General features: G+C 38.4%; 1 protein-coding gene across 1 annotated transcript; it reads right to left on the bottom strand.

The window, feature by feature from the left end:
• Nucleotides 1-27,764: 27,764 nt before the first annotated feature.
• LOC145122747 (vacuolar protein sorting-associated protein 24 homolog 1-like) lies at nt 27,765-29,405 on the bottom strand. The gene is made up of 6 exons (XM_079058317.1): nt 29,134-29,405; nt 28,933-29,009; nt 28,590-28,692; nt 28,318-28,439; nt 28,046-28,237; nt 27,765-27,948 (listed from the first exon to the last, which is right to left on the bottom strand). Exons 1-6 carry the CDS (start codon nt 29,243-29,245, stop codon nt 27,880-27,882), a joined length of 675 nt encoding a protein of 224 aa, XP_078914443.1. The 5' UTR covers nt 29,246-29,405; the 3' UTR covers nt 27,765-27,879.
• Between the last annotated feature and the right edge of the window lie 42,684 nt (nt 29,406-72,089).

Below are 72,089 nucleotides of genomic sequence, written 5' to 3'. Positions count from 1 at the left end.
ATAGATCACAAGGATGATGGCCTTAAAACTCAAGAATTCAAGGTCGTCACATAAATACATGTTGTTATGTTAAAACTATTTGATTCTTGTTTGATTTGTATGAACTTTTCAAGGCTTAATTCAACATGAATTTCCAAGTGTATATTATCTTTAATCATACAAATGGTGCCCTCTTGGCTTTCAAATAACATTATTGCAATAAGGTTACATGGTGATTTCGTTTGCACGGGGTTACGATCTAGAACTTGCTTGATCCAAATCTTTCAGGTTGTCACATCATCCTCCCGTTAGAGGGAATTTCGTCCTGAAATTAGCATCTTGCACGGCTCTTGCGACTAGGAGAAAAGTTGCGGGTATCTCTGCTTCATCTGGTCTCTCCGTTCCTAGGTGAATTCAGGTCCTTGCTTGGCGTTCCAGCAGACCTTCGCTATTGGTATTTGACTTTGTTCTTTTGATTTCCTTGTCCAAAATCCCCACATGTTCCTCTTTGGGGTGTAGGCTCTCGTTTACCTCGATTCCGTCGAGTGGGACTACAAGAGTTTTGGCGGTCTAACATTTCTTAAGGTTGGACACGTGGAATGTGGGATGTATGACGCTGAGTCCTTGTGGAAACCGAAGTCTATTGGCTACTGGACCTATCCTGGCGAGGAACTTGAGTGGTCTAATGAAGATCGCGTACTTGACGCCTTAGAGGTAATGTCTCTAGACCTTAAGGATAGCACTATTTTCACCAAGGTTAAGGTTGTGTGTGGTGCAGTTGGCCTTATAACCTTAGATTTGTCTCGGGAATTCCTTCCTACGAAATTCTAAGCTACTGGTATGTCGACCTTTGCTCGTTCCTTGAAGTTGGTTGGATAGGTCGTTGATTCGGAATGGGGGATATTGGACCTTGATGGCGGGTTGGTTTGGCTCTTGGTAGTTCATGGCCATATGGACAATCTGCCCTCCTTCATCGCGAGCCATATTGGCGTTCTCCGAGGTGAGAGGCTCGGTCTGATAATTTTCTTACCTGTTAGGTTGTTCCATCGATCGACCAATTTTTGTATTTATGTTGGTGCTAGGTGGTATTGGGGGGTTGGCTACGGGAACGGCTCCAAGAGTCGAGTCGATTCCGAACTCAACTTGGCACATGGGTGGTATTTCCAAAAGGACTTCTAGGAACACCCCGGGAAGGTTATAAACCTCTAGGATACCCTTTATGTCCATTGATTCTTGTTTCCTGTTTCCATTGCGGCTAGGAAAGAGCGTTGTACCCCTTTCATAGATACTCCTGAGTCCGGATATATGGGACGATTCGGGGGTTTGTGTCGGGTTTGTCGTTTATAGATTAAATGGGTTTCATTAGTCGGTCGATTAAGGCGAAGGGTCTTTTCGTAGCACATGAAATTGGTATGGTGAGGACCAAGCCAATCCATGTCAAATGACGACGTTGGAACTTCTTATTGTAACAGGCGATAAGTCGATTTGGAAGGGGGTGATTGTTTAGAACGATAGTGTATTCTATGTATATGTCTTTAATCCTTCTAGTTTTATCCTTGTTATTACTACTGCAAATATTTTGTACCGTAATTAGTGAGTACTAGAAGTACGAGTGCTTTAATAAATAATGATGAAATTTCGTAGTATGGTCCCTACTGGGTTCCTCTATAATCGTTTGGTGTAACCAGTCGTATATAATTAAGATTGAAAACACAGTCGAATGAGTGACTCTGCCCTAAGCCCACAACCAAACAAGGAACAGGAAATAAGGCGGAATCACACATTCTAAGTCTGTAGAATCTTAATCATATATTACCCTAATGTTTACACCAGCGACCATAGATCAACTGTAAGAATCCTTAGTTTTTATATGAATAATGTGATTTATTCGGTTGAGGGGGGCAATTTATGACTATGATTTGTCGCGTTTCGGGATCTATGGTTGATGAACTTTAATTGGTACTAGTTTTAGTGGAAAATTCGAGGCTTAAATATTGTTGTTTGGAAACATACCGATAACCACTGGTGGTTCCGGGAGAGTCTCTCCTGCAGTGATCATAAGTACCCTTCCATTACTATCAGCATTCGTGTCCCTGACTCTTGGGCACTCCCTTTTGAAATGCCTAGTCTCGCCCCAACCGTAGCAGGTTTGGCTCGCTCTTGCATTGGCGGCTTGGGCGGCCTGTCGGTTTGGCACTCTGCAAAAGCGAGTGGTATGCCCTTTTCTGTTGTAATTCTTGCAATGTAGCTCCCGACAGGATCCTTTGTGATGGAAGTTACACTTGTGGCATTCAGGTAGGTTCCCAGCATATGACCTCGTCGGCACTGAGGCAGTCGGGGTAGTGGCGGCATGAGTTGCCACAATTTGTTGTCTTTTGGCAGGTACCTGAGTCAAACGACTCCCTTTTCTTGTTCCAAAACTTTCGTTTCTTGGGTAGTGCCCTTCATTTGTCGCTGTAGTCCTTAGGTTTGTGATTTGAGGTATCCTTGCAGGAACACACTTGTCGGTGTCCTTGGTTGTCATTAGGTTTGGTACCACTGGCACCACTTCCGTTTCCGTTTGCGTTGTTAGCGCTAAGTTGTGCCATGACGGCTGTCACAGCGGTTGTTATGGTGGCTTGAAATGTTGTGAGGTCTATTTGTAGAACTGGTGTTTCGTCGGTGGGTTGGTTACTTCCTTGTTGCGGTATGATTCTGTTGTATGGCACGAATTAAATGTTGGATATAGTGTCTAAGTCCATAACTATATTTGGTATGTACTTGACCCGACCCGGCATGGTCCATTTGGGTTGCACTTCACCCGAACAATTTATGGATAATCTTTTGAGAATAGTATAAGTTATGATTTGTTAATATATTATAAGTTCTAATATATTAATATAAAATCATATTATTTAATTAGTGTTGATCTATAATTAATTTAGAATTAATTTAGAGATCAAAAGTATGACTAATTAAATATGGGCTCTTGTATTTATATAGTGTGGGCTAATGCTTATTTGGAATGGGCTAGGCTTGCATGGAAAGTCCATGGATACTCCATAGAGCTTTAACCCATGGATCTCATGGAAATGAAAAGACATGGGTATTAGGGTTTACATGGATGTAACCCTAATCCACCACACTATATAAAGGAGGCTTTGGTTCTTGAAATTGCACTAGTTGATGTGTGTAAACTAAGAGGGTCGATTTCAAGAAGTTTGTGACTATTCTCCAAAGTTTCCAAGTTTGTGGTGATTTGTGACTCCCATTTGAGGCATCCACATTATTGGTGCTAGGCTCTCAAACTCCAAGCAATCAACTACTACTACAAGGTAAGTAATTCTACTAGTTTTATTTGACTCAAGTACCCCATGTCATGCTAGTTAGGATAAGAACCTTGGAAAAATAATTATTTGCATGTATCTTAGTCAAACATAGATCCAAGGTTTCTAGGGTTGCATGTACACCATAGGAGTGTTAGAATGCTGAAAACCCATCAGTGGTATCAGAGCCTGGTTTGTTTATTTGATACTTGATGCAAAAAAAAAAAAAAAAAAAAAAAAAAAAAAACTTGAAAATCGAAGTTTTGTTCAAAAGCTCGTATCAAAATTTCAAGTTTTGTATATGTACTTACGATTCTTGAAATTTTTGATATGAACATTCATAAACATATGAGTTTAGAAGATCATAGAAATTATGTGCTAATAATTGATTAGATTAATTCTTGATCTTTATGTGTTTTAATGGAGTCCATAACTAGTTCTTAAGTTATGGATAACCAAAAGTCACATTTATAAATAACCATTAAAAGAACACATAGGTTACAAAAAAATGAAGAGTCTTCATTTTTAATAACCATTAACTCATAAGTTATGAGAAATGAAAAGTTTTGAAAGTTTACAAAACTTGCCCTCAAGTTTTGGAACATGTAAAGTCATATTAAAAACTTTAGTTCCAACCCCTAGAATTTTAAAAGTTAAAATTCAACCCTTATACTTTATAATATTATAAGTTTAATAATATTTATATATGTATAAGATCGAGTCGTCTTACCGCTAGTACGCCTCATTCACGAAGCCGGTCTATAAGGGGGGTATAAGGTTGTTGCCTATAAAATGGCAACTTAATGGGTGTCCACTCTCACCCACCGCTTCCTTGATCGGTGGAGGGTCGTTAGCCGAACGGATAGGACAAGGACTTATAAATTCTCATTAAAAGTATAATGATAATACTAAAGTAACTAAACTTTATTGAATTCCCAATCTTAGTTATTTTAGGAAAATGTGAATAAGGTGCTAATCCATGAAATTACACTTTACACTTTGTTTAAGTCGTTAGTGGAGCGTGTGTGGTTAACCGACACACTAACTTGAACTTAACAAGGTAGGTAAAGGGTGACTTAATGTTTATCATAGTATCGATGGAGCGTGTGTGGTTAACCGGCACATCGATTGAGGGGTAATACATTAAGGGTACCAAATAATTTGCATGGTTACTTCACACCTTGTTTTGTGATCCTCGGCATCCCAGTCACAAAACTTGAAGGGCACACTCGAGATTGAAACATGCCATTGAAGAAAGTTCAATGAATCTCAAAGAATCTAGGAGTTTCTAAACCAATTAAAACCTAATTAAATATTTCGTCTTTCATGGTAGAAATTGGTGAATCGTCATTCACCTACCTTCAAATATCTTATAGCTTAGATTACGGCATCCCTCTTCTAAGTTATAAAATATTGTGTTGGGTCCTAGCCTTAATATTACATTTGGGTGTTTTGTTAAGGACTATCTCTATATCTAATCTAATATATTCCCTCTTCTTTTCAGATGTCTTCCAATAACAATGCTTCTGGCTCAAACCCTACTAACTCCTTCTCTCTCATGAATCTTTGTGGGAGAGTCATCTTTGATGGGTCCAACTTTACAGATTAGATCAGAAACATCAGGATGGTCACTCGGTATGAGAACAAAGAATATGTTCTCGACAAGGAGCTGAAGGTACCCGAGCCTACTGCTACTCCTGAAGAGCTTGTTGAATATGAGGTACATGAAAGAGATGCTACAAAAGTGGCATGCATCATGATGGCCACCATGACAGCCGAGCTCCAAAAGTCCTATGAGGACTATTATCCTTTTGAGATGCACCAGGACTTGATGGACCGCTACCATCAAAGTGCTCGTCAAGAGCGATATGAAATAATCTTCTCCATGATAACAACCCGAATGAAGGATGGTGAACCCATCACGGGCCACATGCAGAAAATGCAAAGGTATGTGGACCGTTTACTGAAGCTGAATGTGAACTTCCCTGAGGAGTTAGCAATAGACATCATTTTGAACTCCTTGCCATCGTGTTATGATCAATTCTGCATGACATATCACATAAACAAGGAAGAAGTCACCCTCAGCAAACTTCAAGGACTTTTGAAGACCGCCGAAAGTGATCTAAAGGGTAAGTCGGTTGTTACTACTCCTACTCCTACTCCAACTACGGCCAATGTCTTGGCAATCGGGCATGGCAAAGGGAAGAAGAGAAAGAACCCTTCTAAGGGTACCAAGGGTAAGACCCTTGAAGGCTCCTCTTCAAGCAAAACCAAGAAAGGTTTTGTCACTCCTTCTGCTAACCCTAATGAGGCTGAATGCTTCTATTGCCATGAAAAGTCGCACTGGAAGCGAAACTACCCAAAGTACCAGCAAGATTTGAAGGATGGGAAAGTAAAACCCAACCATGCAGGTATATACACTATATTGTCTAATAGCTCACCTCATTCTAAGTCTTGGGTCCTTGATACAGGTTGTGGTATTCACATATGTTGTGATTTGCAGGGACTAAAAAGAAGTGAGAATGTGGAGCAGGGAAAGATAAACTTGATCATGGGAAACCGGAAAGCTTCACCTGTCACCAAGATAGGAGTTTATTCCTTAGTGCTAAATAGTGGGTTTACATTAGATTTGAATAAATGTTATTATTCGCCAGAAATGGCAAGAAATGTTATTTCCTTTCATGCATTGTATAAAAAAGGTTTTACCTTTTATTTTGATAATAATAATGGTAGTATTGATGCTTTCTTTAATAATGTTCTTTATTTTAAAGCATTACCTTGTGATGGCGTGTATGAAACTGTATCTGTTGTAGATAATCTAGGAAATAATGTATTGTGTATTAACTCTTCCACTAGCTTAGATAAAGCATCCTTATGGCATTGTCGTCTTGGACATGTAAGCAAGAAACGCATAGGCCAACTCCAAAAGGATGGAGTCTTGGAGTCATTTGACCTAAAGTCAGATGATAGTTGTGAATCTTGTTTGCTTGGTAAAATGACAAAGTCACCTTTTACTGGCACTTGTGCTAGGGGTGAAGGTTTGTTGGACCTCATACACACGGATGTGTGTGGACCCTTCAGAACCGCCACAAGAGATGCTAATCGGTTCTATGTGACTTTTACTGATGATTTTAGTAGATATGGATATGTCTACCTAATCAAGCATAAGTCAGAAACCTTTGAGAAATTCAAAGAGTTTAAGCAAGAAGTGGAGAATCAGTTGGGCAGGAACATTAAGATGCTTCGATCCGATCGTGGTGGTGAGTATCTTAGTATTGAGTTCCTTGACTATCTTAAGGAATGTGGGATTGTCTCACAATTGACACCTCCTAGGACACCACAGTTGGATGGTGTAGCTGAGAGGCGCAATCGGACCTTGTTAGACATGGTTCGTTCCATGATGAGTCGAGCTTCGCTACCAATCTCATTTTGGGGGTATGCCTTAGAGACTGTCGCCCATATCCTTAATCTAGTCCCTACAAAGAAGGTTGCCAAAACACCTCACAAGGTGTGGACTGGAAAAGTTCCCAATCTAGACCACATCAAGATTTGGGGTTGCGAGGCTTTCGTGAGACGCGAGACTCACGATAAGCTCGAACCCTGAAGCGAAAGGTGTATTTTCATCGGCTACCCACAGAAATCCTTTGGTTACATCTTCTACAGACCCAGTGATAATGTGGTCTTTGTAGCAAGAAGAGGATTCTTTCGAGAGAGAGAATTCATGAGCCAAGGAGACAGTGGGAGGCAAATTGACCTTGAGGAAATTCAAGAGTCAAGTGGTGAAGGAACCTCAAACCCTAGCCCTCAACCTGAGGAGGAAACTCCTGTTGAGCCGACTGAAGAATCTATACCTCTGAGGCGTTCCACCAGAGTTAGGAATGCACCTGAGCATTATTATGGTTTTCATATTACTGCAGAAGGTGAGACACTAATCAGTGATAACATACTGGTAAATCTGGATGAGCCTAACAGCTACACGGAAGCCATGGCAGGCCCTGAGGCTGCTTAATGGAAAGAGGCTATGGATAGCGAGATACAGTCCATGTATGACAATCAAGTTTGGAACTTGGTTGACAATGTACCTGATCGTAAGATAGTTGGGTGCAAATGGATCTTCAAGAAGAAGACCGACATGGATGGTAATGTACACACTTATAAGGCACGACTGGTTGCAAAGGGTTATTCTCAAACTCCGGGAGTTGATTATGATGAGACCTTTTCACCAGTGGCCAAGATTAAGTCTATTAGGGTTCTGTTAGCCATTGCTGCATTTCATGATTATGAAATATGGCAAATGGATGTCAAAACCGCTTTCCTTAATGGAAAGTTGGCTGAAGATGTTTACATGGTTCAGCCAGAGGGTTTTGTCAGTACAGAGTACCCCAGTAGAGTGTGTAAGCTCGAGAAATCTATTTATGGATTAAAACAGGCACCTCGCAGATGGAATCTTTGCTTTGATGAGAAAGTCAAAGAATTTGGCTTTTCAAGGAGTGAAGATGAATCTTGTGTCTATATCAAGGCTAGTGGGAGTATAATCATCCTTTTGGTACTGTATGTGGATGACATACTACTCATAGGAAATGACATCCCAACCCTGCAGGAAGTAAAGTCCTGGCTTGGGAAGTGTTTCGCTATGAAGGACCTTGGAGAAGCTGCCTATATCCTAGGGATAAGGATTTTGAGAAACAGGAGTAAAAGACTAATTGGACTTAGTCAAAGCACCTATGTGGACAAAGTGTTGAAAAGGTTCAACATGCATAACTCCAAGAAAGGAGAGTTACCCATCCAGAGTAACGCCAGATTGAGTAAGACACAAAGCCCTAGTACTGAGGCTGAGATAGCAGAAATAAGTCGAATACCTTATGCTTCAGCTGTAGGATCGATCATGTATGCTATGACATGTACTCGACCTGATGTAGCCTTTGCTTTGAGCATGGTTAGCAGGTATCAGGGGAACCCTGACAAGGCACACTGGACTGCGGTAAAGAATATCCTCAAGTACCTACGGAGGACTAAGGACTGGGTCCTTACCCTCGGTGGCAGTGAGGACTTGAGAGTTGTAGGGTACAGTGATGCTAGCTTTCAGACAGACAGGGATAATTTCCGCTCTCAGTCGGGCTGGGTTTTTACTCTAAACGGAGGGGCAATTACTTGGAAAAGTTCCAAGCAGGAGACAGTGGCTGATTCCACTTCTGAATCAGAGTATATAGCAGCAAGCGAGGCAACAAAGGAGGATATATGGCTAAAGAACTTCATCAGAGACCTTGGAGTTGTACCAGCTATAAAGGAGCCAATGGAGATTTTCTGTGACAGCAATAGTGCGGTTTCCTTAGCCAAGGAACCAAGAGATCATGGGAGATCCAGACACATTGACAGAAAATATCACTTCATCAGACATCGAATAGAAGAAGGAATCCTCGTGGCAAAGAGGGTATCATCGGATGAGAACCCAGCAGATCCCCTCACGAAGGGACTGACTCGGGCTAAGCATTTCCAGCATGCTCGGAGCATAGGGCTGAAGGATGATATTAGTTTTAGTAGTTAGATAATCTTGAAATTTGTAAAATGTAATTGACATTTGATGATAAATAAAAGCTGTTATTTATGAGTAAAGTGTTGCTATCTCTTGTCAATCGTTTACTATTATTTCTTTTTGCATGTTTTGACTTCCAGAATAATTATGTTATGGTTTATATCATATTATTCAAACTCTCCACAGTCGGTCATATGTTGGAAGTAGATATGAATCAAGACTGTCATGGGTTGGCTTGTAGAGGTCTAAGATGTTAGACAAAGCGGGGCTACAACACTCATGAGTGCTCATAAGTTCTGAGTATTGGATTCAACCCACGCTCACTTGTATCACTTCATGGAATTTATCTCGAGTGATCGTGAGACGGTAATATCATATAAGTCTTCAAACATAGAGATATGATTTGTTGCCTATGAGTTGGTTATGCATTGATTGCACGAAAACGCATTGGTAACTCGATGTTATAAACCGTGCCTTTGTGTGTAGTTCAACAAGTAGTAGAGCAAACATATGAGTCGAAGTTTATCTGTTCCTTCTAGGATTAGAAGCGATATCTGGGCCCCTCGATGATTTTGTTTTGACCTATGTACCGGGCCCGGTCAGAACTAAATTGATGTGTTCAGTTAAGTTCTATGTCAAACAAATCAGAAATCGGGAAACAAATGCTGGACAATAAGCAAGACCATGTTCCATGTATTTGTCCGGCTGATATCTAGAATAGAGGATTATATGATCACTTATCTAAAATGGCGCTTCATAGTTCAACAGAGTTTAAAGAGCTACGATTGCTGATCGGTTCCTGAAGTCATACTTGCAACTATAGTTATTAGACTTATCCAAGTAGGAGACTGTTGGATATAGGGTCTAAGTCCATAACTATATTTGGTATGTACTTGACCCGACCCGGCATGGTCCATTTGGGTTGCACTTCACCCGAACAATTTACGGATAATCTTTTGATAATAGTATAAGTTATGATTTATTAATATATTATAAGTTCTAATATATTAATATAAAATCATATTATTTAATTAGTGTTGATCTATAATTAATTTAGAATTAATTTAGAGATCAAAAGTATGACTAATTAAATATGGGCTCTTGTATTTATATAGTGTGGGCTAATGCTTATTTGGAATGGGCTAGGCTTGCATGGAAAGTCCATGGATACTCCATGGAGCTTTAACCCATGGATCTCATGGAAATGAAAAGACATGGGTATTAGGGTTTACATGGATGTAACCCTAATCCACCACACTATATAAAGGAGGCTTTGGTTCTTGAAATTGCACTAGTTGATGTGTGTAAACTAAGAGGGCCGATTTCAAGAAGTTTGTGACTATTCTCTCAAGTTTCCAAGTTTGTGGTGATTTGTGACTTCCATTTGAGGCATCCACATTATTGGTGCTAGGCTCTCAAACTCCAAGCAATCAACTACTACTACAAGGTAAGTAATTCTACTAGTTTTATTTGATTCAAGTACCCCATGTCATGCTAGTTAGGATAAGAACCTTGGAAAAATAATTATTTGCATGTATATTAGTCAAACATAGATCCAAGGTTTCTAGGGTTGCATGTACACCATAAGAGTGTTAGAATGCTGAAAACCCATCATTAAACAGGTTCGTAAGTAATTATGGTCATTGCTAGTTGTATCTCATCTATATTTATATATCTACATTTATGTATATACATATATAGATCACAAGTTTTGTTGTATGATTCCCAGAGGTTTCGACCACATCATCAAAATGTACTTATGGTAATAGGTAATAGGTATTGTGCGAACGAAGTTTATCAAAATAAAACATAACTGTCAATACATTTAGTTGCCTCTGGTTACATTGGTCTTGGAGGACGTACCTCTCTTGATTTACTACAACTAGTTGCGATGAAAGATGTAATAAACCTAAGACATAGTGCGAGTAGTGTAGTCACTAACTCACTTGGCTATACTAGCCTATTATATGCCAAAATGGCGCACAAGGTGCCTAGCCATTTCACTCATTTCACGAGTGCCCTCCTACGCTCTCTGCTCTGCGAAGGCTGCCCTAGCCTCAGCTGCAAGGATATGTTGCCTCATGGTGGCCACTTCCTCCTCTAAGGAGTGTAGACGGTTCGTAATATCCTCCTCATCTGCTTGTTGATTAAGTATCACTCCTGAATGGTGTTCTTGTTCTTCGCGGAGGCGTCGAATTCGCATTGTTGCATTCTGGGATTCGCCTCCAATCTCCATTACCTCATGATGGAGAGCCTGAACCCGAGTGTCTAGACGGGCCACTTGTGGTGCAATTAGGGGTAGTGATTGATTTGTGAGGGTGCTGGGGCCCGAAGTATGGTGTAGTGGGTGCATGCCTAATGCGGATCGTCGGCCGTCTCCTCTAGCCCAGGCATGTAGTTGGGTTGCCCCTTGTGGGGGTGCATCCTGGACAAAGGTGGATGTCAGCAATGAAGCTTGCCCTTGTATGGGCGATAATTTCTTACTAGAAATGTTCATCCAAAGAGGACCTCTATTGGGTGTCTACATACCTGGAAGGAAGGAAGTGAGAGGGTCTCTTCAGCGCCTTTATCCTCGTTTGACTCTTCATTACAATCCTCCCCCTCGTAATCCACCTCTTGGTATTCCTCGGGACCTACCTCTGGGTTCTCCTCATGAATCTCTTCTGGCTCCTCCTCGATCCATCTGTTGGCCACCATGGCAGGGTAGTGGGGGTCTTCGTGGTGAAATTCAGCCATGTTGTCTGTGCGAGAACAGAGGTATGATAAATACGTAGAGGGTTTAGCTGTATGGTTCTTATGGTATCCAAAAATACTCTTATAGTATTTTAAATGTTGCGTTTAATTCTTGATATCTTAGTGTTGGTAAGTGTTAAGACTCGTCATTCTCTACGACTATTTCCCAGCGTATGCTATTTACTCTTCAGATAAATATAGTTGATCAGGCTATATCTATTCAAGGTCTAATTACATATCCCAAGGCATACCCGTAGTTTTCGACTCATCATACTACATTTATTATCCTCTCGTTATGACACTGCCCTAACTTGTATGTACTTATACTTTACTTAAAATATTTTGATATTTTTAAAAGTATACTTGTAGTCAGAGTGTTTTAGCCCCATCGTATTTATAGTTGTATATCTTGTATGGTTTGATATACTAGTTCACTATAAACAATGCTCTGATACCAATCTATCACACCCCCAAACCAGAACGGCGGAAACGTCTAGGGGCGGATGAAGTAACTTCATGTATAGTATCATAACAATTGAATATAAATGAAGCATAGCAACACAAACATTCATACATTGAGATTACAAGTATTACATCGTTTACAAATCTCTATTTGTTCAAAAGTTGAATACAAATAACTGAAAAGTAGAAAACACGAAGCGACGACGCCCACCCTCAAGAAGGGTTGAATACCTGTCTGCTGGTTTCCTGAGAATACAAGTGATTTTGAAAAGTATCAACAATTAAGTTGGTGAGTTCATAAGTATTTGTGTGAGAAGGATTTGTAACGTTTTCGAGAAAATGATTTTTACATACTTCAAAAAAAGTCCGATATTTTCTTTAATATGAAATATAAATGTATGAATTTCCTTTGTATCTTTTCCTTGTAAAATAATAACGTATGTTTCCAGAAAATCCAATATTTTCTTAAATGAGCTGTAGATGTATGTATTTTCTTTTGTATCTTTCCTTGTAAAATGATAATGAATGTTTCCAGAAAATCCAATATTTTCTTAAATGTGAACTGTAGTGTTAAACCCTAAGACTAAAAATGTATGAGTATTGTTGTACTGAACAATAGTATGTAGTTATATCTTATTATAAAACTAATGAAGTGTAAGTTACTCCGTAAACCAGATCGTTTTGTCAATCCCTATGTGAGTTATTATAACCATGCTTAATATGACTGATATGCATGAACGACGTTCTTCAGACGTCAGAATTGGTAGACTTTTGTCACCCTAGACTTGCCGGTCTAACTGTAGCAAACAACTGAGGTGTGGGGTTGTCAATCCCATATAGATCTATACACAACGGTCTCGCTCTCCCTCAAGGAGACTCTGGTTAAAATGCAGGACTTAAGTTGTACACTAGGTAGGTATGGTGAAGAGAATGTCTCACAAGAGCATCAACAGATTCACGAGAACTATGGCTCCTTTTTTTCTTGTAAAATGAAATAATTATACATTTGAATAATTATATGGTTCTTTTGAAATGAAAATGTGGTTTGTGACATCCAAACTATACCAATTATAGTTTACCTTATGTGTTTGTTGAGACTATTTATATACTTTGTTATATAAATATGAAGTTGTTATCTTGTCTAGTGTCAAAATATGAGATCAAAACATAAGATTTTTAGGTTGTAACCCATCAAATTAGTAAATGACTATAATGTAACCATTTTTGCTAGAAAAGCTATCTTTTAGTAAAAGTTTCCAAAAACCATGTAGTTAAATCATAAGTTTTATTATGATTTTATAACATAGATTATGTTTGTTTCATTAGTTTTGCTATTCAAACATATATATCACAAACAATTATACCAAAAACTAGTTTTAACCATGCCTTATGCATATGATATTTTATCTTTAACATGAAGATGAAAACATGTAAAAAGTGTGATAAACAAAGTTTTACTTGTATTCCCCCCCCCCCCTAAAACATGAAAAAGATTGAAAATGTGGGGGTATGAACTCACCTTGAGTGGATTTTGTGGGTTGATTGAGAAGATGGTGTGAAGATTCCAAGCCTACAGACTTAAATGGAGTTGATGAACTTCTTGGTGTTGTTGGTATCCTAAGGTTTTAACACATAATAATATGTGTGTAAATCTAATGAAATTAACATAAAAGTGTGTAAATACTTTAGATTTGAAGGAATACTTACAAAAATCTAAGAATACACTTGAAGATTTAAACCCCTTTGAAGCTTGGAAATTTATTTCTTGATAGGAAAAGAAGTTGATAGAAGGCAGAATGGAAAAATGGTGATAAATAGGAAGTAGAAATGAAAGTTGTGGAAGGATTTATGGTGAAATCGTCCTTAAGATATTACCTTGAGGTGATGTTTACTTGGTTAACTGGTGGATAAATGTGTGGAGGTTTGTTGGGTAATATATTGCATGGGGAAATAGGAAAAGCATCTAAGTCACAAAGTCAAAACCCCTTATCTACTCCTCTAAACCGGATTCACCTTGTTTCTCCATGTGATTTTGGTCCTAAACTCCCCCCCAGAATTGTTATTTTCGGCCTTAGTGGGCTTGCACTTGGACTTTTCGGTTTTGGTGTATCCTAGGTTGTGATTTCGGTCTTAAAGTGTTCTAGGAATGTGATTTAGGCCTTAAAGTGTTCTAGGAATGTGATTTCAGCCTAAGTGCTTTGGGTTTATGTTGATTTTGGTTCTAATGTTTCCTTGGCAATGTGATTTCGGTTTTGAGTAATATAGATCACAAGGATGATGGCCTTAAAACTCAAGAATTCAAGGTCCTCACATAAATACATGCGAACTTTTCAAGGATTAATTCAACATGAATTTCCAAGTGTATATTATCTTCAATCATACAAATGGTGCCCTCTTGGCTTTCAAATAACATTATTGCAACAAGGTTGCATGGTGATTTCGTTTGCACAGGGTTACGATCTAGACCTTGCTTGATCCAAATCTTTCGGGTTGTCACAACATGTAACTCTCACCAACCTTGTTTGACCCTCAAAATTACATGTATTCTCGAGAAATCACTAAACAAACATTCAGGACGGATTGGATTACAGATGACCTAGTTTACTTGTTGTTGTATTATATGCCTATCTGTTAAGGCAATTCATGTACTATTATTATCTGTAAAAAACCATGTATTCAAATATCAAGATGGAACACAAATTCTATTTTGTTTATTGTTGTACTAGTGTTATATATTTAATTTACCAGTGATCCATGAACTTAGTCGCATAACCCGATATATTCCGGCGCCTCGGTCGGGGGTGTGACAGTTGAGGACTTCGTGGAAAAAGTCTGATTCAAGTGGGGGAGAATTGTAACACGCGTTTTAGGTACTAACTTAATTTTCAAATGGCAATGTTGTTTTGTGTGGCCATGGCATGGTGGAGCCTCACCATAGCGTGACATTATCTTTTAGGTGACGGGTTTTCATGGACCACCACGACGTGGTCATGAGGTGCCACGACGTGGCAACCATTTTTGGTGAAACCCTAATCCTTTGGGATTTTAAGCCCTATTTAATGACATTATGGCTAGGGTTTCAAGGTCATTCAACCTCCATCACCCTCTCAAGCACTAAAACCCTAACCCTACCCTTCATCACTCTTGAAAGTTCATTCCTCATACTTTGTTGGCATCTTTGAAGGAGAAGGTAGCCCTTGGTGAGGATTATCATCTTGTAAGCAACATATTCATCTTCTAGCTTCTCTTATGGACTTAGGTGAGTGTTCAAGACTCAATCTTTTCTTTGCTAGGTTGTTAGATCGTGGATTTGGCCCCTTTTCTTCATGTTTGGTGGGTTTTGGAAGAGGATATCTCATAAAGCTTGCAACTTTATGAATCTCTAGGCCATTTGGAGCTTTTAATTCTTTCGATCTGAAGTAGACTTGAGTTTTGAGGCCATGCATGGAACCTTGGCCCTTTTGCCCTTGTTTTTCCCTAAAAATGGAAAGGACTTGCATTGGAAATGCATGTCCCTAAAGCTATGATTTCTATGGTCCAGAAGGTGTTGGAAACCCTTCTAGAAACTTTGGAGAAGTAACTCTAAGGATTAAGTGCTTAATGAGTGGAATGTGCTTTATGCTTCCATTAAGAACTTAGGGCTTTAGATCTTGACTTATTGGCAAGGTTTAAAGGATAAAGTTGGAAACTTTATCCATCTAGGTTATGGTTTGGACCTAGTTGGAGCTTGCGAACTCCTGGATTAGGATGGAAAATTAGCATAAGGAATTAAGTCTTGCTGACTGATCACCACGGCTTGGTAGAGCCTCACCACGACGTGGCGGTTGGGCTAAGCATGCTTGTTTTGTCGTATTGCGATCACGACGTGGCGGTCAGCTAAATGTTGACTTTGACTATTAACTTTGACCCAAGTTTTACTTAGGGGCGTTTTGGGTATTTTAATTAGTAGTTGAGCTTAAGTGATTGTGATTGTATAGGTGGCTGGTAGAGTTAACATTTGGAGCAGTGATCTGTGTAGCTATTTCTTCAGACTGAGAGGTGGGCTTTCCTCACTGTACTCGTGGGTCGAAGGCACCAATATCGGCCCACTAGGTTACGTATCCTAGTTATAGTATGATGTTATGCTAGTATATGACTGATTAGTAGATTTATATGATTATCTATAATTGTTGTGTGACATCCCCATTTTCACGGCCAGAAAAGACCGATTTTTGTTTATGCTTTATAAAAATCAGAGTACTTCTTTTAATAAAAATGTTGCGGAATTTGTTCCCAGAAAAACATGATAAATACGTTATCAAAGCATTTCCGAAGAAATGTATTTTTATTCATTTAAAACATTTGGGATGTCATCGTCAATACAGAAACATAAGCATAAACAGAACTTACATTCATTTACACTAGTGATCTACATCTCTTTTAAATCTCTCAGTGCAAAGTAGCTTCGTATCGACACCTGTGATACAAATAAGTTGGAGTGGGTCAGGTTGGGAAACCTGGTGAGTACATAGGGTTTTCAACCCACAATAATATAATTATTATATTTAAACATCAAACAATCAACCCGATTACCCATCCCCGTTATCTTCTTTAATATTCCTTAAAGAATTATCTTAAGGGTCATCTCCTATATCATATTTACCACTCATCTTTCTACCTCACATTTCCTTATATGCTCGTTCCTAAGGCATGAATACGTAGTTACAACGTCGCCTGAACTCGTAATTCATAGTAAGGGTTAGAGTATCATCGCATGAATATACAGTCACCACATCACCTGGACTCGTAATTCATCACCTACAGGTTATAAGTCTGCTGGTGTTTCCACGGGTTGTCTAGAATATTCCGTGGTCGCCATCTATACTCTAGTAGATGACTACATCTCCAAATTGTCGGACAAGGTTATAATATCTTTCATCCTACATCACCGATTCATCATCACCTATCCATCACCTAATTATCATCACCTTCCTATCATCACCTATCTCTCATCATTTTATTTCATCACACACCAACTATTTCGTCTACCCATGTTTTATCCCAACGTATTTGTAGATATAAAATAAATATATATTTAAATCATTTAAAACATGTATAAAATCATTCATCCATCATAGACAGCAAGTATTCAGATAATATGCACACATAGCACGTAATTTATATAAAATACTTCATATCTATGTGTAAGATGAAAGAGACCATATGCACTCACCTGTTAAAGTGATGATTCCAAACTCAGACAGCGCTTCGTTACTCTTAAAACAATTTCCTTCGACAAAACCTAGTATCAATACCACTAGGGTTTAGTCTAACGTTAACCGCAACTAATTAATAGTCTAGCTATTATTATTATTATTATTATTATTATTATTATTATTATTATTATATAAGCGTTAAACAACACTCTTATATAACTCATAATAATATCCCAAATAATTGTTTTAAGGTCCTAATAATGTTACTATAATTAATTAGAAGTTATATTAAAAATAGCGTAGGCGTAGCTCACTTACAGCGACTTTTTATTAAAAACCGGGCTTCGCTGGAGCAGCGTTTCCGAGCCGAAAGCGTTTCTTCTCGGAGCCGTCGGGCGCTCCGGGGCTTTCTTCTCGTGCTAGGGAGGTTCCCTAGACTTGGGAGTGGTTTAGGGAGGTTAGAGAGAAGTTAGAGAGAGAAAGAAAGGTTTGAAGGTGTGAGGAAATTATGAAGAGTTCATCTCTTATTTATAGGAATTGTATAGTAAAGTAGTCTCCAAGCTTCGTCCGTAACTTTCGCATACGAGCTCCGTTTTTGTCTGTCTTTTTACCGTTGAGTTCCTATTAATGAGATCTTCAACTCTCATTTAGACCTCGTTGGCTAATTCTCATTCTATCTCGGATTTACAAAACTGTATCGAATTCGCCGCGCTTGAAAAGTAGAGACTAAGCTTCGTCCATAACTTTCGCATACGAGCTCCATTTTTGTCTGTCTTTTTACCGTTGAGTTCCTATTAATGAGATCTTCAACTCTCATTTAGACCTCGTTGGCTAATTCTCATTCTATCTCGGATTTACAAAACTGTATCGAATTCGTCGCGCTTGAAAAGTAGAGACTAAGCTTCGTCCATAACTTTCGCATACGAGCTCCGTTTTTGTCTGTCTTTTTACCGTTGAGTTCCTATTAATGAGATCTTCAACTCTCATTTAGACCTCGTAAGCCAAAAACCGCTTGAACTAAAATTCGAGTTTCGGGCTGTACACTGCTAAGCCGAAACTTCGAAAAATCATACTTCCTCATACGAAGTCAGATTTGGGCGTTCTTTTTATGGACGCTCTCGGTTTAATGTTTTCTACGACTTTTGTTTAGATCACTAAGGCTAAAAGTCGTTCCATCGTAAATTCACTATTTACGCTTCCCGGTGCCGTGCCGGTTTTGCCGTAAAACTTCGATGGGCCATAACTTCTTCGTTATAACTCGGATTTCGGAGTTCTTTATATGTACGGAAACCTTGAGAAATATTCTACAACTTGGTTAAGATTATTTATTATAAATAATCTTTTGCCGAAAATTCGTTTTCGACACTTATTGCCTCTAAATTGACTAGCCCGGATCTACGGGCGTTACATGTTGGTCTGTGTTTATGTTATCTGTTACATATGTCGACATATTGTGGTTGGGTTAAGGCGGTCCTGCTTTGTGCTGAAGGCCAAGACACTCGAGGCGGTCCGGATAGGCTGTAGGCCTCGTGAGGCTATCCAGTCATGCTGAAGGCCCATAGAGAGGTACAGATAGGTTGTAGGCCCCGCGAGGCGATCCAATCAGGCTGAAGGCTCATATTTGCATGTTTTTGTTTGTTATGTTGTGTGATGGTACTTTGGGGGAACTCACTAAGGTTTGACTTACATTTTCAGTTTATTGTTTTAGGTACTTCACAGGATCATGCGAAAACGAATGCTTAATCATGTACATCTTCTTATTTTCATGATATTGGATTTTGGGACACTCTGATAATGAATTTGCTTTTGAAACAATGGTTTTCTTGTAAACAATTATAGATAATGGGTTGTTTTTGAAAAAAATAAAATTTTCATGATTTTGGAGTGTTACAAATGCATCATATTTGATTTATCCCTCGGTCTCTCAACGAAGAACATTCATCAACGACAAGGATGACCAACTAGACAACCCTTGTATTGCGACCGGGACCAAGTTCTATTTTTTCGTATTAGTTTTGATTTATGAACGATTTTGTATTTGTTTGAAAAATTGTAATTAGTTTATGATTATTAATAGTTTGACACTTATTTTGTTATAAGATTATATTAAATTAGTTGTTTTCTAAGTATAAGTAGACTTTATTGCAATCTTCCCCGTCATCCCAAATAAAACATCTACAAAGAGAATCGAACTTGGGCAGTTTGATATGTATGTGGGAACACCATTCAACCAGCTGGATTACATGAATTGTATACTGAAAATCGAATAAACCTATATTTATATTAAGATTAAATATAATATAGCTAAAACTCAAGCCCTATTTTTTGGTCCCTATGTGGTCGCATACCCTACACTCTTCGGGGGCGTCCATATGCAAATATGTACTAGAGGATACAAATATATTGGCATAGGTTAAATATCAATATACATGGAAATCCCAAATCGGAAAAACAATGGGCGGAGAAACCGTCGAGAGATCCAGTAGTCACAATAATGTTTATAATGCAAAGAATATAGGATAAATACAAGTATTTGGGATAAATATGGATTAAGTTTGAAATAGAAAAGAAAGGGGGTCGAATTATGGTTTAGAACTAAAGCTCACTCTCTTTCTCTCTCTCTCTCTCACACTCTTTAAAAAAAAACAACATGGAGCTGTGTTTACTTATTCTGGAACTCATGGATTATGTGCTGCTTTAGCTAAAGCTTGTGAGTTAACAACAAAGTGGCGCAAACCATCAAGTTTAAAGTTTTACTATTGAGGCTACATAACGTAGACCATCATCATGTTTGAAATTTTGAGTTCAAACAAAAGGTGAGTTCTTGAAGGCATCCTTTCATAGCATAAAACACATTTTGGTCCCAATGTAAAAGGATGCTTATTTTACTTCATCTAAAGTCTATTAATTTCTATGTCGCTAATTGTCGAAGGTCTTATTTGGATACAACTAGGGATGTCAGTCACTACCTCCTCTTTACCTTATGGAACTTGAGATTTTGTTGTCATTGTTTATCGTTAGTCTAACATCTGGAATATACAAAATTATCATTCGAATATATATATATATATATATATATATATATATATATATATATATATATATATATATATATATATATATATATATATATAGACTTAGGTTATTCTATTCAAACTAAGTATTGTATGAATGTATGAATCATTGTGGACCAATTATTTTACTTATTTTTGGAAAGTGAATAATACATATTATTAAATTAAAGATAATTAAAAAATATCATCTAATTTCATTCTAAGGGTATTTTAGTCAATTAACATAAATTTAAAAAATGAAAATTGCATATTTTAAGGGAAAATAGATTCTATTAATTTTAAAAATTTGATTGTATGGATGATAATTCTCCTAATTCGGAAATTCTGACGGAATATGTTTATCAATATATTGAAAAATAACAAATATGATTGAACCATACAAGAATACACATTCTGATATAATATATATTTTGATTTAATGAACTTCTTGAAGAATAACAAAATTTTGGATAAAAGTTAAAAAAAATTTCATTACATTCTTAGAAAAGAAAAAAAATTATATACTATTCTATGAGAATGTTACACTTATTAATAACAAAAATACACAATATATAAATCATTCTACCAGAATATACTATTACATATATTTTTTTCATTACATTGTATATTATTATGGTAGAATAATCCTTTCTTTTTGGAAGATTGGTGATCATTGTTCATCTTCATTCCATACAATGTTCATCTTCAAGATTCTATTATGACAGAATCAGAATTCAAGATTCCATTCCAATAGAATTGGAATTCGTGATTTTATCCCGATAGAACTGCAATTGTAGAAAATACATAAATCACAAAGGAAATATCGAGATTTAATTCCCACAGAATCGGAATTCGCCACCATCCGTAGCAGTGCAAATATGATTAAGTTCTTCCAACTTGCTATTACTAATGAAATATTTGAGCAAGCATATGTCAATCAGAAGAAATGAATAAGTATGAAACAGAAGATAAAAGATATTAAGCAAACATATCCTGTATGTATGTATGTATAAGTCAGGACTGTTCAAAAATTGAATTGCATGTGGAGACATATAACAAAGCATGCAAGTTTCAGTATGTAGAAAAGGTTACACAAATCTAGTCTCTAATATAAAACATTTCTTTGGTTAAAATTATAAAAACAACTTTCCGTGAGGAACAAAAAGCTTAACTCAAAAAAGGAAAAAACCAACCAATATGAAAAGAAAGCAATCACAGGTGTGTTCCGTGGTCAAACACCCTTCTCCAAAAATAAAAAAACCAACCGATAGTTTCACCAATACATAAAGAAGGGGAGTTTGAAGATGGGAAAGTGTTTTATTAACACTCTTTACTCGATTCCTCTGAAATTAAACAGCACACACAATTTGATTCACATCAAAAATGAAAAAGAGAGTTAAAATATGAGAAGGCATTTTGTCGAACAGCTTGTGGGGTTCTTTGAATATAGTTGCAAATGAAAAGATTTTGCCAAGTGGTTTTCCAAAAACAACCTAATATCAGCGAACTTTGACTCAAGGTTGATTGTTAAAATTATAAATTTCTACAAAGTCTTAAAATACTAACAAAAGAAACATGTAACGAAAAAAATTATATATAGAAAATGAACGATTAAAAGCACAGGTTTGAAGTTAGTGGCAAAAATTCAGGGGAAGGGATGTCCATTACCAGGCTACTTAGCATGTCCACTGCAAGGTTCCGTCGCCGATTGGGACGAATTCGGTGAATCAAACGCCGATTGAGAGTGGAGATGTTTTACCGACAACCATAACAACGAATGGCGGGTGGAGATCGGCGGCAACAAGAAACGATGGTGGTGGCGATCTTCTGTGGGTGTTAGTCGATGGAACTCTCTGTCTGTAATACCTCTCCCTCCGCCATTGAGTGACTTCTAGGTTTTGTGTTGCTGGATGACGGGGATGAAGAGGTGAAGGGGAAGATATCGGCAACAAAAGCAGCTCCGGCTAAGAGGGAGATGGATTTAACCTGGTGATTTTGGGGAGACGTATATTTTATCTGTTTTGGAGCTAGGGTTAGGGAGGATCGAATGGGATAGAATACAGTGATTGTTGATTGTTTTAAAAAGGGATAAAGGTAGGTCAAAGTAATTACCATAATTATAGGAGTGCATTTGTAGAAATTATTTATCAAATTACTAAATTACCCTTATTTATTTGTTTGATTATTTATTTATTTTTTAAATTTTGATTGGTCCACAATCAACCATACATTCACACAATAATTAGTTAGAAAACCTGAACCTATATATATATATATATATATATATATATATATATATATATATATATATATATATAGAGAGAGAGAGAGAGAGAGAGAGAGAGAGAGAACTAGGTTCAGGTGTTTAAACTAATTATTGTGTTATTGTATGCATGAATATGGGCCAATCAAAATTTAAAATAAAAAAATAAATAAGTAAATAAATAAATAAGGGTAAATAGGTAATTTGATAATTAGTTTCCACAAATAATCTCCTATAATTATGGTAACCATTAACTTTAGCTACTAGGCTTTTTAAAACCACCGTAACCCTAATCAAACCATCTCCAGCCGTCACCTCCATCCTTATGCCTCCCACCACCGGCCGCCACCCTACCCTTCTTTCCCTAATTAATCAGACAAACGCAAACGGCAATTACCAATCGTTAAACATAACATGAACCCCGAATCCAAATAACAAAACAACTCCGATCAAACCTTCTTTCCGAGCACAGGTTTGATTTTTAATGTTCGTGGAAGTTACGAATCCGAGACCTATCACATTTCAACTGTGAGCCTGTTCCTTTTGAATCGATCAATTCACAGTGCCGATTCCGAGCCGTTCGTTCCGAATCAACCATCAACAAACGTTCGCAGGAAGACGTTCTCAGTTGTTCACCCAGATTAATTTTCTATTCAGATTTTATTTGATCGCATTACACATCCAAAAGCGAGCGTTCGCAGGTGAGATCGTTCATACCATGAGATACACAATTTTGACTTTTCTGTTGACCACCAAGAACGTCCTTAAATCAATCAGGTTTCATTCGTTCGCAGGTAACTCATCATTCTTTCCATTTTGACAGTCTTCGTTTTTCATCACAATCCTTCTCGTTCCGATTGTAATCACGATTTTGATTCCAAGGAAGAAATTGAAAGATTTTTTTTCTGGTATTGCTCCAATTATATGTTCCATATATCCATTGTGAACACTACTAATCACTTCATCGACCATCTCCATATTCTTTATTCAAATTAGGGTTCTTGATTTCAGTTTTTCATTTGTTGTTTTTTTGTTTAGTTTCTGATTCTTTTGATAGGAAATGATTAATCTGCTTTTCATTCGAATTTTTTTTCCTGATTTAACACTTCATTTATGTGGACAGTGCAGGATCTTGACAAGGTTGAATTCTGAAAAGGTATCAAGTATGTTTATGTAGATGATTCGATGGATGATATTGGTAAGATTCCAATTCTATTGGAATGGAATTACGAATTCCAATTCTGTTGGAATGGAAAAACGAATTCCAATTCTGTTGGAATCACAGAAGTTGATGCTTGAAGAACAGACCACAAAATTGAAACGTACCACATTATTCTTTTAGAATGTATTACTCGTTGTTAGATTTTGATGTTTTCTTTGCCGTTTTGATTGTTTTTTAGTTTTATTCTTTAACAACAAATGTAATTCTTAACAATTGTTACCCGTATTCTATAAGAAATAATGTATTTTTTTTATTCTTCAATTGATTGTTCAAGAATTTGTTATTCTACAAGAAGTTTTTAAATTCATTATCAAGAAATAGGTTCAAGAATATTTTTATTATTTATGGTTCAAGAATATTTTTATTTTTGAATATACTCATAAACATATTCTGTTAGAATGTCCGAATTAAAAGAATTATAATTCTTAAAATCGGATTTTTAAAATTAATAGAATCTATGATCCCTAAAAAAATGCAATTTTCCTTTATTAAATCTATATTAATTGACTAAATTACCCTTGTAATTAATTAAGATGATATTTTCAATTATATTTAATTCAATAATATATATTAATCACTTTCTTAAAATAAGTAAATTTGATTGACCCACATTTATGCATACAATAACACAATAATTACTTTTAATAGAATAACCTAAGCCTATATATATATATATATATATATATATATATATATATATATATATATATATATATATATATATATATATATATATATAAGAACATTATTATGTGTATCTTCTTAATATATCATAGCATTACATAAGATTGTTTTATCTTAGAAATCAAAGATGTTTTAAAATCTATTGTAGAAAATTGGTTATTTATAGAAAATAAACATCAAATTAATTATATTTAAATTTGTAGATTAGGTGCTTGTTGAAAACGTTAGAATAAATGAAAATTATTCTACTAGTAACTTTTTGAAGGTGTAAAGTGTAAACTCAAATTATTTGTTGGGCTCTTAGGTTGAAAGGAGTAGTCCATGACAAGCCACATCAATTTTTTAGCAGCCACCTCACTGCCATATCACTTTTGTCACAAGAAATACATGACATGTTAGTTTGAGGGGTGGATCAACTTGGTAAAAAAAGAAAAAACTCTCTCTCTCTCTCTCTCTCTCTCTCTCTCTCTCTCTCTCTCTCTCCATACAAACATGCCGTTTGTGCATGGCCTCCTCGACATGCCAACCTCTAGGGGCGGTGTATACCACCGATACCAAGCAACTGTTGAACCAAAATTTCAGCCACTCCCCTAGCCTTATCAACATGACATATCTTAATTTTATAGACCTTCCATATGAACATATGTATGTCACATCACTCACGTCACCTTTTCATTCATTCCTCGAGAGAAATACGAACTTTAGAAAAAGTTATAACGTGACCATTCATGTATTAATATTTAGTAATTTAACCACTTAACCATAAAACATCATAAGATATATTTAGTAAGACCAAATTTATAGAGAACTAGAATGAAAACCGAACTCTTATTAGATCACAATGGCAAAATTGAAAAGAACTGATTTTGAAAGCGATAGATAAATAATGTTTGTAATCATCATAAAAAACCAACCCTTCCATTGTTATAAACCTAATTGTGGTCTACACGTTATATCATCGGTCCACCACTATCGTGAGCGACCCGATTACATCTTTTTGTCTGATCATGTGTGCTAGGTTGTTGTAGTATCTTTCCTAATAACTGGAGTAACATCTCGAAAATTAAATATAAAATGGGCCAAGATGAAGTAAGTAATAATTTAAAGACGGATAATGTATAACTTCTGAAAGTGTGGAAGTTTTGGGTAAGTTATTTGTAACTTTGAGGGCCAAAGATATATTTGTTGGAAGCACTAGGGCTTAGTTCCCATGCGGTTCTCCATCAATGTATTCTCTCTCTTCTTCTTTTTTTCAGTTTATATAATATATAATTAAATTATATATACTAAAAATTTATAAAAGTGTATTAAAATTATCTATAAAAAAAGTATAATATTTGTATAAAATATATTTTTTAAAGAAAATAAAAAATAAAGGAAAATGAATGTGACTATTTCGTGAGTTTTGAAGAATGATGGAAAATGAAGCAGCGATGATATGGAAGAGAAAAAATGAAAGGTGAAAGGGGAATGTACCCTCCAGCCTAAGATATTACCGGTCTACTGCTAATAGAGCAACCAGATCCTAAAACTACCAGATAAACATGGACAATAAGTAAATCATGGATCATTAGCCAGTATCAAATTTATGGTTTCTTTTTTGTTCATGAAGACAAAATTATGGATCATTACCCTCGTACTATTATATCACAAAAGACATGACCTAAAACATTAGTTCAAAGATAATTTCTTAACCCGCTATTAGAGTTGCTAAATGTATCATCATTATTATTAACACCCTCATAAGGCCATGATATTGTAAGGCTCGGTTAGGCGCTTGTGAAATGTTTTTAGAGTGTTTTTTTGTCGCAGCGCATATTCAAATAGGTGAGGTGTTGAATTCCGCCAAGTAGGTGGTAAATAGACATAAAGATTAGATCCAACATCCTTATAAACTTTATGTATTTATTTCAAATATTGTTATAAGAAAACATCAACCTTAACATATCTCTATATTTTGTTTTGGTATGTTCAATAAATCCGAGTTCATCTTACTCGAGTAAAACTACCAGATAAACATGGACAATAAGTAAATGTTGCATGTTAGTTAAAGATTCCAATAGCGGCGGTATTATCAGACGTATAATTAAAAAAAAATTTAAAAACTTTATTTGTAATTTAAAATTGTAATTATATAAGATAAATTTTTATATGAATTGTTATCGGTGTGCTTATAATTAAATAATTCAAACACAAAGTGTATGTTTTATTATTAGGCACAGATTTAGCTATTGAAACGTAACAAAAGATACATATTTGGTGAATTATGTGAGGAAAACATCACATGCTAATTTTAGTCCATATTCTAATTTTGAAAAACCTAAAACATGAAAATGACTTATAGCGGTGGGAAACCGCTAATAAGTTATTTTTTCATAAATTACATCACACTAACTTAGGGAAATTGTCAGAAAAGTCCTAATATTTTCAGGAAAGTTACACATTAGTCCCAAGATTTTTTTTTTGAACAAAAAAGTCTCGATTATTTCATTTTGGCTCAAGTTTACAAAAAAGTCTTTTTTTTTTCTTTTAACGGGAAATGACATATTATCGTGTTTTTAAAAATAATCGGGACTTTAATGTTCAAAAAAGAAAATCTTGAGACTAAAGTGTAACTTTCCTGAAAATATTGAGATTTTTCTGACAATTTCCCCGCTAACTTATTAGCTTATAAGCTAATAAACAATAAGTTTTTTTTGTCTAGATGCCCCAATATTGGATGCAATATTGGATGCCATATTTTGAAATACGAAAAGAAAAAATAAAAATTGATAATAAGTTGATATTATGGAATATGAATATTACAAGAATATCGGACAAATGAATACAATTAAATATCGTTTTAGGAGGCATGGTGAAAGCAACGTAACAAACACCTATTATATCAAGCCTAGAGGGGCAACAATGCCATTTTAGGCAAATATAAAAGAATACACAATTAGTTTGAATTCTAAATTAGATAACTGATTTTCAAACCCATTGTTTCGCACAATTAATTTGAGTTATAAGTTGGATAACGGATTTTCATGCCCACCTTTAGGCTTTGTCGTCTTTGCTCAAATTATATACCATTAAAGTTAACGGATTAAGGTGCTACATTAGTACTTAATGGATTTTATGGTGACATGGCATGCTCTAGTGACCTATATACGATGTTTTATTTTGACTATGTTTACTATAAATTGCCTTTAATTCTTTTTTTCTTCCATTTTACAAGTGTATCTATAGATTTTCACTATGTTTACTATAAATTGCCTTCATCTTATCACTATGCAATATCTTCACAAAGGGTTTGTGATATAACTATATCCTTACTATTTTGTTCAAACAACAAATAACAAAAAATTACAAAGCTTCATAAATAACAAGGTATGAACATAATAATATATTTTCCATATGATTGCAATCATTTCAAATATAATACAAACCAACTCACAAATTAATACCCAATCATGATCTTACTTTAGCAAGACGCGCCCTAATTTCTTCCATCTCTTCCTCATCATCAACACCCTCATCCTACAAAACTCAAATCAAATGTTTATTATTATTCATAACAACAATATCATAAGTTCATAAACAAAAGAAAAAAGAAAAATGTAGCAAAAAAAACTACCTCTGCTTCTTCATTTGACTTAGCAGGTTGCTTTAACCTCTCTTTTCTTACAGCTTCTGGAAGCTCTGCAGCAGTCTCACCAGCTATAGCAGTTAAGACCTTATCAACTTCTTCATCAATCTCATCTTCCAAGTCTTCTGAATCTAATGCTGAGTCAACAGCATCGTTGACCATTTCTTCAATCACACCAGCCTGGAATAACATAATGTGATTCAACCAAATATGTGAAACTAAATGGAAAATTATAAAAATGGTTAAAAAAATTTAAGTGCCTTGGTCATTTCTTTGTTGAATTCTTGCATTGTGATAGCCATTTCTGGAGCTTTCATTAGGTTATTGACAATTTTCATCACTTCAGCACTCTTGGAAAGATGCCCCACAGTTCGTGCAATAGCTGCAAAAAGTTTAACTTTAATGCAAAAAGATTGAATTTTGTGCAATAAAGTATAAAACCCAAAAGAATTTTGAAATTTGTCTTGAGATAAACCGTTTGTGATTAAAAGAATCGACATTAATCAACAGATGAAGATTAGGTAGAACTTACCAACGCTTTCGCCTAGATGCATTGATATTGAATTCAACTGAGCTTTGTTTTCATAGAGGCGATTCACAGTTCTTCTTGATTGCACAATCTCTTTAGCAAGTGACTGAGGTGAAGTTTACATGGGGAAAAGAAGTACATCAGTATGAAAGAATTGATCCATAGCATCTGATAATGTACAGCAGTAGAGAAAAAGAAGGCTTCATACATTCAATCTTAAAAGACAGTTCTTCACAACTGAAGCAATTCCAAATTGAAAACGAAAACTAATAGATCGATTAAGTATTTTGGAATCGGATCAATGTTTACTGATAGAAACACGATCAATCAAATGTTTAGCTAATACCTTAGCAGAACCCATATCGTTTCTCTTAGCAGCCTCCCGGATTGCTTTCTGAACGTTTTTCTCTTCTCTCTGTATATCTAAGAAAAACCCCATGACATATCAATATCAAACGCTCGTAAACTCAAAAATTGCAGTTTTCAGGTCACAATAAACAAAAAATACATAATTTTCTCTGTAGAAGGATGAATAAGTTAGCTTTACCACGGATCTGGCGATCGATGTTGCGACACTCATGGCGGAGACGGCGTTGCCAATCGCGTAAGACCAGTTGCGGATTAGGTTTTGGTTTTATTATGTTCATGACTTTCTCCATCTTCTGCGACAACTAAATTTTCTAGAGGTTTTAGGGAAAAGAGGGCTTTAAGAAGTGAAATTGATGAACGTGAAAGACGAAATTGTGATCTTGTAAGCTCTTGATGGCTAGTAATGAAGTTGATTGTCTGCGGATGATCAAGTTTGATTTGGGGAAGAACAAAGTTTCCTTGAGATTCTCCAACGCGCTTTTATCTTATTCCTAGTGTTAGTGCATCCCAGAATTTGTTTGATGATATTTGCATTTGGTGGGATTTAATATTTTTATTAAATTTTAGTGTCAAATTAAGGTTCTGGATAATTTGATTATTGTGTTTAATAAAGTTTTTAACGCTTGGTAATATGAAAAGTGATCATAATATTAAATGATTGAATTTTTAAAGTATTAGTGAAGTGGTTTCACCATCTTCAACCTAATCTTTGCCTTTTTTACAATAAAATAAAGTAAAAATATACAAGTTGTATACATATATCCAAATATACTCTAATTTTTACATCATTTAGCACGTTAAAAAAGTAATTTTTATTATTTTCCTAACTTATATATATTTTGCTAACTTATATATATCATCAAAAATATTTATTCTATTAGTTAGTTTTAATTAAAAAGTAATTTTTATTATATTTTTATACGTTATGTTTTATTGGAATATTGTAAATATATTGTTATTATAAGTGTTAAGAAAATATATTATTTTGTTTTAATTTTTCAAAATGTATTTAAATTTTATATGAATTGGATATATATAAAAATATCATGTCCATTAAATTTTTTTAAAGGTTCAACCACAATGCAAGTGTTTGAAAGATATCTATTTTATCATCAAACACTCTTAGTTATTTATAACTCATGATATAAGACCACAAATGTAAATTCTCATAATTTGGTTCATTGCTCAAAACCCTTAAATCCGCCAAACCTTAATCTTGATACGATTAAGAAGATGATAAAAGATTATTGCCTGTAAATTGTGATGATGGTCGTATCTTGTGGATTGTGTTTGGTTCCTCTATTTCCACTTCTTAATGCCTTAATTCACTCAATTTTGCTCTTAATCATCAAATCCTCCAAACTTGTTTGCATTATATGACTTCTCTAATGAGTTCTATACGTTTGCCACTTAGAAATTTTTGCAAACATAAACACTTTTGTAAATACTTACTAACCAAAGTTACAGCTTGGTTAATTAGCGTTACTTAGAATTTATGATTCTTATCATATCAAGTGTAACGTCTTATTTTCAAAATCAGTTTTTATTTTAAATATAACACTTCATTAAAAACATTCATTCACAATAAACAAAACCATTGTTGATAAATAAGTTTCAAAAACCTGAATCAGAGTATATAAAATAAACATGCAGAAATCTCAAAACATGATGTCGATACGTGTGTACAGTCAAGCATTACCCTTCCCATGATCTGATGAAGTACCTGAAAAATATTTAATCAACAACTGTAAGCCAAAACTTAGTAAGTCCCCAAAATACCACATACAACACAAATAACTATACATAACATAAATGGGTATATTTCAACCCAAAAGGTCTGTTTTAACAAACGGGTCTGTTTCAACCGACAAATCTATTTCAACCGACATGTTTCTTTCAATTGACATGTCTATTTCAACCAACAGGTATATTTCAACCAACAAATGTCTCAACCGACAGGTTTTTTCAACTAGCATAGCATACAGTTAGATAAGCAATATCCTACAAGTCTAGCTAAGCATACAAGCATTTCATAGCAACTATGTCATAAATCATATAGTGAGAAAACTCACCTAAATCAAAGAGTTGAACAAGAATACCCGAAGTCTCTCAAAGTCAACTACACGCACCATATACACCAAACAGAGGTCGGACCTCAACCTAGAACTCAAAACCCTTAGTTTGACCAAAAGTCAAATTGGTCAAAAAAAAATTTAACGTTCAACGGTCACCCTAGACTAGAGACCAGTCACGTCATGACCACAAATCATACAGTGAGAAAACTCACCTAAATCAAAGAGTTTGTAACATCCGGATTCCCAGGTATTCTATGTTATTCATTTATTGTGAGTTTGAGAGAAGGACTCAACGAGTCGACGCCTAGACTCGTCGAGTAGGATCGCGTTTTGCTGACTGGATTAATGAATGGACTCGACGAGTCGGCAGGGTGACTCGACGAGTCGGCAGGGTGACTCGACGAGTCCGTGCTGGCGGCAGAAACCCTAAATCTTTGGGCCTGTGCCCTATTTAAGGGTCCTTATAGCCCTCATTTGCGGCTACCAGTCCAGAGAGAGAAACCCTAGAGAGCTTGGGCGAGTTGTGTGTGAGAGCAAGCCATTTTAATCCTTCTTGGTGTTGTTTTGCAAAGAAGAAGGTGTTTCCGGCTAGAGGAGGTCAAGAGGATTGCTAATCCGTGGTTTTCAAGCTTGGATCTGCAGTATTGAGGTAGCAAATCGAACTCTCCTTCTGTTTTGGTTAAGATCTATGAATCTAGGGTTTTCTATACCCTTTTTATGGCTTGAATTGATGAGTTTATGGTCCCTTTATGTGTTAGACTTCAGATCTGGACCCATAGAGGTCCAGAGAGCATTATCCATCTTGTTTTATGAAGTGTTATGGAAGGAATGAACTTAGGTTGCCACTTTTGAGGCTATTTCTTCAAAAGGAACCATATATGTGTTGCATGAGTGTAAAGGTTTCACCTTTACGTGATTAGTGGGTATGGAAAGGTCAGATCTATAGGTTAGAGAAGCGGATCTGACCTCAGAAGGTCATTTGAGTATTGCCATGGACGCTACTCTCCGAGTTCATAAGTGGACTCGACGAGTTGAGTCGGGGTTGCCCCGCGATTCGTAACAGGAGTAACCCGTCGAGCGAAGGGATGACTCGACGAGCCAAGTGAGGCTAGAAGGATTCAGAGGACCCGCATGGACTCGCCGAGTCGCCCATGTGCACTCGACGAGTCGGGTCAAAGTTTGACCGTTGACTTCAGTTGACCTTAGGGTTTTGGTCAAGCTGATTCAGGAGAGTTCAAGGAGGGGTAGAATGGCCTTCTACACAATATTTAGAGATGAGACTATGAGAGGGTATTGATCAGGAATGTTATTCGGATGATAGGAGGAGGCTAGGTCGGGACGTCAAGCACGAGAGTTTATCCGACTTCGTACGAGGTGAGTCTTCTCACTATACTGTACCTAGGATGGTACCTATGTGTGACAGGAAGGTCTTATATGCTATGAGATGTATGTGCTGTATGCTGTTATATGATATGTATGTGTTATGTATGTTATGAATGCGAAGGACCGGAAGGTCATTATGATGTGGACCGGAAGGTCATGATGATATGAACCGGAAGGTCATTACAGGTAGGACCGGAAGGTCTACCAGGGTTGTGGGACGGAAGTCCTCTGAGACACAGCAACCAGAAGGTCTTATAGCCTTGAGTGGCGTATGTGCGTAGGTGGTATTTTGGGGAACTCACTAAGAATTTATGCTTACAGTTGTTGTGTTATGTGTTTCAGGTACTAGCGAGGATCGCGGGAAGGCGTCGGCATGATCCGTACACACTCATGGAGTTTATGTCTTGAGATTCTGGGATATGTTTTGTTATGATAACATTGGATACATTATGTTTTGATATCACCTTATGAATAAAAGTATGTTTTAAAAATGAAAAATTGTTTTGGAAATTTACGTTGTTACAAGTTGGTATCAGAGCCTTGGTTTGAGGGATTCGGATGCACCTTCGGGTGTATTTGAACTCAAACTGAGGATTTAAGAAATTTTTTTCGTAAACTAAACAATTTTTCTAAAAAGTAAAAGGATTTGAGAAAAGCAGAAGGAAGCAGTGTGTATGATCAGCCAGCGCCCGAACGCTGATTTCCCAAATTACCCTTACATTACGTGTTATGAGATATGTTATGATATGTTATGCATGCTAGAGTAGGCTAGGTATTCATATTAGGACTAGAGTGGCCTGATTTGTGATGCCTTAGCCTAGGGAGATTTCTGCTGCTATGTGATGCTTGAGAGTGAGTAGGTAGTAGTGAGGAGCTTATGAGAGGTCTACCGAAGGGTAGCCTATGCTAGCCAGATGTAGAGTACTTGTGATATGGGATCCTAGGAGGAGGACTTGGGGTGAACATTGATGCGGTGTGGACGGTAGTATAGGGCCCGTACTACTGAAGACACCGGATCAGTGCGCAGTCCAAGTAAAAATCCTTAGGGTACTAGGGAACAAGTAGGGTTAAGTGATCGAGTGCGAGTATACTCGAGCGAGTCTCTGATATTTTATGTTGTATTTCAGAGACATCATGGTTGGGACACGCCACAGACCTGAGACGAGCGGCGTGAGTGACGAGGAGCTTCGTCAGATGATCCACGATGAGGTGGCTGCGGCGATCCGAGCCGAGATTCCGGAGATGTTTGGGTCTATCAAGACCACATTGATTGAGACCTTTGATGAGCGGTACGCAGCGGTTACTGAGGATGCGGCTGCTGCAGCTACTGCAACTGTTGATGCTGCTAGACCTCAGGGGGGGTGACTCGATGTTGTTCCGGGAGTTCAGCAACACGAAGCCACCGAAGTTTGATGGGACGCAGGATCCGATTGCTGCGATGAGATGGATTTTTGATATCGAGGGATGCTTCTACACCTGTTCGTGTCCGGAGCATTTGAGGGTTCGGTTTGCACTGAACCAGCTTCGCTTGGGAGCGAAGGACTGGTTGAAGTTTGTGACGACGAACTTCACTCTTGTAGAGATTTCGGAGGTGACCTGGGAGAGGTTCACCATCATGTTCAGAGATGAGTACGTTCCCCCGGTGGAGAGGGAGCAGTTGGCACAGGAGTTTTTGTCCCTCAAGCAGGGGACGGATTCAGTGACTGTGATCACACGGATGTTCCATGAGAGGGCGTTGTTTTGCCCTGAGCACGTGTCGTCTGAGCAGGCACGCATGAGTCGGTACTTGAGCATTTTGAGGAAGGATATCAGGGAGTTCGTGGCGAACTCGTCATACCGGACATTTGTTGAGCTCCAGGAAAATGCCCGGAAGAGGGAGATCGAGCTGGAGATTCAGGCCCGGGAGGAGGCCGAGTCTCAGGGGAAGGATCGGCGGCCGGCACAGTCTCAGCCGGCAGCCAAGAGGGCAAAGCCCGCCGATTCGAGATCTGGAGGCCAGAAGGGCCGCACTTGTGGGAAGTGCGGCAAGGGACATGATGGGGTTTGTCGATCAGGTGCTTGCTACAAATGTGGCAAGGAGGGGCACATAGCCAAGGATTGCCCCAAGGGGTTTATGGTTTGCTTTCATTGCAACCAAACCGGACACCGGAAGGCCGAGTGTCCGCAGCTGTGGGGAACAGCACAGGAAGCACCGCAAGGATCTGCCCTTGCTACCGTGCGAGCTACTGAGGTTTGGCCGGTGAAGGCCGAGGCACCAAAGCCTCGCGGGAGAGCCTTTCAGTTCACAGCAGAGGAGGTCCGCGCAGCGCCCGATGTCGTGGCTGGTATGTATTCTTTCATTTATTTATGTTGAGTTTAAGATATCGTGCTTATATTATGATATGTGTAGGTACTTTTCTCGTGAGTTCTGTACCTGCTTTGGTGTTATTTGACTCGGGTGCGAGTCGGTCATTTGTGTCCTTAGCGTTTAGTCAGCACATCAGTATCCAGCGGGAGGCGTTGAGTCGACCTCTACGAGTTTCCATAGCTGACGAGCGAGCGGTGTATGCTACGGATGTGATTCGAGGATGTGTACTCGAGATCTTCGGTGTTGAGTTCCCGATAGATCTGGTCCTGATTGCGATGGGGGACGTGTGTGTCATAGTGGGCATGGATTGGTTGAGCCGATTTGGGGCTGTTATAGACTGCGAGCGACAGTTGGTGACGATACGAGACCCTAGTGGGGGAGTACTTACGGTGTACGGCGAGGGTACCCGTTCTGGGTCAGCATTTTGTTCGGCTGCTAGAGCGAGGCGGATCCTACAGCAGGGCTGTAGCGGGTTTGTGGCTTATGTGATGGATTCACGGGTGGCCGCAGAGGGGCCGGGCTCGGTTAGTGATGTGCCGATAGTGAGTGAGTTCCCGGATGTTTTCCCTGAGGAGTTGTCGGGTGTGCCTCCCGTGAGGCAAGTGGAGTTTCGCATTGATTTGGTTCCGGGAGCGGCGCCTATCGCCAAGGCGCCCTATCGCCTTGCGCCACCAGAGATGCAGGAGTTATCCTCACAGCTTCAGGAGCTGTTGGGGAAAGGATTTATCAGGCTGAGTAGCTCACCTTGGGGAGCGCCGATCCTTTTTGTCAAGAAAAAGGATGGTTCACACCGGATGTGCATTGATTACCGGGAGTTGAACAAGTTGACGGTCAAGAACCGTTATCCACTACCGAGGATTGATGATCTGTTCTCAGTTGCAGGGAGCATCTTGGTTCTCCAAGATAGATTTGAGGTCTGGATATCATCAGATGAGGGTACGAGATGAGGATATCCAGAAGACGACGTTTAGGACTCGTTATGGGCACTACGAGTTTGTGGTGATGCCTTTTGGGCTCACCAATGCACCAACAACGTTCATGGATCTCATGAACAGGGTATGCAGACCGATGTTGGACAGGTCGGTGATTGTATTCATCGACGATATTCTGGTGTATTCGAGATCTAGAGAGCAGCATGAGGAGCATTTGAGAGAGATTCTCGGAGTTTTGAGATCGGAGAGGCTCTATGCCAAATTCTTCAAGTGCGAGTTCTGGTTACGGGAGGTCCAGTTCTTGGGGCATCTCGTTAACCAGAATGGGATATTGGTCGATCCGGCCAAGATTGAGGCTGTGGTGAGTTGGGAGGTGCCGAGATCACCCACCGAGATTAGGAGTTTTCTGGGGTTGGCCAGCTACTATCAGAGATTTATCAAGGATTTCTCCAAGATTGACGTGCCTCTCACCAAGTTGACCCAGAAGGGCGTTGCTTTTTCGTGGGGTCCGGAGCAGCAGACCTCGTTTGAGACTCTTCGCCAGAGGTTGTGCGAAGCCCCGGTGTTATCCCTTCCAGAGGGAATGGAGGATTTTGTGGTGTACTACGACACATCGATATCGGGGTTGGGTGCGGTGCTTATGCAGAGAGGGCATGTGATAGCGTATGCATCGAGGCAGCTGAAGCCTCATGAGACGAGGTATCCCACCTACGATCTGGAGTTGGGGGCAGTGGTGTTCGCCCTCAAGATCTGGCGTCACTATCTGTATGAGGTTCGGTGTACCATATACACAGACCACAAGAGTTTGAAGTATTTGATGGATCAGCCCAACCTGAATATGCGCCAGAGTAGATGGTTGGATGTGGTAAAGGATTATGATTGTGAGATCCTGTACCACCCGGGCAAAGCTAATGTTGTAGCTGATGCTCTGAGTCGTAGGGCAGAGAGTGCCCCAATTCGAGACACTTGTATGCGATTGACGGTGATGACTCCAGTGTTGGACACCATTCGGGAGGCCCAGGAAGAGGTCGTGATACCAGAGAACCGCAAGAGGGAGCGGGTGATCGGACAGATGTTTGAGTTCGTTACCGATAGCCGAGGGCTGATGACCTTTCAAGGTCGGATTTGGGTGTCGTATGCAGGCGGGGCACGTACCATTCTGATGGAGGAGGCGCACAGATCGAGGTTCTCGATCCATCCCGGGGCCACTAAGATGTATTTGGATCTGAAGAGAGACTATTGGTGGCCCTGTATGAAGAGGGATGTACGTGGTTCGTTGAGAGGTGCTTGACCTGTCGCCGGGTTAAGGCCGAGCACCAGCATCCGCATGGCAAGTTGCAGCCACTTGAGGTTGCCCTGTGGAAGTGGGAACATATTTCTATGGATTTTATCACCAAATTTCTGAGGACCGCGAGGGGCGTTGATGCAATTTGGGTGATCGTTGACCGGCTGACGAAGAGCGCTCACTTCTTTGCCATCAGTGAGAGATCTTCCGCAGAGAGGCTGGCCGAGTTGTATGTGAGAGAGGTGGCATCGCGTCATGGAGTATCGATCTCGATTGTGTCAGATCGAGATGTACGTTTCACTTCCAGGTTCTGGAAGAAGTTCCATGAGGAGTTGGGTACGAGGTTGCATTTCAGTATCGCCTACCACCCACAGACGGACGGACAAAGTGAGCAGACGATTCAGACGCTCGGGACATGCTTCGAGCATGTGTGTTAGACTTCGGAGGAAGTTAGGACACGTACTTTCCGTTGGCTGAGTTTTCCTATAACAACAGCCACCATTCGAGTATTGGTATGCCTCCCTTCAAGTTGTTGTATGGGAGGAGATGTCGGACTCCCATTTGCTGGGGAGAGGTAGGGCAGCGCGTGATGGGTAACACTGAGATAGTGCTTCAGATGACTGAGCAGATACAGCAGGTCAGGCAGAGGTTGTTGACAGCTCAGAGTCGCCAGAAGAGTTATGCGGATAGGCGACGATCCGAGCTTGAGTTTCAGGTGGGAGACTTCGTACTCCTGAAGGTGTCTCCTTGGAAGGGAGTGATCCGATTCAGGAAGAAGGGCAAGCTGGGGCCCCGGTACATTGGTCCATTCAGGGTGACCGCGAGGGTGGGTAGGGTAGCGTATCGTTTGGAGCTACCTGCGGAGTTGAGCCAGATTCATGATACCTTCCACGTGTCTCAGTTGAGAAAGTGTATAGCCGACGAGTCGGCGGTGGTACCACTGGAGGATATTCAGGTGGATACGAGCCTGAATTACGTTGAGAGGCCAGTCGCGATTGTGGATCGTAAGATCAAGGTTCTGAGGAACAAGGAGGTGCCCCTGGTTCAGGTCCAGTGGCAACATCGGAGAGGGTCCGAGCTGACTTGGGAGCTGGAGCTGGAGATGGGGGAGCGGCATCCAGAGTTATTTGCAGAGCGAGACTTCGAGGACGAAGTTTGATTCTAGTAGGGGAGAATTGTAACATCCGGATTCCCAGGTATTCTATGTTATTCATTTATTTTGAGTTTGAGAGAAGGACTCGACGAATCGACGCCTAGACTCGTCGAGTAGGATCGCGTTTTGCTGACTGGATTAATGAATGGACTCGACGAGTCGGCAGGGTGACTCGACGAGTCCGTGCTGGCGGCATAAACCCTAAATCTTTGGGTCTGTGCCCTATTTAAGGGTCCTTATAGCCCTCATTTGCAGCTACCAGTCCAGAGAGATAAACCCTAGAGAGCTTGGGCGAGTTGTGTGTGAGAGCAAGCCATTTTAATCCTTCTTGGTGTTGTTTTGCAAAGAAGAAGGTGTTTCCGGCTAGAGGAGGTCAAGAGGATTGCTAATCCGTGGTTTTCAAGCTTGGATCTGCAGTATTGAGGTAGCAAATCGAACTCTCCTTCTGTTTTGGTTAAGATCTATGAATCTAGGGTTTTCTATACCCTTTTTATGGCTTGAATTGATGAGTTTATGGTCCCTTTATGTGTTAGACTTCAGATCTGGACCCATAGAGGTCCATAGAGCATTATCCATCTTGCTTTATGAAGTGTTATGGAAGGAATGAACTTAGGTTGCCACTTTTGAGGCTATTTATTCAAAAGGAACCATATATGTGTTGCATGAGTGTAAAGGTTTCACCTTTACGTGATTAGTAGGTAAGGAAAGGTCATATCTATAGGTTAGAGAAGCGGATCTGACCTCAGAAGGTCATTTGAGTGTTGTCATGGACGCTACTCGCCGAGTTCATAAGTGGACTCGACGAGTCGAGTCGGGGTTGCCCCGCGATTCATGACAGGAGTAACCCGTCGCGCGAAGGGATGACTCGACGAGCCAAGTGAGGCTAGAAGGATTCAGAGGACCCGTATGGACTCGCCGAGTCGCCCATGTGCACTCGACGAGTCGGGTCAAAGTTTGACTGTTAACTTCAGTTGACCTTAGGGTTTTGGTCAAGCTGATTCAGGAGAGTTCAGGGAGGGGTAGAATGGCCTTCTACCCAATCTTTAGAGATGAGACTATGAGAGGGTATTGATCAGGAATGTTATTCGGATGATAGGAGGAGGCTAGGTCGGGACGTCAAGCACGAGAGTTTATCCGACTTCGTACGAGGTGAGTCTTCTCACTATACTGTACCTAGGATGGTACCTATGTGTGACCGGAAGGTCTTATATGCTATGAGATGTATGTGGTGTATGTTGTTATATGATATGTATGTGTTATGTATGTTATGAATGAGAAGGACCGGAAGGTCATTATGATGTGGACCGGAAGGTCATGATGATATGGACCGGAAGGTCATTACGGGTAGGACCGGAAGGTCTACCAGGGTTGTGGGACAGAAGTCCTCTGAGACACAGTAACCGGAAGGTCTTATAGCCTTGAGTGGCGTATGTGCGTAGGTGGTATTTTGGGGAACTCACAAAGCATTTATGCTTACAGTTGTTGTGTTATGTGTTTCAGGTACTAGCGAGGATCGAGGGAAGGCGCCGGCATGATCCGTACACACTCATGGAGTTTATGTCTTGAGATTCTGGGATATGTTTTGTTATGATAACATTGGATACATTATGTTTTGATATCCCCTTATGAATAAAAGTATGTTTTAAAAATGAAAAATTGTTTTGGAAATTTACGTTGTTACAGAGTTGAACAAGAATACCCGAAGTCTCTTAAAGTCCGCTACATGCACCATATAAACCAAACAGAGGTCATACCTCAGCCTAGAACTCAAACCTTAGTTTGACCAAAAGTCAAATTGGTCAAAAAAAATTAACGGTCAACGGTCACCCTTAGACTAGAGACCAGTCACGGCGTGACCACAAAACGACAATATAGTCGATAAAACACACAAATGTCACGTCGGGACATCAGGTATGTCGTATCGTGAAATCCGACTTTACAACCACCCTCTATTTAGACCTTAAAATCTTAAGTCAGAAGTCTAAAACCCCATATCTAGACCTTCTCGGTGACTTAACGGATCAAGTTTTCAACTTTATCCGTTCACATGGTTCAAACTCATCCAAACTATAAACCTAATCCCCAATGGAGCAAAACTCATGAATTACATCAAGGAGATGCATGCAAACTTATTTTTCTATCAACTAACAAGTCCATAAGTCCAAATAATTTGTAACATCTTGTTCTTCCAGGTATTTACCCTTTCACCCCTTACTTTGTGATTATTCTACAAAGTGGCCCCGCCCATTATGGCATTTTCGTATTTTGGGGGCAGCATGGGTACGCTGACCGTACATACTGGTACGTTGGGCGTACATGCTGGTACGCTGGGCGTACCTGGTCTCATGTGTATACGCTAAGTGTACACTAGTACGCAGGGCGTACGTGGCTTGGACCAAACCCTAATATTTAGGATTTGTGCACTATTTAAACACACTTATAGCCCCTAAATCCTTCCTCTTATCAGCCTCCAACCCTCATATCGACCCCTCTTGCAATCCCAAACCCATTTTGACCATTTTTGAGATTTTTAGCGAGTTGTGGGCATTCTTGTTTGTGAAGGAGGATCATCAAAGAAGTGGTTTTAGTCTCAATTCCTTGGATCCAACATCTTCTCTTCATTGTGCACCTTTTGTAGGTATAAAGCTCCAACCTTGAATCATGTTTCTCTAGATCTTGGTTAAGCTTAGATTCTTATCCCTTTTGTCCCAAAAGCTAGGTCTTTGTGAGTATGAGGTACTTCAAAACCTTTTAAGCCGTCCTTTCAGACATTTTAGGGTATTTTAAGTCATAAAAATAGAAGCTTTGATCTTGGTTTGTTCCCATGCAAGAGTTATGGTGTAGCAAATGATTGAATAAGTTAGGTTATAGTGTTGGGCTCTTTTGTAGCCATGCAAAGGCATAAAGATTGCAACTTTATGGCCTTATAGGTTTTAATAAGCTCAGATCTGAAGTTTGGACGTAAGGTCTTAAGGCATTAAGACCTTAATGGGAGTTTTGACCTAGGGTGCGTACGTCGGGCGTAAAAGCATGTACGTTGCATGTACTCAGGGGCGGAACACGGCCATTAATGTTAGGGGGGCTGAAACCGAAACTAAAATTTGATTGGTAGCTATAACATATCAATAATACTAATACTTTTGGTTTATGAGTTGATTTTTTTTACATTTATTTACTAAAATCTAAACTAACTACCAATTAACGAGTATGTTTGATCTAAAGGTATTTTCTTTTTGAAAAAAAACACACATGATTTTTTGTCCAACTTTCCCAAACATAATTTTAACAACATACCTATTTATCTTCTCAAAACCTTTATACAACTAAGGTAAGTAGAATTACAAAAATTAAAAGAATATGACATCTCTTTTAAGTTCTAGCACATAGACGCATTAAAATAACTAGCAAAAAACATTGTCTCCTAATAACAAATTAATAACAAATTTATAAGCATTTATTTTTATATGGTACTATTATTTAGGCAAAAAAAAAGTCAAAACCTAGTTTGTAGTATGCAACATAGTGTACTCTTCTTTGATAAAAAAAAAAGCAATAAACACACTGACCACCATGATTCATGATATCACAATGTCATGTACTCTTCTTTATGATACTATAATATACAAAAAATAGGTAGTTTGGACTTATAAATAACAAGAAGATGTTCATACTTGAGAAGGATGGAGAAGATGTTCATACCGGAGAAGAAACCCAGTGATGGAGAGAACGAGAAAAAGGGTGTTAAGCACGATGGTTAAGGGCAATGTTTTCAAATTCATGTTGAAGGCTTTTTAGTTCTTTTTCTTCTTCATCATGTTATTAAAAATAGTTAAAAATTTAAACATTTATTCTTTGTGGATAAGTTTTCCTCCGAATTAGGAACATTAGGTACTAAGAATTTTTATTGGAATATCAGTTTTTCTTCAAAATAGGAATTTTAGGTTTTGTAAAAAGTTCTAGTTCTTTTGTATTTTTGTTGTGCCCTAGCTCCTTTAAAGTGATTCTCTACTTATTAGGCAATCTAAATATATGCACATGTTTATAAAAAGGTATTAGAAACTTGAAAAGCAGGGGGGGCATGGCCTCCCCTGGCCCCTAAAGGGATCCGCCCCTGCATGTACTGCACTTCGACCCCGATTCCCTTTTTGCATCAGACGACGTATGCAGGGCGTATAAGGTGGCACGCAGGGCGTTCAACCCAGTTATAGCGTTTAGGCCAAACGTTTGGGCCTTGGATCTTTAGGTGTTGGGTTTTTCAGGATTGGGCCGAATGGGAAGGGCAAAATGACCTTTTTGCCCCTAATTAGGATATGAGGATTTTTTGAAGCATTTATTATGGGTTAAAAAACCCGGATTATTGATTAGGGTTATTTTTGGGATTTAATTAGTGTGAGGAGCCGTGTTAGCAGCAGCTCGAGTGTGTGGCTCGGTTATCTTCTTTTGGAGCTGAGTCTCCTCACTAGATCAATGGGTCGAATGCACCAATGTCATCCCATTACTTTGTTATGTAGATTGCTAATTGTCTTTGTGATACTTGTATGAAAGACCATTGTATATAAGACTGGAATTTGGCCCTCGACATTGCATGGAAAGACCATGGGGGTAGCCCATGGCACTTGTATGTAAGACCGGGATTTGGCCCTCGGCATTGCAAGGAAAGACCATGGGGGTAGCCCATGACACTTGTATGTAAGACTGGGATTTGGCCCTCGGCTTTACAAGGAAAGACCATGGGGGTAGCCCATGGCACTTGTATGTTTTGGTATGTGGTACTTTGGGGAACTCACTAAGCTTTGTGCTTATAATTTTTATGTATGGTTTCAGTTACTTTCGATTTGAAAGGGAAAGGCCCGACGTGATTGGACAACATCCTCCCCTCATGATTCTCGCATTCTGAATAATTGTACTATGATTTTTTGAATTTTATAATTGGGTGTTTGATTTTTATCAATTTGTGTACGATTTGATAAAATTCCAAATGAAATTTTATATCACTATTTTTGGGACGTTACAAGTTGGTATCAGAGCCTTGGTTTGAGGGATTCGGGTACACTTTCGGGTGTGTCAGAACTCAAACTGAGGAAATGATAATCTTTTTAAAGATAAATGAAATTGAACCTCTAAAAAGATTTTTACTAAGAAAAGGGATGCAATGCATGAAATCAGTCGAGCTTAAGTAAGTGGTTCCCAAGATTAGTCATAGTTATGTGTTAAGAGTAGTATGCTTGATATGAGAATTGCATGCTAAATTAGGGCTAAGGATACCTTTAGGAATCATATGATAGAATTGCCTAATTTGTGTGATGCCTTATAGCCCAGAGGAATTTGTTGCTATGTATTACTTGTGATTGATATCGACTTAGTTAATTGCTAAGTGTATGCTTTCAAATTTGTATACGACTAGGATTATATAGCCCTAGAATGATCGATTCGGCCTCATTTCATGTTCCTTGTTTGGTTGTGGACTTAGGGTAGATCCATCATTTGACAGTCTATGTGATTCTAGGTGTGTATAATTTGCATGCATAAGGCAACCAGTGGTGTTGCTTGAGGTTCTTGGTATTGCGAGGGGTGAGAGTTGAGATTTGCTAGGAGAGTCTAGGATATGTATGTTGTTGAGCATAGGATTGTTGCATGATTAGTATGGTGACTTGGAGGAATCAGGCATGCTCTTGAGGTCGGTATAGGTAGGTGTGAAAGGTAGTATTGGGCCCGTACTACTGGAAGCACATGATCTGTACCTGAGACGACGATGGGCCTGGGAACTCTAAGGTGGCCTTTGTTGTGAAAATCCCCTTGAGTCATATGTTAATTATTTATATGTTGTGTTTCAGTTTGAGGATGGTGATGATTACTCGAGGAGGTTCTGGCTCTAGATTAGGTTCAGGTTCTAGCTCAGGCACAAAATCGATTGATGAGCGACTGCGTGAGTTCATTTCGGATGAGGTTACTCGCGGCATCTTGGATGCTACTCCTGTGTTGTTCGGTACCATTAAGGAGGGGATTATGGAGCTGATGGATGAGAGGCTCAGTTCGCTTCGAGCTGATATTGTTACGGGTCATATAGGAGCCCGAACTCCCTCATTCAGGGAGTTCAAGGCCTGTGGAGCTCCTGTGTTCTTTGGGGCTAAGGACCCCATCGCTAGCCGATGTTGGATCGCTGACATAGAGAATGCTCAGCGGATGAGTTTTTGCCCTGAGGGGTCAAAGGTGGGATTTACATCCTGTCTGCTAAGGGATCGAACATGAGACTGGTAGGAGGAGGTTAGCCGAGTTGTGGGGTCAGCGGCAGTGGCAGTCAAGACTTGGAAGGATTTTTTTCATAGGTTCCAGAGGGAGTTTTCACTGATGATTGAGGTGCAACAACTGGCGAGGGAGTTCCAGGATCTTCACCAGACTACTGAGACTGTGGCGAAGATTACCACCAAATTCAGGGAGAGGGCTTTGTTAGTCCTGAAGTACGTTGCGGATGAGGAGATGAGGAAGATGAGATACAATGACATGTTAAGAGAGGATATCAGGGAGTTCGTGAGCTTTTCGGGGTGCAAGACCCTGAATGATATGATCGAGAAGGCCCGTTAGCGGTAGATTGAGTTGGAGCTTCGTACGAAGCGGAAGCCGGAACAGGTTCAGATAGTTGAGGGCCATGATAAGAGGCCTAAGACTTTTGATGCACGCACCAGAGGCCAGTCGGGACAGGTCCATTTCGGCAAGTGCGACATGCTGCACAGTGGGGCATGCCGAGTGATGGGTTCAGGTTGTTATAGTTGTGGCCATTCGGACCACATGAGTAGGGACTGCCCCAGAAGTGCTCTGATTTGCTTTCTTTGCAATCAAACAAGCCATAAAAAGGCCGATTGTCCAAGATTGTCATGGGATACAGTGGCGGCGCCTGTGCCAGCCACCTTGAGGATTACTAACGGCCGCTAGGGCAAGACGGAGGCTCATGTGGTGAAGAGCAGGACATTTAAACTAACCACAAATGAGGCTCGTGCAGTGCCGGATGTGGTTACTGGTATGTGACTATCTCTATCTTTTATTGCTTCCTTTATTTATGCTTATAATTACTTTGATATTGTATAGGAACCTTTTGGTCAATGGTATGACTGCTCATGTTCTGTTTGATTCGGGTGCTACTCGATCTTTTGTATCCCTTGCACTTAGCAAGAAGTTTTGTGATGCTCTTGGTGTTGGATTAGGTGTCTAAGCTCATAACTATAATTGATATGTACTTGACCCGAGAGTAGCACGGTCCATTTGGTTTTCCTTCACCAGAACAATATGATAGGATGAATATTTGAGAAAGAGGTTATTTATGATTTATTAATATATTACAAGTATAATATATTAATATGAAATCATAATATTTTATTAGTATTGATCAAGAATTAATTTGGAATTAAACTAGTGATCAAAAGAGACTAATTAAATTAACGGGGACTGATTATGTAAATTAGTGATATATATAGTGTTTGGGCTATTGATCCATGATGTGCTAAGTTTATGTAATCCATGAAGAGTTAGCCCACATGAGATATGGATCATAACCTAAGTGTATGGATTAGGGTTTATGTAACGCCCGTGTTTCGAGGCTAAGCATGGATTCGATGATGTAATAGTCTAGGTCAACCATTGTAACCCATTTTAAAGTAATAAAGATGAATTACTTGAATATTATGTGAATTATATGCTTTTGTGTGCTGATTACTTGTTTATAGTAATATAATAAATAAAGGGATAAACATAAGCATCAAAAACAAAATGCTAGATAATCCCGATATCGATAAAGAAAGTTTTAGTGGTCGTGACAAGGATTCCGGATATATATAGAGCGTGGAAATCCGAGTTATAACGAAGAAGCTATGGTATGTCGAAGTTTCACGATAGAACCAGCACGACACTGCGTGACGTAAATAGTGAATTTACGATAGAGGACTTTTTAGCCTTGGTGATCTACACGAAAGCCGTAGTATTTGTTAAACCGAGAGCGTGCATAAAAAGAACGCCCAAAACTGACTTCGTATGAGGAAGTTATGATTTTTCCAAGTTTCGGATCGGCAGTGCACAACCCGAATTTCGAATAGTAGATCGGTCGATTTTTGGCCGACACAACCCAAACGAGAATCGAAGATCTCGTTAATAGTAGCTAACGATAAAAAGACAGAAGAAAACGGAGTCCGTATGTAGAAGTTATGAGTTTTACACGGTCGTTTAACGGTGTAATCTTCTCATACTATTAAATTTAAAATCGGTCGAGAACTAACCGACGAAGTCTAAACGAAAGATGTAGAGTACGATCCCACCTACGCGTGGATATAAAAAACGTCGAAAACGGCGCTCGTATGAGAAAGTTATGAATTTTAGAAGTTGAGTGTGCAAATTACGAGTCTGGTGCGAAGGGTGCGCCCAACGTAACCGAAGGGACGCCCTGCGTGCCAAGTACGCCCTGCGTACGAGAACCCTATGCCCCGCGTATTGACTTTTTATGCGGTTCCGAAGCAGCCACGTCCCTTCATCCAAAGACTGCCACGTATGTACGGACCTCGGTGTAAGCCCCACGCGAAGCCCAATTTTCAAGCAAACTTCCCGGTTTCGTCAAAGAAGATTATTTTTAGAAGCGAGGTGCTGTCTGAATCACGCCGTATCAGGTGAGTGTATAGTCACTTTCATCTTACACATAAATATGAAGTAATTTATATAAATTATGTGCTATGTGTATATAAATGTTATCTGTTTACCTGAGATGTTTGCTGGATGAAAGATCTATACTTCTTTCTTTCAGATCTGAAACTTTTTCCTTTAGATCTACACTTTCTCATCTCAGATCTAAGATTTTTCTTCAGATCTAAGCTGTATACTTTGAGATCTGTGTTGAATGAAAGATCTGAACTTCTTTCCTTCATATCTGAACTTTTTATTCAGATCTAGACCGTATATGTATTTTATGCTTTGAAAGTTATGCTGGATGAAAGATGTAAACATTATTTTTCAGATCTAGACTGTATAAATATTTTATGTTTTGAAAGTTATGCTAGATGAAAGATGTAAACATTATTTTTCAGATCTGGACTGTGTATGTATTTATATCTACAAATATGTTGGGTAGAACAATGGGAATATGAAATAGATGATATGTGTTAAAAGGATGAGAGGCCTCGATGTTTACGATGTTTAAGATGATCCAGTCGTCTAGCGGAGTATAGATGACGACCACATACTTTTCTAGGCAGTCCAGTGGAACGCTAGCAGGCTCGCAACCTGTAGGTGTTTTTGAAGATGTACTCCATCCCCCCCCCCCTCATGGTTGCCTTACGGACACATATGGCAGTAGTGCCCATCCCGATGAAATTCCTTAGGATAGGCCCCTTAGAATAGATGTTTTAGGGACGTAAAGTGAGGATAATAGGAACGGGTAATCGGGTTAGTGATTTGATGAAAATAAATAATGAACTTATTATTGTGGGTTGAAAACCCTATATGCTCACCAGGCTCCCCAGCCTGACCCACTCAGTTTTCTTGTATTACAGGTAGTGACAAAAGCATAGTTGGATGACTTGACGAGAGATTATGGATTTGAGGCCAGATTGTGTTTTGTGGCCTAGAATGTTTATTTCTTTTTGGTTTATGCTTATGGTCTGTATCGATGATTGACATCCCGAGTTTTTGTAATGTAATGAAAATACATTTCTTTAAGAAATGCTTTGATAAAATTTATATCATATTTTGTTTTGGGAACAAATTCCGCAATACTTTTCTTAAGAAGTTACTCTGATTTTTATTAAAAAAGCATAAACAAAATCGGTCTTTTCTGACCGTAAAAATGGGGATGTCACAGTTGGTATCAGATCATTAGTTTAAGCGAACTAGGAATTTGTAGGATTTCTAGACTTAAACTTAGAATGCTAAGCGATGTTCGTGAGATGAGTGTCTTCCATATGTTAGACACGAGCACTAGTTTATTTTAGGAAAGATGCCTAAAATGCTTTTATGTGCTAAATGCTTTATGTTTTCCTTATGTGCTATTATTTGTTCGAATCTATGGTCTGTTGCCGACCGGATCTGGAAACCTTATGTGTTTAGGATTCTAAGCGTTCGATTACGATATTAGAACTAGCATGTAACGTTTCGGAGTGATAAGGGGAATTTAAACGTCTATCGTGAATAAAGATCTAAATTCACCTAATTTGGTGTATAGATCGAAATGGCAAGAACCCGCAGTGGAGCTGGAAACGCAAATGGAAACAGGAATCAACAGCCTCAACCCCAAGGGATTAAGCAAGTGCCAATTGTAGAAGTTGCACCTGAGCCAGTCACTATGGCCGGAGTACAAGCCATGATTCGGGCAATGATGGCTAAGCAAAGGGAAGAGATGAGACAATTGTTGCTGAATAACAGAAATAAACCGTCGATGCCTGTTGAGCAACCAGAACTGAATGACGGAGAGTATGAAGAAGGGAATAACAGCCGCACTGTTAGTCAAGTGGAACCCCCAGTGATCAGGAGGAATAACCATGATGAAGGATTCGAGAGGAATGAATGCAAGTATAAGGACTTCACAACTTGCAAGCCATCAACTTTCACGGGGAAGGAGGATCCGATTGGAGTCATGGACCGAATATCGGAGATGGAATTGGCTTTCATAACTTGTGGTTGCAAAGGCAAGCTACAGACCACGTTTGCAGTGCGTCAGTTCAGAGGTGGCACTGGTCGCTGGTGGAACACTCTGGGGAAGACCCTAAGCCCCAATGAGCCACTGCAGCTGACTTAGGCAGAATTTTTGGTACACTTCAAGCGCAAGTACTGCTCAGCCCAAAATCTGCTCGAGCTAGAGAACCAATTCCTGACATTGAAGAAGGGAAACATGTCCATTGATTAATACACCAATGCCTTCACTGACAAAATGGAGTTTGCTTTGCGCATCGTTCCAGAAGAGCTGACGAAAGTTGATAAGTATGCAAAGGGACTTCCATGGGAGTACGTTGTGCCAGTCCGCCAGACACCTACTCTGGAGGCAGCTATCTGGGCTGCCAAGTCTGTTGAGGAAATGATCAAGGGAAGAGCCGCCAGCAAGGTTGAAGTTGGTGAAAAGAGGAAGTTTGATGGGTCGTCAAAATCTAACAAGAAGAACAAGTCTGGTTCAAAGAAATCTAGAGGAGGAGGAAACGAAGCAAAGTGGTGCGAGAAGTGTAAAAAGAAACACTCGGGGAAATGTAGCGAGGAGGTGACTTGCTACAAATGTGGAAGGACAGAGCATTACGCCAACGAGTGCACATCCAACAAGAGGGTGTGCTATGGATGCAATGAAGAAGGGCACATTGCTAGGGATTGCCCGAAGAAGAAGGAGGAGGCAAGGCCCAATGTCCCACCGAAGCCAAAAGCCAGAGCTTTAAGTCGCGAAGGAAGCAGCGGGCGTCGCTTCATGTACCTTTTTTGTAAATGGATTGCCTGCCAATATATTGTTTGATTCTGGAGCAAATTACTCCTTTATATCACATAAATTTGGTGGAAGACTAACATTGCCTATAGAAAAACTTGATGATGCTCTAGTTGTAGAAGTTGCTAGTGGCAAATTCATACTTGTTATCGATTGTATTAGGAATATCATCATCGACTTGAACGGAAACGAATTCCACGAGGAGTTGTTGCCTATTGAGCTAAATGGTTTTGATATCGTACTGTGAATGGATTGGCTTAGCGCCAATGATTCCGAGATAATGTGCGAGAAGAAGATAGTAAGAGTGAACCCGCCTGCGAAAGAGTCATTTGTGGTCTACGGGGACAAACGTAGAGTGAATTCTGGAATCATTTCCCTAATGAAAGCCAGAAAATGTCTGTCCAAAGGTTTCTCATCATACTTTGCATTTGTGATCGATGCTAAGAAGGAGATGCAAAATATACCAGTGGTGTGTGACTATCCGGAAGTCTTTCCCGAAGATCTTCCTGGATTGCCCCCTGATAGACAAGTGGAGTTCTGAATAGACTTGTTACCAGGAACAACCCCAATAGAAAAAGCACCATACTTATTAGCACCAACGGAGATGAAGGAGCTTATGACGCAACTTCAGGAGTTGTTGGACAACCGTTTCATTAGACCTAGTTCATCACCTTGGGGAGCTCCAGTGTTATTCGTGAAGAAGAAAGATGGAAGCATGAGGATGTGCATAGATTACAGAGAGATGAACAAGGCAACGGTGAAGAACAAGTATCAATTGCCAAGGATTGATGACCTATTCGATCAGCTGCAAGGTTCGAGTTACTTCTCCAAGATTGATCTTAGGTCAGGATATCATCAGCTGAAGGTGCGATAACAAGATATTGAGAAAACCGCGTTCAGAACAAGATATGGGCACTATGAATTCTTGGTTATGTCGTTTGGACTAACCAACGCTCCAGCAACATTCATGGATTTGATGAACAGGGTTTGTAAACCGTTCCTCGATAAATCCGTAATAGTGTTCATAGATGACATTCTGGTTTACTCAAAAAGTGAGCAGGAGCATGGCAAACATCTGCAAGAGGTGCTAGAAGTTTTGAAGATGGAGAAGCTGTACGCAAAGTTCTCCAAGTGTGATTTTTGGATTCGAGAAGTCCAATTCTTGGGTCACGTGGTTTACCAAGAAGGGATCATGGTTGACCCAGCAAAGATTGAAGCTGTGATGAAGTGGGAGCGACCAAAAAGTCCTACGGAGATCCGAAGCTTTCTGGGATTAGCCGGATATTACCGAAGATTTATCCAAGGCTTTTCTTCGATAGCTGCTCCATTGACAGCTTTGACCCATAAAGGAGCTACTTATACTTGGAGTGATAAGCACGAGGAAGCATTTGAGAAGCTAAAGAAGAAGTTATGTGAAGCACCGATTCTTTCTCTACCCGAGGGAATGGAAGACTTCGCAGTCTATAGCGATGCATCTGGAGTTGGGTTAGGATGTGTTCTAACTCAAAGAGAAAAGGTGATAGCATACGCATCTCGACAATTGAAAGAGCACGAAAAGAACTACCCCACTCATGATCTGGAGTTGGCAGCTGTAGTATTTGCCCTAAAGATATGGAGACATTATCTCTATGGAACGAAGTGCAAACTTTTCACTGATCATAAGAGTCTCCAGTATCTATTTAATAAGAAGGAATTGAATATGAGACAATGACGCTGGCTCGAATTACTCAAGGACTACGACTGCGAGATACTTTACCATCCCGGTAAAGCGAATATCGTCGCCGATGCTCTAAGTCAAAAAGTCAATCTTGAAAGAAAAATGCCAAGAGCATTGAGATTAGAAGTTGTCTCGACTATTGTGGAAAGTATTAAGAAAGCTCAGGAAGAAGCTTCAGCGAAAAATGACCGGAAGGAAGAGCGTTTGGGCAAAACGTTGGTGTTTGGTACGAATAATCAAGGATTAAAGGTATTCCAAGATAGGATTTGGGTACCTAAAACGGGAGGGATGAGAGATCTTCTGATGGAAGAAGCTCACAAGACCATGTACTCGATTCATCCCGGCAGCACAAAAATGTATAGAGATCTGAAACCCTACTACTGGTGGCCGATGATGAAGCTCGATGTTGCGAAGTATGTGGCAGAGTGTGTAACATGTGCGAGAGTTAAGGAACAACATCAGAAACCATATTGGAGTTTAGAACCTTTACTTGTACCCATGGGTAAATGGGAAGACATCACCATGGATTTTGTCACTAAACTGCCCAAAACGAAGGACGGTCACGACATGATTTGGGTGGTCGTTGATCGGCTCACTAAGAGTGCACACTTCATAGCAGCCAACGAAATATGGTCGATGGATAAGCTCGCAAATGCTTACGTGAAGGAGGTGGTAAGACTTCACGGTGTTCCTTTAACGATTGTATCAGACCGTGATAGTCGTTTCACGTCAAGGTTTTGGAGGAGTCTACAAGAGGAATTGGGTACAAAGTTGTGTTTAAGTACATCCTATCATCCGCAAACCGACGGTCAGAGCGAAAGGACGATTCAAACACTTGAAGATATGCTAAGAGTGTGTACCCTAGAATTCCAAGGTAACTGGGATGAACATTTACCTCTGGTAGAGTTTTCCTACAACAATAGTTACCATTCGAGCATTAATATGGCACCTTATCAAGCCTTGTACGGACAGAAGTGTCGTACGTCGTCTTGTTGGCTTGAAGCCGGAGAAAAGTAGTTTATGGGCCCCGAGATAGTCCATCAGACTGCTGAAAAGCTGAAAGTGATTAGGGAAAGGGTGTTAGCAGCTCAGGATCGTCAAAAGAGCTATGCTGACAAGAAGAGGCGACCGGTGACATTCGATGTTGGGGATTCAGTTTTGCTCAAAGTATCACCGTGGAAGGGACTTATAAGATTTGGGAAACGAGGAAAGTTGAGTCCACGATTTATTGGACCATTCAAAGTTCTTTAAAGGATTGGGAACCAAGCTTACAAGCTCGAATTACCCGAAGAACTAGATGGTATTCATAACAGATTCCATGTGTGTTATTTGAGGAAGTTCACGGGAGAAGTTCCCGACATAATTCCAATTTCAGAGTTAAGGATGGATGAGAATAAGAGGCTAATCAAAGAGCCCGAGGCGATTGTTGACTGTAAGACGAAGAAGTTGCGACGCAAGATGGTCGACTTAGTGATTGTGCGATGGAAACATTCGAATGGGCCAAATCTCACCTGGGAAACGGAGAGTGACATGATGAGTCGCTATCCGCATTTATTTGTTGATGCATGATTCCGAGGACGGAATCATCCTAAGGAGGAGAGAATTGTAACGCCCGTGTTTCGAGGCTAAGCATGGATTCGATGATGCAATAGTCTAGGTCAACCATTGTAACCCATTTTAAAGTAATAAAGATGAATTACTTGAATATTATGTGAATTATATGCTTTTGTGTGCTTATTACTTGTTTATAATAATATAATAAATAAAGGATAAAAATAAGCGTAAAAAATTGATGGGTTTTGAGCAATACATCAATCCTATGGTGTACATGCAAACCCTAATAGCTTTGGATCTAGTTTGTCTAATGAACATGCAATTGATAACCCAAAGCCATAAACCCTAGATCTAATAAACAATAACTGAAATTAGGGTTTAGATCTTACCTTTGATTGTTATATAGCAATAACAATCAATCCTTGGCTTCAGAAAGCTTAGTGCCTCAAGTGTTGCACCTCTAATGGAGTCACAAACACCACTAAGCAACTTGGATGAAGAGGGAGGAGAGAGGAGGCACCAAAAATGGTTGGAAACCCTAAAGCATTAGTTGTCCACGTTTTTGGGGCTTAGGGACTCCTTAAATAGGTAGGCAATTAGGGTTATCTAACAAGGAAACCCTAATTTGACTGCTTAAGCTCAAAGCAGCCCATGGACCCCTTCTGGAACATGCCTTGGACGATTTCTAATGGGCTTCCCCATAGAATTCGTCCAACCTATTATTCCAAGGTGATCCATAGCCCAATTATGAAATTATCTTATAATTACACAATAAGTCCCTTAAGTTTAATTAATCTCTTTTAGCAACAAAATTAATTCTTAATTAATTCTTGACTAATATCAATTAAACATTATGATTTCTCCTTTAATATATTATTCTTATAATATATTAATAAATCATAATTAAACCTTTCTCTCCTTAATTCATCCTACATATTGCTATGGTGAAGGCAACCCAAAAGGACCATGCTCATAATCGGGTCAAGTACATACCAAAATAGTTATGGACTTAGACACTAATCCAACAGTCTCCCACTTGGATAAGTCTAATAACTATTTTGCATAACTTCAGAACATGATCAGCAATCGTAGCTTTCAAAATCCGCTGTCACCTCTGATCTTATCAGATACGCGTGTCCTTTAGATAAGGGATCATATATTCCTCCATTCTCAAGATATCATATAGACACAAGACATGAATTTGATCATTCTCTCTATACTGTTTCCCGACTTCCGATTTACGACGACTGACAACAGACTATAATTGAACAAATTAACTCAGTCCTGGCTTGGCCAAGCGCTTAGGTGTCATCACTAAATCATCGAGGGGCCCACAGATATCGCTTTTATCCTACTTTGGGTAAAAGGAATGGATAAACTTCGACTCAAATGCTCGCTTGCATTTACTGATCGAATCACACACAACAATAAGTTTTATAACACCAAGTTACTGGTGCGTTTTCTTATTATCAATACGCAACCGACCAGCAAATAACAACTCACACGTCTCGGTTTCAAGAATATACAATGTTATCGTCTCACAATTACTCATGACAAAAACCATGACGTGATTCAAGTGAGCGTGGGTTTGATCCAATACTCTAATCTTATTAAAGCACTCATGAACTCTGCAGCAAACTTGTGCTATGTCTAAACACTTAGACAATCTACAGACAGATTCATGACAGTCTTCCTTCATACATACTTCCAACGTATGACCGACTGTGGAGGTTCGAATAACCCAGTTATTCTGGAAGTCAAAACATGCAAACTGAAACACAACAATAATATTTAATCCTATATGGCCCCAAACTTGTGAGAGTAAATAAAACACTTCTATTTAACCACCATATTGATTACTCATTATTTATCATTTAATGTTTCGGAATATCAACTCATTACTTGAATTACAACAACAATTGTCCCATGCTCCAAGCATGCACACTTTGTTTCCTATGGTCCATGCTTTGTGAAATAGATCAATTGAAAACTTTTCCAATGATGCTCATTTCACAATTCCTAATCCTCATCGTTAGTGTAAGAACACAAGGTTCTCGCCACTACTAGAATATGTTAGATTCTAACATTTTATGCAACGATCCTTTCGCAAAGTCATAGCACAAAAGTCACCAGGACTTGGCCAATGAAATTACAGGGTCTCTATCAGAAATTGTTACAACCAATTCTATAGATGTGATGTCTCTCACTGAAAGAACCCCTTTCTATACTTTCATATTTCTGAAAGACCCAAACTTTCATACTTGACAATATAGTTACTCCAAAACATGCTACATGCATATTCATAAAACAATATTTTTACATTGATAAAGTCATTACAAAAGATTGGATACAAACCGACTATGTTTTAAGATTTTACATGACTACCCAGGATATTGTAAATCTATACAAACCTAAACCAAAATACAAAAATAATATTACAACTATTCTAAGTCTTCCAACTATACTGGGTGCTTATTGCCTGCATTATGTTAAAACATTGGGAGGGGTAAGCGATAACGCTTAGTGAGTTCAATAATAGATACAATATAACGTTATGCCATATATATACCAATATGGCAGAAGCAATTAGAAGCAAGGAACAACAAAGACATAATGTGATAAGCTTTCCCTAATAATCATTGATTTGATTTAAATATATACCATCATTTAGACATAACAATTTCCATACTTGATAAACATTAATAACGCTTCGGCCCAAATGGCACAGAAGACAAACAATTTCTGATTAAACTCACCTTGAATTAACCGGGGGTCAAAATAATAATTTGGGCAGCATTTCGGCTCTAAATATGACTTTCGTCGTTGAAAACCGGGAGTTTTCTTGAAAACCGGGCCTTGCGAAGGTAGAGCTTCGAAACCGAAAAGATAAATTTTTCGGGCTTCTCGGGAATCTCAGGGCGCGTTTCAGGCTTTGGAATAAGTACCGGGGCTTCGGGGGATGTCGGGATAGTAAAAGTATTGAAAAATGGTGAAAAAGTGTGAAATTTCCAAAGTTAGCCGAGAGGGTTCGCACCCTCCTATTTATAGGAGGCGAAGGTCTTCGGCCGAAGGGAGGAGGGGCAGCTGACGGCTCGCGAGAGGACCAGATGGCGCGCATGCGAGGGCTCCAGGTGGCTCGCTTCGGACGCAACAGGCGTCTTCGGATGCGAGGAGTCACCGGGTGACTAAGCAGCTTCGGACGACTCATCGCGACACGCGTCGGAACCAGGCGAGGGTGAGTTACGACGTTGGAAACGAGGCGGACACGGCATCGGACCAATCAGAAGGTGCCAGCGAGGCTGCGGTCCAATCAGAAATTGCCACGTGGATCAACACTATTCATGCGAAAATTAAATGAAAATGTGCCCAATCTTGTAAAATCCATAACTTTCTCATACGGGCTCCGTTTTTGACGTTCTTTATATGCACGCGTAGAGAAAATTATGCTCTACAACTTTCATTTAGACTTCGTCGGAAAATTTTGATTTTATTTTTATATTATTATTTTTAACAGACCGGGACTGGTAAATCCGTTAAAAATTCATAACTTCTTCATCCGACGTCCGTTTTCGTCAGACTTTTTACCATTGTACTGCTAATGACGAGACCTTCAATTCTCGTTTAGGTTGTGTCGGCTACAAATCACTCGATCTAAAATTCGAGTTTTTAGCTGTCTACTACTACGCTGAAACTTGTAAAAATCATAACTTCCTCATACGAAGTCAGATTTTGGCGTTCTTTTTATCGAACTTCTCGGTTTAACGAATACTACGACTTTCATTTAGATCACTAAGGCTAAAAAGTAGTTTATCAAAAACTCACTTTTTACGTCATTCGGCACCGTGCCGGTTTTATCGCAGATCTTCGATTGGTCATAACTTCTTCGTTATAACTCGGATTTCGACGAGGTTTTCGCCTACGTGTTTCTAACGAGATTATGTACAACTTTCATTAATAAAATTTTACTTATTTCAAAGCTTATATTTTCGCTAAATTTCACTATTTGGCTTTTAATTGGAATCTCATAAGACTTCCAATAATTTATGAGTGATTCTAAACATAGTTTTACTTCATTTCTAGTAAAAACTATCTGTTAGAAATGAACACTCAATTTCTCATAATATTTTATAATATTATTAACTTTTTAATTTACATAACACGATTTCAAAACGTGTATGTTACAAATACCTCCTCCTTTTGAGGATTTTGTCCCCGAAATCACAACGATTTGGACAAATGAGGATATTTCGCTCTTATCTCATTCTTATTTTCCCTAAGTATAAGTTTATTATCCCGTTCCACCTTGGATAATGGTACCGTTTCATCATATATGCTCAAGCATTTACGTAGATATCTTACATGAAATACATCATGAATACCTGCCAAGTCTTCAGGCAATTCCAAGCGGTATGCTTGTTAGATAATTTTGAAAAGTCCAATAAATCTTGGACTCAATCTCCTTTTCTGCTCAAATTTCATAATACCTTTCCACGGGGTTACCTTCAGTATCACCCACTTGGAATTCTATGGATCGTCTCCTCCATTTCTACACAGGTCTTTTGTCGATCCTGGGCTACTTTCATTATTTCTCGTATAATTTGAATCTTATCAGTGGTGTCTTGAATCATTTCAGGACCACCAAGGATTTTCTATCCTACATTATGCCAACATAATGGTGTTCACAGATACTACCGAACTCTAAGACATATGCACGCATCATATCTTCTACTGCTTGGATTGTTCTCTCCATCTAATCATCTGTCTGGGGATGATAAGTTGTGTTGGGAGTAACTCGAGATCCCAATTCACTCTTCATACTCGCCCAAAAGTGAGAAGTGAAGCGAGTATCACGATCGGAAAAAAAATCTTTAGTGGCACACCATGTCTCGCCACAATTTCGTCTAAGTAAACTTGTGCGTATTTCTTCATTAGAACCGTTGTACGTATGGCGAGAAAATATGCACTCTTAATCAGCCGGTCGATAATTATCCAAAGGCTATCATTCACAATTTTCTTCTCCTCTTTCAAGGTATTAACTGTATAAGCCGGATAAGTAGAATATCCCTTCGACATAAATTTACGAGTTTTTAAGAAAGAAATTTATTATTTTCACCATAGACCTAAATAGAATCTTCCCTTTCGATAGGGATGCATATCATCTCTTCGTAGCACAAGAGATCTGCGTAGTTCTTTAACAACCAATCCATGTCGAGAATAATATCAAAGATAGGAATTAGGTTAGCAGGAAGATTATAACTTTCAATTCCTATAACACTATCTCTATAGACTTTATCAGCAAGTAATAATATATTTCCTATGTTATCTATATGAAATGATTGGACAATTGCATAACAAGCAATTTGAAAAGAATGTGCGAATTTATAAGGCACGAAAGAATCTGAGGCATTACAATCAAATAAGATGTGAGCAGATCTAAAGTTTACGAGAAAATTACTAGTCACAACATTCGAGTCCTAACTTACTTCCTCTGTGGTAATCTAAAATGTACGATATTTAACTTTTAGTTTGCCAAACGATTGTCAAACTCTTCAAACTTATTAATTACTAGTGGTGCTCAAACCTGCACCCGCTCATCATTCTCTATTGGGCTTTCGATCCTAATCTTTGAGTTAAAACTCAATTCTCATTGCAGGCTCCTGCTCCTTCTTGGTTTATAGACTAAACCCAAGATAAGGTCTTTACTTTTGCTATAACAGCAACTCGAATGGTCTTAGTCTAATGACCTTTGTATTTATAACACACAAGACACATAACGAACCAACCTCTTGTATTAGAATTAGATCGAATAAATCAAGCTGATGGAATAAAGAAAACAAAAGAGTTTGAACAACACGTGGATGCTTTGGAATAGAAAGAATAGCACCACGTATCTCTATTTCGTGCTTTCAGACATATACATCTTTTAGCTTTTGGCACCTCCTCCTTTTTAGTTGGAGTACTCTTTGATTGTTGAACGAAAACTTGACTCCCTGCCATTTGACTAGTAAGAGTAGGGCGGAAACATTTCTTGTGGCCAGTAACACCACATAACCAGTCACATCTCTGGCTAATCATTGCTCAATCCTTTAATAAAGATCGTTATATTTCTATCGACTACCTCGACCATTTACTTCTTCAGTATTCCTACTGAAGTTTCGTCACTATACAAGACATGGTTCTCTGAACCAATCAACTCCTTTCACGGATTTATACTAATCGGACTCGATTCTTTATGACATTAAGATTTGAACGATAATTATATTCTTAGTCATTACCGAAACGAAGGTAACGACACACATGAATAAAACAGAATCATTTACTAGCTTCTTGGTAACCTTGTGACTTTTCCTGATCCAAGTGTGAGTCCTGTGCTTCCAGTAGTATAGGCCTCTACTACTATTCACACCTACTCATACTCGTCCCAAGTATTGTCTCGCAGTTCCCAAGTCACCATTCAAAAGTTTTCACAAAGCAAATTTTCACACTTAAGTGCGTTCAAACACGTACATACAACAATTTCTCCTAGACTCAACTAGGGTTTTCGCGTTTCTATCAAACATATATTGGATTACCTATACTCGCCTTCTAGGATTCTTCTCATGCATAAACTCGATCTAATATATCCTAATACTTTTCCATAGGTCGATAGAAATTTTACTTCCATTTCTTCATATAAATTCTTTCTCGGGTAGTGTCTACTCTGCAAGACATACTACACCCAAAATTTCCTCTAGCAGTGTAAAGACAAATAGTTTCCAACTACTTACATCATCTTCTAACTCATGTAAACCATCATGCATATTTGTTGGTTTCATTATCCTTTCATGACATCGTCATTCCTGTATCTGAGTAAGTCTTCTTCTCATGGTTGTATCTTTTAAGTCTACTTCATAGGAGTCTATCTTAAGAAGTCTGCATTATAGTTGCATCTCAGCAAGCTCTACTAGCTTCAACTTGGTTCTCTGTCATTCCTAATTACAACATTTCTTCTCATATAATAATATGAGTGTATATCTTCTTCAACCAAATACTCTATCTTACTCTAACAAGTAAGTCACTCAGCCTTTTCACAACCAAATAACCTATTTCACTATCCCAATCTTGTATGTTAAAGTCGGCTTAACACACAATGGAACTTCCATAAGGATGTGATAGAAGTCAATCATCACTCAGTATTATTAAATACTAAGTCTGAGCATCTTGTATAGGGTTACTACTCGAACTACATACTTCATCACAAAGTCTTGGCCTAATAAGTCTAAAAACTTCATTAGCCTTTCCTTTGATCTTCATTTAATTCTTCTAAATCTTGGACTACATTAATTTCAATACTGTTGAAGTATTTATCACCATCCTCGGTTCTTCCGACTCTATAAACTATCACTGCTTTAATCTGGACAGCGGTGGAACAACTCCATCGGTTATGCCAAAACATTTATCTCATCTAAATGTATTTTAAACGCACATCTTTCTTCCAAAGATGTTATTATATTATCTTACATATTTTAAATGTATAATACGACTCTATTGGTATTAATACACTATTTACGATTTCACTTCATATTTATTATTTTACGATTTTCTGCAATCGTTTATTTATAAACTTATCGATATCAACTATCATAAGTATCTTTATTACTTCGAAAAGTTTCATGTAAATTCTATTACGAAAATTCTTAAAATTCTGAACATAAAATTTTCTAAACCAAGGTCGGCAACAGACCTTAAACTTTCTCAAATAATAGCAATATAGGTATGAAACCTAAAGCATGTTATATTTACTTATCATTTAGCACATATTAGAATATAAGGCATATCTCCTCTTAATATTCTAGTGCTTACCCCATTAGGTATTCAACCTAAAATATATCAGATACATATTGTATCATCTTCACTTAACAATTCATGTTTAAATCTAGAAATTCTCAAAATTCCTAGTTCATATTTACTAATTCTCTAAAAGTTTTGAAGCAACTTAATGTCTTAGAATACTAGGGTTTATCACTACCCAATACCCCACTTAAGTGTTTCCTATGGTTTGTATCCATATATTTACAATGATTTAGTTCATATATTGAACTTCCAATAGTTTAAGTCTAAATACCAATCCATGGGATTTAGTTCACTTAAACCACTGCTCTGATACCATGATTGAAAGAACCCCTTTCCATACTTTCATATTTCTGAAAGACCCAAACTTTCATACTTGACAATATAGTTACTCCAAAACATGCTATATGCATATTCATAAAACAATATTTTTACATTGATAAAGTCATTACAAAAGATTGGATACAAACCGACTATGTTTTAAGATTTTACATGACTACCCAGGATATTGTAAATCTATACAAACCTAAACCAAAATACAAAAATAATATTACAACTATTCTAAGTCTTCCAACTATACTGGGTGCTTATTGCCTGCATTATGTTAAAACATTGGGAGGGGTAAGCGATAACGCTTAGTGAGTTCAATAATAGATACAATATAACGTTATGCCATATATATACCAATATGGCAGAAGCAATTAGAAGCAAGGAACAACAAAGACATAATGTGATAAGCTTTCCCTAACAATCATTGATTTGATTTAAATATATACCATCATTTAGACATAACAATTTCCATACTTGATAAACATCAATAACGCTTCAGCCCAAATGGCACTGAAGACAAACAATTTCTGATTAACATTAATGTAGATTTCAGGTTTTCACGCCCTGTCTAACCATATTCCAATGCCATAGAATAGAGTCATTCACTTACTGGGGGACATGCTCTACCTGGCCAGAGGCTACATACCAGTGCCACTGTGAATCTGAGTTCGTAAACTGATCACATGGTCAAAGGTATAGCTTTGCTATCATAAATAGCAGAAATAAAAATAACACGGGAAAATACTCAGGAATAACATTCTACCTAAGCCAAAGTGATGCCTATGTCATACACTTCATGGTCAACGGTTCATACCAATACCCAAGTGATGCCTATGTCATACACTTCAGGTCAGAGGTACAGCCTTGCTATAAAAATAGCGGATACAACAACTCGAGATGATAACATGGAAACGCACATAGCACATATAACACATAACATACAATTGTTTCTACATATTAAACTCACCTTGAATTAACCGGGGGTCAAAATAATAATTTGGGCAGCATTTCGGCTCTAAATATGACTTTCGTCGTTGAAAACCGGGCGTTGCGAAGGTAGAGCTTCGAAACCGAAAAGATAAATTTTTTGGGCTTCTCGGGAATCTTGGGGCGCGTTTCAGGCTTTGGAATAAGTACCGGGGCTTCGGGGGATGTCGGGATAGTAAAAGTATTGAAAAATGGTGAAAAAGTATGAAATTTCCAAAGTTAGCCGAGAGGGTTCGCACCCTCCTATTTATAGGAGGAGAAGGTCTTCGGCCGAAGGGAGGAGGGGCAGCTGGCGGCTCGCGAGAGGACCAGATGGCGCGCATGCGAGGGCTCCAGGTGGCTCGCTTCGGACGCAACAGGCGTCTTCGGATGCGAGGAGTCACCGGGTGACTATGCAGCTTCGGACGACTCATCGCGACACGCGTCGGAACCAGGCGAGGGTGAGTCACGACGTTGGAAACGAGGCGGACACGGCATCGGACCAATCAGAAGGTGCCAGCGAGGCTGCGGTCCAATCAGAAATTGCCACGTGGATCAACACTATTCATGCGAAAATTAAATAAAAATGTGCCCAATCTTGTAAAATCCATAACTTTCTCATACGGGCTCCGTTTTTGACGTTCTTTATATGCACGCGTAGATAAAATTATGCTCTACAACTTTCGTTTAGACTTCGTCGGAAAATTTTGATTTTATTTTTATATTATTATTTTTAACAGACCGGGACTGGTAAATCCGTTAAAAATTCATAACTTCTTCATCGACGTCCGTTTTTGTCAGACTTTTTACCATTGTACTGCTAATGACGAGACCTTCAATTCTCGTTTAGGTTGTGTCGGCTAAAAATCACTCGATCTAAAATTCGAGTTTTTAGCTGTCTACTGCTACGCTGAAACTTGTAAAAATCATAACTTCCTCATACGAAGTCAGATTTTGGCGTTCTTTTTATCGAACTTCTCGGTTTAACGAATACTACGACTTTTATTTATATCACTAAGGCTAAAAAGTAGTTTATCAAAAACTCACTTTTTACGTCATTCGGCACCGTGCCGGTTTTATCGCAGATCTTCGATTGATCATAACTTCTTCGTTATAACTCGGATTTCGACGAGGTTTTCGCCTACGTGTTTCTAACGAGATTATCTACAACTTTCATTAATAAAATTTTACTTATTTCAAAGTTTATATTTTCACTAAATTTCACTATTTGGCTTTTAATTGGAATCTCATAAGACTTCCAATAATTTATGAGTGATTATAAACATAGTTTTACTTCATTTCTAGTAAAAACTATCTGTTAGAACTTAACACTCAATTTCTCATAATATTTCATAATATTATTAAATTTTTAATTTACATAACACGATTTCAAAACCTGTATGTTACACTCACTCAAAGTAAATTCCTTTGAACATCCTTTTGCATAAAATTTTCTAATCTAGACATAAATTCTCAATTTCCAACTCCCAATATGGAAAAATTTCCATATTTGACATATGACAACTCATTCTTAATAAAATCTTATCTATTTATAATAATGTCGATATGGTCCATCCAATACTATACTTCCAACTACTCACAAGCAACAAATCCTTGGCGAACCTTAGATCGTCCTTTGATAGTTGTTTAATTATTTTAGTCAAATCCAATTCTAGTTCTTTTTCCCTCTTAATGCCCTAGGCATTTGGAAAATTTTAGAATGGTCAAATATTATAGCATTTACAATCGATCCTATACCCTAAGCGTATGGGACACGATTCATAATGTCTTACATAAAGATATGATACTTTATCAATCTTCTGCCATAATATTTTATGTGTCACGTTCTCACAATTCGAACTATGAAGAGGGACGCCGTAATCATAATCGAAATTTGAGAACACACTATGTATCCTTTGACTAAATTTATTAAAATTTCTCAATCTAAGCTTTAGATATTGAAACGAAGTATAATATTCTCTCGCTTAATTATAGCAAAACAATTTTTCAACCCTTGCGATTTTGCAAAGTATAACTCTTGTTTTCTATAATTAATATCGCTAACTTGCAATACTTACCATAATAATCATGCTCCCACTATCATGATGATTATTTTCTTACCAGCATAACACTTATGCTCCCACTAGCTTTGACATGTATTCAGAAAGCAATTGAACTTCCAGAAAACAATGCTTATTGAATTCCTTAAGTTCATATTTCTAATACTTGATGTTTCGATAAGCCTTTATCTAAGCTTTTTAAGCTTATACACCTTTGCCTTAGATAGCTCACATGTGTGTCTAAACAATTCAGAATTTATGTTACTAAGTCCCAGATGTTCAGACTAATTGTCAAATCTCACAATTCGAACTATGAAGAGGGATGCCGTAATCATAATCGAATTTGAGAATACAATTTTCACAATTGCTGTCTTCTTAAAATCTCTCTTAGTGAAAGCATTTCCTCACAATCATTTTCATGAAGGAGATAAATCTTATGACACTCAGATTTTATGGTGTATGTGTTCCTATCCATGTGACTTTGTCACAACGAAGGTTTGCGACAAATCCAAAACCATATGGACTGAACTTGTTCAATCTTGATTTCTTGCTTCATGGTAACACGAGTGTCCACCATGTCTTCCAAGTGGCTTAGCAACTCACCCTTACATATAAATGTACTTTACTTTGATCAAGGTGCTTTGTCTTTATGCATTCAAATGAGAACTCATAGAACTCACCTACATATTTAGCTTAATTGGAATGGCACAGAAACAAAATAATGTCAACACGATAGGTTATAAACCTCAAGTTGTGCGCTAGTGATGATTAACTAGGTTTACTCTTGATTTGTTCTTGAACCTTTTCAAGACCATTAAGACTCCCACTGACTCCTTGACATATAAGATTCTCTTGTCAAGAAACATTTTTTGACAAACAAATATTCAAGAGTTAGTGTAGCCTTTTGTCAAGTTTAACACTTCACACAATTGGTCCTGGTTGGTCTATGTCTTATCCAAGACATCACAACTTACCAATTTCAAATGTGCAAGAATAAGAAAACTTTTCCAAATTCCACATTTGATGAGTGTTATAAACCTACTTAAGACTTGTCACTCATGTCACAATCTTGACTCTAAGACTTGATATTGGAACGAAGTATGATTGACTTCTTGATTTAACCATTTCTACAATTCTCGATTCCTCTTATTAGACATGCAATTGCACTAAGACTCACTTAGAGTATCAATTGAGACATGGTTCTTAATCATTAAGACCTATCATAAAACACAATAAAAGTTACTCTCCCTTCTTCTTAGAATAGAGAAACTTTTATCTTTCTGCCTACTAGATTCTTCTTATTCGTTCTGCTATTGATTGAAACTCTTTCAATCAACTCAGAATTATACTCAATCTTATAAGTATAACCATATTTACTAAACTTTAGTAAATCATGACGAATATCTTTATTACTCTTGTGGTGGACTTGATCGACACACAACCTAGTGTACTAGATCTCTTAGTCCTTCACTTGATACTTTGTCAAAGAATTAGTCTAATTTTTCAAATATGAAGTTTCTCATTCATCACACAATGCAGGTTGCATGATTCCAAGTTCCTGTCCAATTGAAACTTGGGTGATGAGAAACTCTCCCTATTTGGTAAATTCTCGACATTTCCACAAATAACACAATTAAGAATCAAATCCATTATTGTTAATAGAAGAAACGTTCAAATATCAGTTTTTCATACATGCCATTGCAAGGATAAATAAATAAGACAAAAAAAAACAAATTTTATTTTATTGCGGAAAAACTTTGTCCTTACAATGCAATTCAACTGAAAAACTATGCTATTACATATTTCTTAGAAATCTACCCTAACTCTAAAGTAGCATCTCAAAAAATCCGATCTTTGAATCCATGCGATCGAAATCCATTTCTTCGTGATCAGATTCAGCACGCTTCTTCCTTAAGTTACCTTTCTTTTCTTCGATCCTGCAAAACATCAAAATGTAATCTTATCACATCATGTATTAAGAATCAAAAATAGGAACTTATAGAGTTAGTTAATGGATTTTACCTGAAGTAGAGCCAAACGTCTTGACTCTCCCATCTCTTAGATCTCTCAGGTAGCTAGGGCAGCTTCGTCTCCAATGCCCCTTCTCTTGGTAGTAAAAGCAAATCGACTCCTTTGGTACATAGCAAGGGACAATCTCAGCCTTCCAATGTAGCCAGTGTCCAATGAAGTATGGGAGTATGATCGACCAATCAAGTTTGCTTGACCAGTGCGCCAAATCATCGCTGATTTAGCAGCAATAAGCAAATAGGTCAAATCAATGAGGGTCACGTCGTGAACCATCGTATAGTACTCTCTTACAAACTCACTATACAAATCAGGAAGTGACTGAAGAACCCAGTCAACAGCCAACATCTCTGAGATATCGACACCCAACATCCTTAACCTATCAATGCGTGACTTCATCTCTAAGACGTGTGCACACATAGGTTTCCCATCTTCGTGCTTACTTGCCAATAGGGATTGAGTGAGCTTGAACTTTTCAAGCCTTTGAACTTGTGGGTCGGGGAGAACAATTGGAGGAGGTGGAGGAAGTGAAGCATGACTCTCATTTCCTTGATCGTATCTTGGAACGCCATCTTCATTTGGAAAGCTTGTTCCAATGGATTTAGGAAGACCATTATTAGATTCAGGCATCTACAAAACGGGAGAAAATTCAAGTTAGTTGATAAGAATCCTTGATGTAACACCCAAATGAAACATCAAGGCTAGGATCCAACACAATATTCTACAACCTAGAAGAGGGATGCCGTAATCTAGTTGCAAAATATTTGAAGGTAGGTAAATGACGATTTACCAATTTCCACCATGAAAAACGAAAAAGAAATTGAAGTTTTAAATGAATTGAAACTCCTAGATCTTTTGAGATTCATTGAACTTTTCAATGGCGTGTTTAATCTCGATTATGCCCTTCAGGTTTGCGACTGGGATGCCGAGGATCACAAACAAGGTGTGAATAACCGTGCGAATCACGTGGTGCACCCAATGCTACTATCACCTAATCAATGTGCCGGTTATCCACACACACTCCATTGATCTACGATAAAACACCGAGCCACCCTTCGCCACCAATGTCAATTCCAAATTAGTGTGCCGGTTAACCACACACGCTCCACTAACGTTTGACAAGGGTACGAAGTGTAATTCCATGGATTAGCATACAATTTCACATTTTGCCTAAAGTAACTAGAATTTGGGAATTTGTAAAAGCATGTAGTTACTTTGTACTTCATTATACTTATAATGGAAGGTTTCGTCCTATCCTACTCGTTCGGCTAACGACCCTCCACTAGTTAAGAGTGCGGTGGGTAAGAGTGGATACCCATTCAATCGCCATTTTATAGGCAATTTCCTTAAACACCCCTTATAGACCAGCTTCGTGAATGAGGCCTACTAACGGTAAGACTGACTTTTTACTCATACATATATAATATTAGACTTTTAATGTTACATATAGTATAAGGGTGTATTTTATACTTTTAAAATACTAGGTGGTCTAATTTAATAAATTATACTTTTAATTTAGTTAAATGTAAACCAAAACTTTATGGAATTATTAACTCTCTTTTAATTATACACTTTAATTAATTAATAAAACCATAAGGATGTAATTTGAACTTTTTCAAAATACGAGGGTTTTAGAATTTAACATTTCAAAATTAATCTTTTAATCAACTTTTCAATTCCAAAACTTGAGGGCAAGTTTTGAACTTTTCAAAACATTAGGGTTTAGAATTTAAATATTTCAAAAATTAACTTTTAATCAAAAATTTAAATTCCAAAACTTGAGGACAAGTTTTGAAACCTTTCAAAACATTAGGGTTCAACTATTCAAATTTCAAAAACAAAACTTTTAAGTTCAAATTTAAACTATAAAACCTAAAGGGGAAAATTTGAAACTTTTTTCACAAAATAATTCAAATCTAAATTACAAATAATCAATCTTTATCTAATAAAACAAAAGATTATCTAAATTTTGACAATTATCATCTATTTTGGCAAGGATAATCTCCAAATATTGATAAAAATCAGATTTTTATTAATAAAAAACGTTTTAGGTAATTATCCACAGCCAAAACAGGTCAAAATCCCGAAATCAGCTCCATCTGACTCGCTGACTCGTCGAGTCAGGCTTGGACTCGTCGAGTCAGGCTTGGACTCGTCGAGTTCACTATGGACTCGGCGAGTCCAGCCCACAGAAACAAAAAATTTACGATTTTAAGCATGAATAATCAAATATAGCATCAAATACATGAAACAAACAGTCCTAGGCTCTGATACCACTGATGCGTTTTGAGCAATACATCAATCTTATGGTGTACATGCAAACCCTAATAGCTTTGGATATAGTTTGTCTAATGAACATGCAATTGATAATCCAAAGCCATAAACCCTAGATCTAATAAACAATAACTGAAATTAGGGTTTAGATCTTACCTTTGATTGTTATATAGCAATAACAATCAATCCTTGGCTTCAGAAAGCTTAGTGCCTCAAGTGTTGCACCTCTAATGGAGTCACAAACACCACTAAGCAACTTGGATGAAGAGGGAGGAGAGAGGAGGCACCAAAAACGACTGGAAACCCTAAAGCATTAGTTGTCCACGTTTTTGGGGCTTAGGGGCTCTTTAAATAGGTAGGCAATTAGTGTTATCTAACAAGGAAACCCTAATTTGACTGCTTAAGCTCTAAGCAGCCCATGGACCCCTTCTGGAACATGCCTTGGACGATTTCTAATGGGCTTCCCCATAGAATTCGTCCAACCTATTATTCCAAGGTGATCCATAGCCCAATTATGTAATTATCTTATAATTACACAATAAGTCCCTTAAGTTTAATTAATCTCTTTTAGCCACAAAATTAATTCTTAATTAATTCTTGACTAATATCAATTAAACATTATGATTTCTCCTTTAATATATTATTCTTATAATATATTAGTAAATCATAATTAAACCTTTCTCTCCTTAATCCATCCTACATATTGCTATGGTGAAGGCAACCCAAAAGGACCATGCTCGTAATCGGGTCAAGTACATACCAAAATAGTTATGGACTTAGACACTAATCCAACAAAAATAAAATGCTAGATAAGCCCGATATCGATAAAGAAAGTTGTATTGGTCGTGACAAGGATTCCGGACATATAAAGAGCGCCGAAATCCGAGTTATAACGAAGAAGCTATGGCATGTCGAAGTTTCACGACAGAATCAGCACGACACTGCGTGACGTAAATAGTGAATTTACGATAGAGCAATTTTTAGCCTTGGTGATCTACACGAAAGCCGTAGTATTTGTTAAACCGAGAGCGTGCATAAAAAGAATGCCCAAATCTGACTTCGTATGAGGAAGTTATGATTTTTTCAAGTTTCGGATCGGCATGGATTCGATGATGCAATAGTCTAGGTCAACCATTGTAACCCATTTTAAAGTAATAAAGATGAATTACTTGAATATTATGTGAATTATATGCTTTTGTGTGCTTATTACTTGTTTATAAAAATATAATAAATAAAGGATAAAAATAAGCGTCAAAAATAAAATGCTAGATAAGCCCGATATCGATAAAGAAAGTTGTAGTGGTCGTGACAAGGATTCCGGACATATAAAGAGCGCCGAAATCCGAGTTATAACGAAGAAGCTATGGCATGTCGAAGTTTCACGACAGAACCGGCACGCCACTGCGTGACGTAAATAGTGAATTTACGATAGAGGAATTTTTAGCCTGAGTGATCTACACAAACGTCGTAGTATTTGTTAAACCGAGAGCGTGCATAAAATGAATGCCCAAATCTGACTTCGTATGAGGAAGTTATGATTTTTTCAAGTTTCGGATCGACAGTGCACAACCCGAAGTTCGAATAGTAAATCGGTCGATTGTTGGCTGACAAAACCCAAACGAGAATCGAATATCTCGTTAATAGTAGCGTAACGATAAAAATACAGACAAAAACGGAGTCTGTATGTAGAAGTTATGAGTTTTACACGGTCGTTTAACGGTGTAATCTTCTCATACTATAAAATTTAAAATCGGTCAAGAATTAACAGACAAAGTCTAAACGAAAGATGTAGAGTACGATCCCACCTACGCGTGGATATAAAGAACGTCGAAAACGGAGCTCGCATGCGAAAGTTATGAATTTTAGAAGCCGAGTGTGCAAATTGCGAGTCTGGTCCGAAGGGTACGCCCTGCGTACCAAGTACGCCCGCGTATTGACTTTTTCTGCGGTTTTGAAGCAGCCACGTCCCTCCATCCGAAGACTACCACGTATGTACGGACCTCGGTGTACGCCCAGCGTAGCCCTCGGCCTCGGCCTATAAAAGGGTGCGAGGTGCAACCCATTTTCCTCACATTTTCAACTATCATTCTCCCTCTACTCTCTCTCTAGACTATCCTAACTCCCCCGAAGCCTAGGAAACCTTTCTAGCTCCAGAAGGAAGCCCCGAAGAGCCTAAAGTCTCCAAGAAAAAAGAGTTTTCGGTTTGAAACTCTGCCCGCGCGGAGCCCTGTTTTCAAGCAAACTTCCCGGTTTCGTCAAAGAAGATTATTTTTAGAAGCGAGGTGCTGTCTGAATCACGCCGTATCAGGTGAGTGTATAGTCACTTTCATCTTACACATAAATATGAAGTAATTTATATAAATTATGTGCTATGTGCATATAAATGTTATCTGTTTACCTGAGATGTTTGCTGGATGAAAGATCTATACTTCTTTCTTTCAGATTTGAAACTTTTTCCTTTAGATCTACACTTTCTCATCTCAGATCTAAGATTTTTCTTCAGATCTAAACTGTATACTTTGAGATCTATGTTGAATGAAAGATCAGAACTTTTTATTCAGATCTAGACCGTATATGTATTTTATGCTTTGAAAGTTATGCTGGATGAAAGATGTAAACATTATTTTTCAGATCTAGACTGTATAAATATTTTATGCTTTGAAACTTATGCTGGATGAAAGATGTAAACATTATTTTTCAGATCTGGACTGTGTATGTATTTATATCTACAAATATGTTGGGTAGAACAATGGGTAAATGAAATAGATGATGTGTGTTAAAATGATGAGAGGCCTCGATGTTTACAGTGTTTAAGATGATCCAGTTGTCTAGCGGAGTATAGATGACGACCACAGACTTTTCTAGGCAGTCCAGTGGAACGCTAGCAGACTCGCAACCTGTAGGTGTTTTTGAAGATGTACTCTACCCCCCCCCCCCCGGTGGTTGCCTTACGGACATATATGGCTGAGGAATCCCCTTAGCAGTAGTGCCCATCCCAATGAAATTCCTTAGGATAGGTCCCTTAGAATAGATGTTTTAGGGACGTAAAGTGAGGATAACGGGAACGTGTAATCGGGTTAGTGATTTGATGAAAATAAATAATGAACTTATTATTGTGGGTTGAAAACCCTATATGCTCACCAGGCTCCCCAGCCTGAACCACTCAGTTTTCTTGTATTACAGGTAGTGGCAAAAGCATAGTTGGATGACTTGACGAGAGATTATGGATTTGACGCCAGATTGTGTTTTGTGGCTTAGAATGTTTATTTCTTTTTGGTTTATGCTTATGGTTTGTATCGATGATTGACATCCCGAGTTTTTCTAATGTAATGAAAATACATTTCTTTAAGAAATGCTTTGATAAAATTTATATCATATTTTGTTTTGGGAACAAATTCCGCAATACTTTTCTTAAGAAGTTACTCTGATTTTTATTAAAAAGCATAAACGAAATCGATATTTTCTTGCCGTAAAAATGGGGATGTCACAGTTTACCCATGTCTCTTGGAATCCTACACTATATAAATGTCACCCCTTAGCCAAAATCAAGACACCTGAGGAGTTCTAAGAGAACCCTAGCCGATTTTGGTGGTGCTAAACCTCTCTCTCAAGTCCTCCTTTGTCATGGTGTTTGTGAACCATTTGAGGCATCACACTTGAGGTGCTAAAGCTTTCTAAGGCCAAGAACTACAACTACATCAAGAGGTCTTCATCTAACTATGAGTTTTATATTGTATATCCTCTATTGTATGCTAGTTAGGATGTATGC

The sequence above is a fragment of the Lactuca virosa genome, chromosome 6 (assembly GCF_052849685.1).
Source record: "Lactuca virosa cultivar CGN04683 chromosome 6, Lactuca_virosa_CGN04683_v6, whole genome shotgun sequence".
Taxonomy (NCBI): domain Eukaryota; kingdom Viridiplantae; phylum Streptophyta; class Magnoliopsida; order Asterales; family Asteraceae; genus Lactuca; species Lactuca virosa.
Note: the sequence above shows the minus strand (reverse complement) of the source record. Positions and strands in the feature narration are given on the sequence as shown.

Bases quoted from the DNA above. Each gene is read 5' to 3' on its own strand.
- LOC145122747 (XM_079058317.1), bottom strand. From the start codon at position 29,245: ATGGAGAAAGTCATGAACATAATAAAACCAAAACCTAATCCGCAACTG. The intron at 28,440-28,589 runs GTAAGTTCTACC...AACTTTTTGCAG, and splicing joins GCATCTAGGCGAAAGCGTTG to CTATTGCACGAACTGTGGGG. The intron at 28,238-28,317 runs GCACTTAAATTT...ATGTTATTCCAG, and splicing joins TCAACAAAGAAATGACCAAG to GCTGGTGTGATTGAAGAAAT.